This window comes from Hylobates moloch, unplaced genomic scaffold (genome assembly GCF_009828535.3).
Source record: "Hylobates moloch isolate HMO894 unplaced genomic scaffold, HMol_V3 SCAFFOLD_9, whole genome shotgun sequence".
In the NCBI taxonomy this organism is placed as follows: domain Eukaryota; kingdom Metazoa; phylum Chordata; class Mammalia; order Primates; family Hylobatidae; genus Hylobates; species Hylobates moloch.
This window is the reverse complement of record NW_026652284.1, coordinates 82,548,524-82,609,471: the sequence shown is the minus strand read 5'-3', so window position 1 is coordinate 82,609,471 and position 60,948 is coordinate 82,548,524. Positions and strand designations below refer to the sequence as shown.

Sequence of the window (60,948 nt, the reverse complement as noted above, 5' to 3'; positions counted from 1 at the left end):
CCACAGCAACAGCGCGTTCTCTTCGCCTCCCGCAGTCTCTCAGGACAGGCCGGGCTAGCGCAAAGTGCCGTGTTCCTGGAGCACCACGAGGGCCAGCTCGGGAATCTGGCGCCGGCCTGCAGGACACCTGCGGCACCAAGTGGCTAGAGCCCGGGGAGGGCGAGGCGAGGTGGGACGGGGCGGGGTGGGCAGCGGGCTGACTCCCTCAGGGCGCCAGCGAGAAGGCGAGGCCGCGCGGGCTCTGGGCGAGCTCTTCAGGAGTGGGCGCCCGGAGGGGGCGAGCGGAGGAGGCGGGGCCGATGCGGTGAAGTGGGGCCAGCTGGAGTAGGCTAGGCCGTCCAGAGCAGGGGACGTCCCTCAGTGGAAAGCCGGGCGACTGGGCGGTGCAACAGAGTAAGGCGGGGCCAGCGGAGGCAGGGAGATTTCCTTAGGCCGCAGGCGCGGAAGTGGGGCCGGAGTAGGCGGAACCCCGAGGCAGGGGAGGCGCGGCTGGCAGAGGTAGGCGGAGCCCCAAGGCAGGCGGGGCCTGCCGAGACATGGAGAATCCCTTAAGCCACAGGCTGGGAGGCAGGGCCGGCCGAGGCGGGGAGGATCCCTTAGGCCGCAGGTTGGGGAGGCGAGTCGGCCGAGGCGGGGAGAAACCCTTAGGCCGCAGGCGGGGAGGCGGGGCTGGCCGAGATTAGGCGGAGCCCCGAGGCGGGGGAGGCGGGGTCGGGCTGGCGCAGGGAGAGTCACTCAATGGACAGGCGAGAAAGCAGGGCCGGCGCGGCGGGGCGGGGCCGGCCGAGTCCCTAGAGCTGGGGGCGGGGCGGACCCAGCGGACCACAGGAACACCTGGGTGCTGTCGTAGTTCGAAGTGGCCTGAGAAGCTCAGTTCCTTCAGCACCTTTAGCTTCGGCGGAGTCTGCGCGATGGGCGACCCGGAAAGGCCGGAAGCGGCCGGGCTGGATCAGGATGAGGTAAATGTTGCCGTCGCGTCTTCCCCCTCCCAGCAGTCACGCCAGCCCGTTAGATTGCAAGTTGCAGGACCGCTGTTGGAAATGTTATTCGCCGCGGTCAGGACAGGCCTGTCCGCCCGCCCTCGCCGCAGCCTGGCTTCGTCGTTGCGAGCGCCGGGGAGGCCGTCCCCGGGGAGGGCGGAGGAAGGAGCTGACTTTGGGTTTGCGTCCCGCTCCGCTGCTCTGCCCCGGGGCCAGCCAAGGACGACGCTTGGAGGCCGCAGGCCGGGGTGAGACTTACACCTGCGTTTATCTGCCTCACGCTCTCCCACCCTCCTTCCCTGTTTTGGAGCCCTGGCCAAGGAAACTGAGGCAAAGAAAGAGGACTGTGGCGGCTCTGCTGGAGAGGTGCATACCATTTGGGATGGTGACACGGAGTTGGAGAACGCTTGTGGAAATTGACACAGGTGGATGGGGTGAAGATGACAGGTAGAAGGGGACACGAAATCCTCATGACCTCCTCCCAGTGAAAAAATCAGGGTAGGAGGCCACTTTTGCTCAGGCCTGGCTTCTTAACTAACTGAATCTTTGGGGTGTCACTTTCTTCCTTTATACAATGGAAGTGACACTTCACAGAGAATTAAGTAAAATGCTTTATGCAAAGTGCCACGAAAGTTGTAAGTGCTTAATAAGCCCAAGTTGTTCATGCTCTCCACAGATCCTGTGCTGATAAAAGAACCTCAAATAAATAAACCAGAATTTGTTAGACTGTAGGATTGTATGGTAGTTTAAACTGTTGCTGTATAATTTTCAAATACTGTCATTTTGCAAATACTTCTAAGCCGTTTGTAAACAAGAGAAATGCTTTTTGTACTGCTGGAACCTGTTGCTTTGGTATCTTTGATTTACTGTGAAGATTTGGAGGAAACAAACGTTTCCACCCCAAGAGATTCATGCTTGGCCCTACTTTCTTTAGAAAGTTGTAGATGCCAGGTTTGGGATTTTATTTGACTTGATTTTTGTAAGCATTTAGTAACTAACTGTAAATATCCCTCAAGCTTTTTCTTCCTGTTTTGAAACAAATACGTTTAGTACCAACTTCCCTACTCAAAGGGGAAAATTCAGACTTTGCCGTTTGTGCTAATGGCACCGGCAGTGATTCAGGCTTAACACCTGGATATTAAATTTTATTTATTACTCCTATCTCAGTGATACAGACCCGCAAGGACAGACAGTATTTTAGATTCAGAATGAATTTTAGCGGTCCAAAAGTTTTTAACTTGAGATGCTGGGATGCCTGAAGCACTTTGTTTTTCCAGATGCCGGAGTGCATAATAGGAGACCTGCATCAGAGTCACTTGGAGTATTTTGTAAAAAATGTAAATTGCTGGACCGGCACCCCAAACATAGTGAATCAGAATCTCTTGAGATCTGCATTTTTAACAAGTACTTCAGGTGATCCTGGTACACATATTAAAACAAAAACAAAAAGCCCCCCACTGTCTTAAAGGATCTATAGATAAGACTAGAAGGGGCTTTATAAATCTCCTGAAGTGATATGTAGATTTTGTATATGCAGATGTGAATCTTCTGAGAAAGGGGTCCATAGTTTTTGTCAGTTTCTCAGAGTTAACTATTGCTAATCTAATTCATAGTCTGTTGTCAAGGTAAAGTTTAGGCCAGAAAACATTAAATGGCTTGCCCAGGACTCAGTAGTGGAGCTAAATTTAAAACCAAGTTCTTGCACCTGGGCCGATATCCCATTGGTTCTGTCAGATTTTGTGGGAATGGAAATGAAAATGATACTTACAAGTAGTATACGACTATGACAACATGCAGCTATTTTACAGAAGTAGAAGAGACATAAAGGCAAAGAAACAGAAGTGGTAGAATTGGGGCTGGATAGGATGTAAGAGTCTGGTATGATGCCAGCCTAGATTGGGGCATCGTAAGTGCTTGCTGGGGAATCTTGACCTAAATTGTTGTCCTGACATGCCCAGGCAAGTCTTCCAACTGGGTGACCAGAAATTGAGTCAGTCAGAAACTGGAAGTACCATTCTGGAAAAGACAGTAGAATGTCACTAAGGAATGCCTACTGCTAAACTTTATTTCAAATTCTCGTCACTTTACACCTGTGCAGCTATAATAATTTTGTTGTTTCTCTATCTCCTATCTTACCTGCCATTCAGTCCTAATTACCATTGCCAAGTTAATCCTTCATTAGACCAGTGCTTCCGTGTCACTGACCCTGTGCCCCCCAAAAAACTCCCCAAAGGGTCTCAATTCCTACCAAAAAGCCTGGCCAACACCTCAGGCTGGCGAAGTCTTGTTGAGGCTGCTTTTTTCATGCTAACTGCCACATCTTAATTTAAGTCCTCATTTCCATCTTTGAAATTAGTTCCTTAGTTGCTTGCAAAATCTAGTTTTTTATCAATTAATCCTATACGTGGGTTTCTGATTAGTCTTCCTAATGCCACCTCTATTCATGTTAATTCCCATTCAGAAACTCTCCATGACTATTTGTACCCCTAGATCTGTAGGGTACAGATTTTCAAACTGTACCCTGCAATGAACGCCAGCACCTGGGGTTGGGGGCAAATGGGGAGAATTGGAGTATGAGCCTTCCAGACCTCCGATGTTTGAAGATCTTTGGCCACAAAATTGATTCCTAACCTCTTAGTCTGATTTATCTTAAGAGTCTAGATCTTTTGCTTTAGCCAAATCACATCATTCCTACTTTTGCTTTTCCTTGTCCTGCATCCATTTCAGTCAGTTTTAATCTCAGCTGGCTCCCCTTCTTTCATCTGCCCTTTAAATATCAGCATTCTCTAAGCCTGTATCCTCAGTTGTCTTGCTGCTCTATATGTTCTCTTTGGATAATCACATCATTCCCTTGGCAACCACTAATGGGATCTCCATCAATCCTTTTCTGCAGTGTTATATTTTTAACTGCTTACTGGACATCTTGAAACTGAATTCATTATCTTTTCTTTTTTTTTTTTTTGAGACGGAGTCTCACTCTGTCACCAGGCTGGAGTGCAGTGGCACAGTCTCGGCTCACTGCAACCTCTGCCTCTTGGGTTCAGGTGATTCTCCTGCCTCAGCCTCCCGAGTAGCTGGGATTACAGGCGCACGCCACCATGCCCGGCTAATTTTTGTATTTTTAGTAGAGATGGGGTTTCACCATGTTGGCCAGGATGGTCTCAATCTCTTGACCTCGTGATCTGCCCGCCTCAGCCTCCGAAAGTGCTGGGATTACAGGCGTGAGTCACTGCGCCCAGCCTGAATTCATTATCTTTTCTAATGACCTAGTTGACTTTGTAAGGATATTGTGTTTGTAACTTTGTTGTTGTCGCCTGGCTTGGTGGGAGGAGTTAAATTAAACTTCTGTTAAACATCTAACGTGAGAAGCACAATTTTTGTCTGATTTATTCATTTATTCTCCAGGTACTGAGCACCTTCTGTGTGCCTTTTAGATCTTGTTATCACCCAGTTACTGGAGCTGGAAACATCAAGGGCATCTTTAACTGTTCCTTGTCCCCTTGTCCCAAATTCAAATTTTTAGGAAGAATAATTCATTCTAATTCTGAATATCACTTAAATCAATTTTTTTGTGTGTTTCTAGTTCAGGCAAGAGATGGGTAGTACAATAATCTTTTCATTGTTCTTTCTGTCTCTAATTTCTCTTCTAATCTAGGAATGTTTCTACAAAAGCGATCTTAAAACATATCTGATTATGTTATTTGCCTGATTAAAAACCTTCAGTGGCTCCCAATAGCATACATGTCAGAGTTATTAGATGCCAAAGTGTTTTATATAAAAGCAGACCACTTTGACCTGCTCAAAAATTTTTTAAAAATCAGATTACTACTAACCAATTTTGCTCTTTTATTAACCCTGTAAAAATGTAGATACCCATGAGCTTTGAAATTTCTATGTATGGCTAGTAGGCTGCTCTCTCATGCACCCATATATTTCTTTTTGTTTTGTTTTTTGAGATGGAGTCTTGCTTTGTTGCCCAGGCTGGAGTGCAGTGATCTTGGTTCATTGCAACCTCTGCCTCCTGGGTTCAAGCAGTCCTCCCACCTCAGCCTCCCAAGTAGCTGGAATTACAAGCATGCGCCAGCATGCCCGGCTAAATTTTAGTAAAGATGGGGTTTCACCATGTTGGCCAGGCTGGTCTCGGACTCCTGACCTCAAGTGATCCGCCCGCCTACCTCAGGCTTCCGAAATGCTGGGATTATAGGCATGAGCCACCACACCTGGCCAGCCACTGCATCCAACCGGCGATATATTTCTGTTCCTACTAGAGGCTGGGCGAGGTGGCTCATGCCTATACTCCCAGCACTTTGGGAGGCTGCAGCAGGAGGATCACTTGAGGCCAGGAGTTCGAGACCAGCCTAGGCAACATAGTGAGACCCCCATCTCTACAAAAATTAACTAGGCATGATGTCATGTGTCTGTAGTCCCAGCTACTCTGGAGGCTGAGGCAGGAAGATCCCTAGAGCCCAGGAATTTGAGGCTGCGGTGAGCTATGATCATACCACTACACTCCTGTCTGGGTGAAAGAGCAAAACCCTGTCTCTGAAAAAAAAATTTTAAAGCTAGAAAGTGTAGGTCATACATTATGGTGTGGAATATTCAAAACATTTGGGGCTTCAGTCAGTGAGCCAAGTTTAAAAAAAACAAAAAACTTTGACCTTATGGCAGAAGATTAGTAAAAATAAATAAAAATGTATGTGTTTAGGCTGGGTGCAGTGGCTCACGCCTGTAATCCCAGCACTTTGGGAGCCTGAGGCGGGCAAACCACCTGAGGTCAGGAGTTCGAGACCAGCCTGGCCAACATGGTGAAACCCCATCTCTACTAAAAATGCCATAGTTAGCTGGGAGTGGTGGCGGGCGCCTGTAATCCCAGCTACTCAGGAGGCCGGGGAATTGCTTGAACTGGGAGGCGGAGGTTGCAGTGAGCCGAGATCATGCCATTGCACTCTAGCCTGGGTAACAGAGTGAGACTGTCTCAAAAAAAAAAAATTATGTGTTTAAGTCACATAGTTTAAGGAATACACCATTTTCTTATGATTCCTACCTTTAGCCAATTTTCAACTACCTGTTTGGATCACTTTGCATAATAAGGCCTCTACTGTATTATTGTCACTATAAATATTGTTTTTTCAATTTGGTTTGGTTTTGGAAAAAAAAATAAAAAGCTTGGTTCACCTCTGAAAAATCCATACAAATGGTTGCAGGCTTTTTTATTTGTTTTTTTAACTGCCTATTTTTCACTCTCATGGTATTCTTCAGTTGAGCAGAGATACCAAGAGAAACTTTCATCTGAGGTCATCCAAAAAAAAAAGAAAGATAACCTGGAAACACAAGTTTATGCATTGATGATTTGCTGATTTCGTTGCTGTACAGTATAAAACATTTGTTTTGGTTATTTTTATTACTATTTTAAAAGGATAAAAACATTTAAAAGTGAAATTTTCTCCTGGTGTTTGTGACATTACGGGGATCACAGAGTTCTCTGGGAAGTGTTCTCTGCTGCCTTTTAGGTTTCATCTCCTCCCATTGTCCCCCACTACCATCAAGTCCAGACTTAGAAAATTACTTCTAGTTCTTCAAAAATGTTGCATACCATCATATCTTTTTTTTTTTTTTTTTTTTTGAGATGGAGTCTTGCTCTGTCACCAGGCTTGAGTGCAGTGACGTGATCTCAGCTCACTGCAACCTCTGCCTTCCGGGTTCAAGTGATTCTCCTCCCTCAGCCTCCTGAGTAGCTGGGACTATAGGCACGCGCCACCACACCCAGCTAATTTTTGTATTTTTAGTAGTGATGAGGTTTCACCATGTTGGCCAGGATGGTCTCGATCTCTTCACCTCATGATCCACCCACCTCGGCCTCCCAAAGTGCTGGGATTACAGGCGTGAGCCACCATGCCCGGCCCATCATATCTTTTTTCACATTGTTTTTTTCTTCTAAAATATGGGTTCTTAGATTAGGTTCACAGAGGGTACTCTGGAGAGCCTAGAGTTTCAAGATGCGTATACTTTCTGAAATTGTATTTAAATGTATGTTTGTGCACGTATCTAAGCATTATGAAATAATATGTCATCTCTAGCCCAGCTCAAAGGTTGATGTTGGTTAACCTCCTTCTCTTCACATTGCAAAAATCCTTCATACACACTCCTAATCCAGCTTCTCCTCTTAACAGTCTACAGGTTATCAGGATAGAACAGGAGAATGTATATACAAATGTGACTTTCATTCTAACTTAAAGGTACTAGTCTTCAGCAGATCAATTATTTATCATCATTTAAAAACTTCATTCATCGTCAGGGCGTTTGGTGCTGAAGAGTGACTACTTGTGTTGTCCTTCCTAACTTTCAGTGACAAAAGTATGGAAGTTCCCAACTTTCATACTTTGAGTATATCCCAAATTTCAGTAACAAAAATAGCAAAGGCCAGGAGTTTGAGACCAGCCTGGGCAACATAGCATGACCCCCATCTCTACAAAAAATTTAAAAATTATCCAGGTGTAGCAATATGTGCACAAAGTCCTAGCTACTTGGGAGGCTGAGACAGGAGGATCACTTGAGCACAGGAGTTTGAGACTGCAGTGATCTATGATCACACTACTGTGATCTATGCACTCTAGCCTGGGTGACAGAGCAAGACCCAGTCTTAAAAAAAATTGCTCAAATATTTGTGGAATGAGTACCAACTAAGTGCCAGGTACTGTGCTAAGCACAAGGGATTCTACAAGGGTGAAAATGGTTTTTACTTTCAAGAAGCACAGGATAATATAGACAATTAACAGGGAATTAAATTGCAGTGAGCTATGTACTTATATCTGGAACCTAACCCAGGCCTTTGGGGTGATGTGAAGAGGGGAAAATGTGATTGATTTTAGTGGTTATTGGGTTGTCTCACTGATGTATTGTGGTCCTATGTTAAATTAAAATTTTCTAAAGATACCTAGAAATCTGAGTACAGGAAGAAGAGAAATTAGCAGCCCATTTACTTAGCAAACGTGCTTGACACGATACTAAGCTCTGGGAACATCACAACAAATAAAAATTGGTTCCTCTTCTCCAGGGCTCAAGTGCTGTATCTGAGGAGGCCCACACCTTTAAACAAGTAGTTAAAATCAAGACCATCTGTACTGTGATGGCAGTAGGTAGAAAGCACGCAAACCCCCCTGTATTTGAATAGCCTTGTGCTTGTATTTTGGCCTTTCTTCTTGCTAAGCCTTAGCCTCCTCTGCTATAACACTTGCTTTGGCGAGGTGACAATGGGTGGACGCTGGAGTAAGGAACATAACGGGCCTGTCACAGTAGAGAGAGACAGTTTTGATTAGGAGTCTAGAATTTGTAGGTGTTCTAATCCTGGTTTATACATGTTTAGCTTATTTGTATGTCCTTTGTTTATACTCATTCTCACACATGTGCGACTCTTGATTCTCTTCTGATGTTCCCACTATTTTAAAAATATATGCATGGCACCATTTGCTCTTAGCGTGCAGTCATGTTTTGAAGCAGTGTGAATACAGGTATGTGTTTCTCACTTTATTCACAAAGCTTTGAGATGGCCCACAGTGAGATCATATGCAGTGATGTTAAAATGTAAATAGCAGTAACAAATTGGAGTATCAGAAGGTTAAGATGAACAAATGTTAAGTTGTAGGTAATGAGTTTTCAGATAAGTATTATAGTATTTCAGTGAAGAGTAGAAAGAAAAAACATTAAAGTAGCTTATACCAGTAGCTTATTCATTCCAGCAATCTATATCAGAGAGGCTCTAAAGGGACATTTGGTTCACAAACTTAGAAATTTGCCCATCATGATGACATTTATGGGTCTAGCTTTGTACTTATCCTCAAACTAGCAATAATTACATTAATTTTTGAGTGCTTGCTATATACCAGGCTTTGTTTAAAGCACTTTTAATCATCAGAATAAACCTATGAGGCAGGAATTATTTTATAGCTGAGGAGACTGAGGGTTAGAGAAGTTAAGCAGCTTCCTATGGTCACACACACACTTCCTAACAGTATTAGTCAGCTACCAGGTAACAGTAAGGATTCAACCCAGGCAGGCGGGCTCTCAAACCAATGCCGTCTCCCTGACTTCCCTAGATGTATGTGTAGGTATGAATAAAGAAGAAATGTCTGTATAAAAGGCATGTTTGTACTTATTTTTCAAAGAGATCATCTTCAGATACCAACGAAAATGAAATAAAGTCAAATGAAGAGCCACTCCTAAGAAAGAGTTCTCGCCGGTTTGTCATCTTTCCAATCCAGTACCCTGATATTTGGAAAATGTATAAACAGGCACAGGCTTCCTTCTGGACAGCAGAAGAGGTACGTGGCATTGCCTCCATGAGCGTTCATGTCCTATAGTGCAGTGTTCCTTCTTGTTTTACAGGATATTGAAAAACTTATACATTGAAGAAGATCAGTTGTAGAAGATAAGTTTTGGAATTACTGAGACTAAATACGATGATCTCAATGTTTTAGTTTAGATTACTATCTATAAACAAGTTTTCTGCTGCAACAATGGCATCTAATTCTGCCAGATTTTTATTTCCAATGTATTAGACTTTTTTTTTTTTTTTTTTTTTTGAAACAGAGTCTCACTCTGTCACCCAAGCTAGAGTGCAGTGGCGCGATCTCAGCTCACTGCAAACTCCACCTCCCGGGTTCAAGTGATTCTCCTGCCTCAGCTTCCCGAGTAGCTGGGATTACAGGCGCCAGCCACCACGCCCGGCTAATTTTTGTATTTTTAGTAGAGATGGGGTTTCACCATGTTGGCCAGGCTGGTCTCAAACTCCTGACCTTGTGATCCACCTGCCTCAGCCTCCCAAAGTGCTGGGATTACAGGCATGAGCCACCACGCCCGGCCAACATTTTCTATTTTTAAACAGACTTAGTTTGATATAGCCAAGTAAGACTTGTCTGACTAGTCTTATAAGATCAGCAGAATAAGTAAAATTGCAGCTGTAGTCAGAAAATGAGTGAAAGCTGTAGCAACTCTGCTTTCAATTGAGAGATTTATCTGATTGTACAAAAGGAGCCGCTGCATGAAGAGTTTGATCCTCTAGGCTGGGGACTCACTCCCGAGTCAGCCAGGTGGAACTCACAGTGCTGTTCCCAATTTGGCTCTGCCCTCAGCTACATCAAATGTGACAGAGTTGCCACTAATAGATCAGCTGTAGAATGCTTTTTGTTAATTCCACCTAGGAGATCAGTTGAACACAGCAAACTAGAAAATATTTGCTGGTTGGTAAGGACAATGGTCATGAAAATGACTGCCCTGTAGTCTAACTGAACAAATAGTTATTGTCTTGATCTTTAAATATGATGGTGATACCTGTACAGCACTCTTGTTCTGTATATGTTTGTATATGTATCTCTATAGATAGATGTATCTATTTGGATAGATAGATTTGAATCTATTTTTCAAGAAATTAATTCTATAAATGTTAAACACATGCTGTTAAGAATGCAGGCTATGGGGTCAGACTGCCTAGGTACAAATCCTGTGCCACTACTTACTAGCTATGGAACTGGGAAAGTTACATAACCTCTCTGTGTATCCTCATCAGTAAATTAGGCTAATTGTACTTGGCTATTCAGGTTGTTATGAGGATTTATGAGATGTTTAAAATGGTAGTTGACACTTAGTAAGCACCAAATAAATGTAAACTATTATTTTATGCACAGAAGGGGGAAAATTTAACCTAGAAATCAGAAGGCACCAGTGTTTGAAGCTTCTATTACACTAATTTTACCCACTTACCCATCTTTGTTATATTGTAGTGTTATATTGTCAACATCTTTGTTATATTATAGTTGACATATAGAGCAAAAAACCAAACCACACAAAAACAGACACCCAATATTTTCATACGTGGTCATAATGCTCGACACACCTGACTGTCCCTAACTGTCTGTGGTTTTTAGAAAGTTTTTTTGTTAGATACGGTCCAGAGAACAAGTGGAATACACAGGTGGCTTTTTCGTTCATTATGTTAAAAGGGGTACTTAGGATTCTTAGGATTCTTGAAATTCATTTGGAAATTAACTTGCATCTTTTAGCAGAAGTAATATATGACCTGTAACAAAGCAACACTAATTTTTAAAAACTGAAATCTACAGGTTGGTATGTGTTTTGTAGCTAATTATAGGACGATTCAAATACATATTTTGAAGATAAACACATTTGTAGTTCCACATATTTTTCATTTACAAATTATGTAAGTTACCATTTAGTCAGCTTAAATGGTTGAGCTTCATTCTTAAATATGGCTGATCAACAGAAACCCTGATCAAAAGACAAAAGTCTGGGGTTTGGGACTTTTTTCTTTAAAGCCACTCAGGCAATTATGATAATTGTCTACTTTGGAATCAGTATTTAAATGATGAAATTGAGAATTTGCTCAAATAAGAAAAAGCTAGGCAGGAAGGGAATATTTCCAATGTAGTGTAAATAAAATTTACAAGACCTTTGAAACTGAGTGTTCAAAGAGATAATTTTAATATTTAAAAGGAAGCATCTTACAATATTAACATTTAATATCAAATATATAATATATAAGAGGTTGGGCATGGTGGCTCATACCTGTAATCCAAGCACTTTGGGAGGCTAACGTGGGCAGATCACTTGAGGTCAGGAGTTTGAGACCAACATGGACAACATGGTAAAACCCTGTCTCTACTAAAAATACAAAAATTAGCCAGGCGTGGCAGCAGGTGCCTGTAATCCCAGCTACTCGGGAGGTTGAGGCAGGAGAATCGCTTGAGCCCAGGTAGCAGAGGCTGCAGTGAGCTAAGATCATGCCACTGTATTCCAGCCTGGGCAACAGAGTGAGACTGTCTCAAAAAAAAAAAAAAAAAAAAAAACACCTGAGGGGTTATAATATATATGAATGAAGAAGATGTCCTTCAGTTAAACCTGAGTTGAGCTTTTAATAGAACAGAACTTGATTTTTAGGTTGCATATTTTAAAAGATGAAGACAAATATTTCCTCCACCCTGCTCCGTTGTATTCCCAGTGCTTAGCACAGTGTCAGGTGTGCAGTAAGTGCTCAGCAAACACTTAAAGAATAAATTAGTGGGAAAAAGGATTTGGAAAATAGCATGTGATTAAAAGGTTGGGACATTAGTCCTTTTTGGAAAGGTCAAAGAGATTGAGGCTTGAGGCTTTGTGGGTTTTTGTTGTTGTTGTTGTTTTGTTTTTGAGACAGAGTTGCGCTCTGTTGCCAGGCTGGAGTGCAGTGGCACGATCTTGGCTCACTGCAACCTCCGCCTCCTGGGTTCAAGCGATTCTCCTGCCTCAGCCTCCCAAGTAGCTGGGACTACAGGCACGCACCACCATGCCCAGCTGATTTTGTATTTTTAGTAGAGACAGGATTTCACTGTGTTGACCAGGATGGTCTCAATTTCTTGACCTCGTGATCCACTCACCTCAGCCTCCCAAAGTGCTGGGATTACAGGCGTGAGTTACCGTGCCCAGCCGAGGGTTTGTTAGAGTAAATAAAACAAAGGCAAAAGACAAGGACAATTACATATTTCAACTGTTTATGAAGTTAATTATGAAAAATATTTAAAAGATTTTTCTGACAAAATTGAAGCAGGATAGTTTCTCTGATCCCTTTGCGGGTGGGAACTGGAATGCGCACTCTGGAGCTAGCTGGCTGCTTTGGCACTGGCAGGGGCAAACTCCACTCACTTGAACCCACTGCGCTCAGCCCCTTGAGGGAGGGAGCATGCAGGTGAGCAGGTGCAGGAGCTTGGGTGAGTTCTTTTGGGCACCGGCAGGAGCAAAACTCCATGCAGGCCTCATGGCAGCATCTGTGGGGAGTACCCACAACCCTTGAAGCCCCAGAAGGAATGTGTTATAGTTAACTCTCTTTTAGCTTTTGCTGTTCGTGGAAGGCTTAAGTTTTAACAGTTCAGTGGGCCCTCTGCCTTTTCACATGGGGCAGTTGGTCTCTACCAGTGAGAGCAGAGGGTCAGTGTGACAGCCTTTAGCATCCACACCTGTGGCAACCATGCTCTTGTTCAGCATCCAGGAAAAATCAGGTCACATGAACAAATTGAAGGGTGGTGAATACAGAGGATTTTATTGCCAATGAAAGTGGCTCTCAGTGGGAAGAGGAGCTGGAAAGGGGATGGAGTGGAAGAATAATCTTCTCCTGGAGTCTGTCTGGCTGTCCCCGGCTGACTCCTCTCCAAAGGAATACTGTCAAGCTGTTCCTCTGAAGTTAAGCTGCTTCTCTCTGACGTCCAACCATGGTCTCTGACATCCAGCTGCTTCTCCTCTTCTCCTCTCCTCTCCTCTTCTCTGCTGGTAGAGCCTGGGATTTTTACGGGCACAGGGTGGGGGAGTGGGGCCATGGGTGGTTTTGGAAAAGGCAACATTCGAGTGGGAAAACAGGAATACATGTTGTCACTTTGGGCTGCAGTTCCGGGATTGAGGGTGGAGTCCTCGCCAGGGACTACCTTCTTCTGCCCAGAATTTCCCTGCCTCCTGTCCCTATCAAAATGATGTCTACATATGCTGTGTGATGGTATTTGGAGGTGGAGCCTTGGGAGGTAATTAGGTCATGTGGATGGAGCCCTCATGAATAGGATTAGTGCCCTTATAAGAAGAGACATGAGAGATATGATCTCTCTCTCTCTGCTATGTCAGGATACAGCAAGAAGGTGGCCATCTGTAAATCAGGAAGAGGGCCTTCACCAATAACCCAACCATGCTGGCATCCTGATCTTGGGCTTTCAGCTTCCAGAAATGTTAGAAAAATAAAAGTATGCTGTTTAAGCAACCCAGTCAATGGTAATTTGTTATAGCCCCCAGAACTGACTAAGGGAAGGTACATTTAAAGATAATTTTTGGCCGAGTACAGTGGCTCAGGCCTGTACTCCCAGCACTTTGGGAGGCTGAAGTGGGCAGATCACTTGAGCTCAGGAGTTCAAGACCAGCCTGGGCAATATGGCAAAACCCTGTCACTGCCAAAAATACAAAAAATTAGCCAGACATGGTTTTGTGTGCCTGTGGTCCCACCTGTGCCTCTGGAGGCTGAGGTGGGAGGATTGCTTGAGCCTAGGAGGTAGAGATTGCAGTGAGCTGAGATTATGCCACCGCACTCCAGACTGGGTGACAGAGTGAAACCCTGTCTCAAAAATTAAAAAATAGACAATTTTTAAATTGCAGTTTTCACCAAATTCTAAAGTACATCTCCCTTAATTCCAAAGACTAATTCTAATAAACATTTTCAAAAATATTTCCATTCCCAATGGAAGCCATACCTACGTATAAACTGCTTTAAAAACCAGGTTGTTGGCCACCTGTGGTGGCTCACACCTGTAATCCCAACAGTTTGAGAGGCTGAGGTAGGAGGATTGCTTGAGGCCAGGAGATTGAGACCAGCCTGGGCAACATAGTGAGACCCCATCTCTTTAAAAAAACAAAACAAGGCCAGGCGTGGTGGCTCATGCTTGTAATCCCAGCACTTTGGGAGGCCGAGGCGAACAGATCATGAGGTCAAGAGATCGAGACCATCCTGGCCAACATGGTGAAACTCTGTCTCTACTAAAAAATACAAATAATTAGGTGGGCATGGTGGTGCCTGCCTATAGTCCCAGCTACTCGGGAGGCTGAGGCAGGAGGATCGCTTGAACCTGGGAGGCGAAGGTTGCAGTGAGCCAAGATCATGCCACTGCATTCCAGCCTGGTGACAGAGCAAGACTTCGTCTCAAAACAAAACAAAACTCAGGTTGTTACCTGCCTGGCATTACTTCTGGATATAAAAGTAGACTGATTACCTGGCAGTAAAGTAGCAGCTACAGTTGGTTAATAAGTGCCTAATTATCTAACACTATAGCAAATATTATATAAAATGTTAAAGCAGTGACTGTTGAGATTCATTAGTTTATTCACTTCAGTGCCTTCTTGACTAGTTTTTACTCTTCCCCCTCCCCTTTTAGCCCTTCTTTCATTTGCTCCAGTGCCACTAGATTATGTTAATTTGAATATTTTTAAAGTACATCCTGGCCAGCTTCTTAATTAGCCAGAAAATTCAATTCCGTTGTAATTTTTTAAAGATAAATTTTATTGTTTATGTTTAAGGTGTACGACATGATGTTATAAGATACATATATAATAAAATGGTTACCATTATGTAACAAATTAACATTTCCTTTGCCTCACATAGTTTAGCTGTTCCCCCTCCCCCACCAAGAGTAGCTATAATCTACCCATTTAACAAAAATCCTGAATATAATACACTTATTAACATAATTTTTTTTTATTTCTTTGCAATGCTAACATCTTTCTTTTTCCGTAGTTTACTGGTAGTGGGATATTCCTACCTAACAATAGAAGTTAGTTTCCCAAACACGTTGAGAAGAACTTAACTCCAAATTAAAATTTTTGAAAATCTTTTTATTCCAGGTCGACTTATCAAAGGATCTCCCTCACTGGAACAAGCTTAAAGCAGATGAGAAGTACTTCATCTCTCACATCTTAGCCTTTTTTGCAGCCAGTGATGGAATTGTAAATGAAAATTTGGTAAGATTTTTGCTTGATTTAACTTTTGTTCTCCTTTAGCAGTTAAATGATGATAATGTCAGTAAGATTATTAAATTGAGCCAAAGACAAGATGTCTAAAAAATGAACTAGATGAAGCTTAAAATGTTTTTCTGATGAATTGCTTATCCTTTGACCAGCAAACTATTATTAAATCAAGCATAAATGATACCAGTCAAAACTATTTACAGTGCATTAACATGAGTTTGATTTTTACCCTCAGATAGTAAGCTTAATAGAGAACTTGCACCTTAATAACCTTTGGAGCTCTGTAATAGAACACTGGGTTCTGGCTCCCCATTTTAAAACTTGATTATGGTTGATCAGGAGGCATAATTTCTTTTTAAAAAGAATTAGAAAGATAGGCTGGGTACGGTGGCTCATACCTGTAATCCCAGCACATTGGGAGGCCGAGGTGGGCGGATCACGAGGTCAAGAGATTGAGACCATCCTGGCCAACATGGTGAAAACCCATTCCTACTACAAATACAAAAATTAGCTGGGCGTGTTGGCACACGCCTATAGCCCCAGCTATTTGAGAGGCTGAAGCAGAATTTCTTGAACCTGGGAGGCAGAGGTTGCAGTGAGCCAAGATGACGCCACTGTACTCCAGCCTGGTGGCAGAGTGAGACTCCATCTCAAAAAAAAAAAAAAAAAAAAAAAGAATATACTATGCAAATAATTTACCATGGAGAATTGACGGATAAACAGTACTGCCTAGGATACTGCTTAAAATAATCCAGAAGGTCTTTCTGACCTGTTTGTTACATGACAGGCAGTTTTTAAGTGATAATGCTGATGTCCAGATTCTGATTTGCGGTGTTTAATGAGAGCCTATAGAACTGGATATATCTGTTTCCCTTATCTTCTCAGGTGGAGCGCTTTAGTCAGGAGGTGCAGGTTCCAGAGGCTCGCTGTTTCTATGGCTTTCAAATTCTTATCGAGAATGTTCACTCAGAGATGTACAGTTTGCTGATAGACACTTACATCAGAGATCCCAAGAAAAGGTATTGTTGGGATTTTATTTACACAAGATACTGCTTATGGCTTGGTTATGTTCAGATCAGAATTTATTCCAAAACTCAATGTTAAGGAAATATTATTCAAGTATGGAAGTTTCTGAGCATAATATTTTCTATTGCTTAATAATGTATTGGGTTTAAAAAAAAAAAACTTGTTATAGAACCAGTTAACCCTTAGATATTTTATCTTTAAGAACTGTTCAGTAGCATCTTCTGTTTAGAAATTGAATACTCAAATTTAGCTGGTTTTGTGTGAGACCAGATTCAAACCAATAATTTGAGTTTTATTTCTCAAATGGACATGTAAAAATATATAAAAACTACAGATCTGGTAGCATACCATAGAGTTACAATTATTATCTCTGATTAAGTTTAGTCCAGTTAAGAAAAACAAGTGAGGCCAGGTGTGGTGGCTCATGGCTGTAATCCCAGCACCTTGGGTGCCCGAGGCAGGCGGATCACGAGGTCAGGAGATTGAGACCATCTTGGCTAACATGGTGAAACCCCGTCTCTACTAAAAATACTAGCCGGGTGTGGTGGTGGGCACCTTGTAGTCCCAGCTACTCGGGAGGCTCAGGCAGGAGCATGGCGTGAACCTGGGAGGTGAAGCTTGCAGTGAGCCGAGATTGTGCCACTGCACTCCAGCCTGGGTGACAGAGTGAGACTCTGTCTCAAAAAAAAAAAAAAAAAAGAAAAACAAGTGAATAACTTTGGTGTTCATTCTTTTGTTTTTTACAGGGAATTTTTATTTAATGCAATTGAAACCATGCCCTATGTTAAGAAAAAAGCAGATTGGGCCTTGCGATGGATAGCAGATAGAAAATCTACTTTTGGTATGTGGCTCTAATTTATGTGTGATCAGATTTGCCTCAGGTGATATGACAGTATTTTATGTGGTGTGACTATCCAGTATGAATCAAAGTTACAGCATGGAAAAGGAGCACAAATGTCTCAAATGCACCTTTACCAAAATAATTATTCCTAATAATTAATTAGAAAGTGGTGGTAAAATAAAGCTGTTACCTATTCTACTTAATAAGTTGGAAGTTGAAAAGTTGTTAGTGCATAATTACAGTTAAACAGGAGTCAGTCACATAGCAATAACAGGAGTATTACAGCAATTCGCAGTTTGTACCTGGCTTTTAAGTTTATCTTAGGAATTTTTTTTTTTTTTTTTTTTTTTTTTTTTGAGACGGAGTCTTGCTCTTTCGCCCAGGCTGGAGTGTGGTGGCGTGATCCTGGCTCACTGCAACTGCTGCCTCCCAAGTTCAAGCAATTCTCCCTGCCTCAGCCTCCCGAGTAGCTGGGATTACAGGCACCTGCCACCACGCTTAGCTTATTTTTGTATTTTTTAATAGAGATGGGGGTTTCGCCATGTTGGCCAGGCTAGTCTTGAACTGTTGATCTCAGGTGATCCGCCCACCTTGGCCTCCCAAAGTGCTGGGATTGCAGGCATGAGCCACTGCGCCTGGCCTATTTTAGAAATTTAAAGCAAGTGAAATCTTAACATTTTTCAGAAAACAAATACCTAGTTTCTCAAAAACTAAAGATTAGTGTAATCAACTAGGACAAAAACAATTCGTAATAACAGGCTTATTTTTCATAGGTAAGCTAAATGCAAACACCCTTCTGGCTGAGTTGAGATCCCATAGCATTTTTTTAAGGAAGTGTGTCATATTATGTCTTATACATAGTAGTTGCTCAATAAATGTTTACTAAATTTAATTAAAATATTTATATATTTCATTTGGATAGCTCTAAGTATCCATCTCATTCTTATCTATTTTCAGTTGGTGTTCTTTACTTTCTGGTTTTATTCATTATGTGAGGAAGCAAGTCTCAAAATTTTTGGTCTCAGGCCCCTTTTTACTCTTAAAAATTATTGAGCACTCCGAAATGCCTTTATTTGGGTAGGTTATAGGTATTGATATTTTTGCATTAGAAATTAACATTGAGATAATTTAAAAACATTTATTAGTGCATTCTAAGATAGCAATAATCAACCCATTATATATTAGTGCATTCTAAGATAGCAATAATCAACCCATTATATTTTAATACAGATAACACTTTTATATAAGTTTCTATATTTTCCAAAAAAAAGAATAGCATGCTTTTAAATTTCTATAAGTCTTTTAAATGTCTGACTGAATAGAAAACAGTTGGAGTACCATATCTGCCTTTGTATTCGATTTATTGCAGTGTATATGTATGTAGTATATGCCTCATTTAAATATGTATTATAGTTAGAAAAGGGAGGAATATTTTATTTAGCTTTTCAGATTATTATGGATATGTCATGTAGCCTCTAGAAAATACCATTGTAAAGTATGAGAGACCGGTAGTTAAAAAAATAAATAATGCCTTAATGTTATTATGAAAACAGTTTTGACCTCACAGGTCTCCTGGGTCTGTGGATCTCTCAGGGACTCTTGGACCACACTGAAGAACCAGTGATGTAGTGCGTATATGGGCCAGCATGTAGTATACCAGGGTGAAGCAGATATGTTTGCTTCCTTGCCTTCAGTTCATTTCAAGAATGAGAAAAGCAGCTGGGCATGGTGGCTCACGCCTATAATCCCAGTGCTTTGGGAGACTGAGACAGGATGATCACTTGAGGCCAGCAGTTGAAGACCAGTCTGGGCAACAAAGCAAGACCCCCATCTCTACAACAAATTTAAAAACTAGCCATGTGTGGTGGCATGCACCTGTATACCCTGCTACTTGGGAGGCTGAGAGAGGAGGACCACTTAACCCCAGGTGTTTGAGGCTACAGTGAGCCATGATCCACTGTGCTCCAGCCTGGGTGACAGAGCAAGACCCAGACTCTAAAAAAAAAATTTAAATAGGAATGAGAAAAGCACTGGTTCTCAATATATGTAAAAGACATCTGGAGAATTTGTGGAAAAACTCTTAAGAATCCTGCCAAAACTGATGTAGGAGGCCCAGGTGGGACTGAGGAATCTGCATTTTGTATTTAGCTGATTCCCTCACAAGGAGCTTCAGAAACACTTTGGGAAATGCTGGCTTTAGAGAAAAAAGAAGGGAAAAGGCAGAGTGTTCCATATACACTGAAAATATTAGTATGGATAGGCAGTGATGAAAAATGACGAGCAGGCCCACGGAAAGCATGTATTTCATGAACTACCCAAGAAGGACAATGTAGAAATAGAGAAAACAGAGAAGGCTGGCAGTCACCATGTAACTACATGAGGACTCCAGCTAGATTGTCCCTATTGCTTAATCTCAAGGGAAACTCCATTTCAGGTTCTAATTTAGGGTCTCAGAGGAAAGAACATGTTCTAAAATTGTGGAGGGGAGTTGAATGGGTGTAGAGTGGAACAGGGAAAGAGGAAAGTGTGAAGAGTGCATTGGTGGCTCTCCTTTTTGGGAGTGGAGCTAAAAGACAGTAACATGGAAATATCGCCTTGCTTTGCTGCACACTGCTGCTTTCCTTTAACCAGCTGAGGAAGTGCTGTTTCATGAACTGATTGGGCTACCTGCACCGTTAGTAGCTATAAGTTGAAAAGGGCAGCTCTTTCATCTGGCTTAGGGTTTTGCCTAACATTTTTGGTGACCTTCTTAGTGCCTTTTGCACTAAGATCCAGCGTAGCAACTATTCTTTCCTTATATCCAGACTCTTATAAGCCTTTATTTTTATCTAAAGAGAAACTAAGAATATTTCTTTAAAAATTATTAGTTTGGAAGTTTATGTTATAAGGAGATTCAATTCCTATAGAGCAAAAATTTTCCTAATTATATGTATCTGCATAGATTTTTAAAAATTGAGACATCCTGTTTAATTTTTAAAATATCTTTAAAGAACTTTAAAACAAATATATACATTAAAACTTAATATATGTAATGAAATTTCATTTCAAGCCTCAAAAAGTATTAGCTACACAATCTTAGTACATTGCCATCATAGAGGTCAGCTGTATCTTAAAAATATATCCGACTTTCCCCTCTCTAAAATGAATCATGACGCCTTTACATTCACTATAGTTTTTAGGATAAATGTTCCGGAACCCTCTTTTTATTTCACATATGTTCTCAAAAAATTGTAAAATGTACCACTTATAATCCTTTAATCTTCTCCAAAAAAGAACAGCCTTCTATAACTATGTTATGATTTTCATTCTTTAGTATTCATATTAATGTATAGCATGGTTACGATACCAATTTTCCACTAGGCACAGTGGCTTGTGCCTATAATTCCAGCTACTTGTGAGGCTGGGATGAGAGGATGGCTTGAGCCAGAAGTTCAAACCAGCCAGGGCAACGTAGAGAGACCTTAGCTCTAAAGAAATAAAAAAATTAGCCAGGCATGGTGACGCATGCCGGTAGTCCCAGCTACGTCAGAGGCTGAGGTGGGAGCGTTGTTTGAGCCCAGGAGTTTGAGACTGTTTGAATTATTAATGCACCGTTGCACTACAGCCTGGGTGACAAGAGCAAGACCCCACACTGTCTCTAATAAAAATTAAAATATCAATTTTTCTTTTATTCACGTTTGTATTTAATTATCGTATACTTCCCTGACAGATAATTATCCTTACGATGTTACCTTAGTGTCAATTAAAAATGTATCAATAAGTTATCTTAATAGTAAGATAAAAGATATAGTAAGTTATATGTTAAACTAATGACAAGTCTCTATCTTAAGAATAATGATGATGATGATGATTTTTGAGATGGGCTCACTCTGTCACCCAGCTGGAGTGCAGTGGTGTGATCATAGCGCACTGCAGCCTTGACCTCCTGGGCTCAAGCATTCCTCCCACATCAACCTCCCGGGTAGCTGTGACTACAGGTGTGCACCACCACACCCAGCTAATTTTTAAATTTTTTGTAGAGATGGGGTTTTGCTGTGTTGCCCAGGCTGGTCTCTAACTCCTGCATTCAAGTGATCCTCCTTCCTCGGTCTGCCAAAGTGCTGGTATTACAGATGTGAGCCACTGTAGCACTTGGCCTAGAATGGATTTTAATGTCTTCTCTCATCTAGTGCTTATATAGGTTCCATTGAGTCAGTCCAGGACTTGTTTATTAAGTGACTTCTTTGTGTGTGGTCCTGTGACATGTACTGAGGTATAAACCGTGATGTCACCTATGAAAAAGGTTTGTAATGCACTCAAGCACTCAGCTGCCTGTATCTCACGGTATTATAGACCAAACCTTTCTCCTTAGACATATATAGATACTTTTCTCAAGCATATGCAGTGTGGTGTCATAAGCACCTTGTGAATGACCTTTTGGGTTAGAGCTCTGATCATCCTGCGTGATGTTACAGATAAGATGCCACTGTAGACAATTAATTAATAGGAGATGGATTTCTACGAAGTTGTTGCCTAACAATGAGTGACCTTTAAAATTGGTCCTTTTGTGTTTAGCAGAAAACAGTATTTTTGCTTATGTTATGGGGACATTTTATCTAATAGATATATTATTATCCTCAGTTGGGTTTATCTATTTTTTTTTAAATTGCAGATACACTCCAATGGTTTTTGAAATGTTTGCAGATGGTCTATAAGATACCATAGGTTTCTAAAAATATAAACTTAAGCAACCTCTCCTCCTTTCAGAGGAAGACACTTGTCATAAAGTCTACCTTCTACTCTCCAGTCCAGTACACACACACGTATACATACTGCACACATGTTTATGTACCTGCACTCACAGTCATGTGTGGCACACACGTAAATCACCTCTTGTTATGAGTATGGAAGGTCCTTCTTTGTCCAGACACCAAGACCTATAGAAGTCCATCATCTGACAGAGGATTTGAAGGAGGCATACCTTTCTGCTCCAGTAGGTAGAGGTGGTGCATTTTCTCCTATGGAGATCTTTGGCCATGGCACTAACTTGTGTATTTTGTTTATTTGCAAACAGTTGTGGTATTTATTGTTAAATATATATATATATATGCGCAAATGTTTGCAGTATATTTCAAAAATTGAAACGATTTTATGTCTCCTAGGGGAAAGAGTGGTGGCCTTTGCTGCTGTAGAAGGAGTTTTCTTCTCAGGATCTTTTGCTGCTATATTCTGGCTAAAGAAGAGAGGTCTTATGCCAGGACTCACTTTTTCCAATGAACTCATCAGCAGAGATGAAGTAAGGAACGGAATGTTTTTCTAGTTATATTTGTATTCATATTTGATGTTCATCTATTTTTCTTTTCTTTTTTTTCTTTTTTTTTTTTTTTTTTTTTTTTTTTTAGACAGGATCTCAGTCTGTCACCCAGGCTGGAGTACAGTGGCATGATCATGGCTCACTGCAGCCTCGACTTACCTGGGCTCAAGCAGTCCTCCCATCTCAGCCTCCGTTGTTGCTGGGACTACAGGCATATACCACTACACCTGGCCTAATTTTGGTATTTTTTATTTTTTTAGAGACAGGGCTTCACCATGTTGCCCAGGCTGGTCTTGAACTCCTGGGCTCAAGCGATCTGCCTGCCTCAGCCTCCCAAAGTGCTGGGATTACAGGCATGAATCACTGTGCCCAGCCCATTTATTTTTCTTTCTCCTGAAAAATGCTGTGGTGACACAAGTATCCCGGTAGTTAAAATAGGAAGTCACATCGTCTTGCTTTTAAGACACTGCATTTTCCTCCTGTGTCTCTTACGGTTTCTCCTCAGTCTCCTGGTCATTCTTAATATCAGTGTCCTCCTAGGTTCCCGCGCTGGCCTTGCTCCTTCACTGTATATGCCCTCCTGGCTGATCTTATTTACTGTAATGGAATCAGCTACCATCTAAATGCTCATAACTCCCAAAACTTACCCTTTGTCCTAGATATTCTTTCCTAAGTGCCAAACCCACGTATGCTAGTGCGTGTTAGATATTTTCTCCTTGAAGTTCCCCCAAGTATTTCAAACCTGTTATTTCAGAAATCAAACTCGTCATCTTTCTCCAAAAATTTGTTGTTCCTTCTGTTTTTCCTATTTCATTGAGTGTCTCTATCCTTCTTTTCCAATCATCTAATTTCAAATCTAGGAGTCGTTTTAGATTGCTTCTTTTTCGGCCACATCCAATCGGTAACTAAGCCTGGTCTCCCTCTGCCTGCTATACCCTTTCCATCTTTCTTACCACGCCCCCCGACTTTTTTTTTTAACCTTTTTGGATTACCTTCTCAGAAGAGACATCTCAAAACTTTGCTGATCAATTAGGTGAAATTGGCCACTCTTTCCTTTGTGTATCCATTTGAAACCTGAACCTGTCCATGTCTTGGAGTCCATAGCATGTATTGTATTTCTTCTTTCTCTCTTCTGCTAGACTTTAAGCTCCTTAGTGCAGGGACTTTGTTTTATTTATCTTTCTGTTCTCAATGTTTTGGCTATTATAGCCATTCAGTTAACATTTATTGCCTATGCTAATCCTTAACTTCTCTGAACCTTGATTTCTTCAACTATAAAACTTAACCATTTTGTTAGAATGCAATGAAATAGTGTATGTGAAAGTATTTTTTTAAATGCCATAAAATGCTTCATATAATTACTTTTTGCTTTTTCATGTCTTTAAATTTTTAATAACTTTTATTAGAAATGTCATATAGGATTGTTATAGAGAACTGAGAGAATAAAAAATCTCAACACAGAGAGAACCACATTTATTTGTCTTGTTGAAATATTTCTTTATAGACTTTTTTCTACATTTAATTCTATTTAGATATATAAACATATTTTAATCATTCATATATTTAGGAGTTGAGATGTTCTTTTTCCACTTGGCAAAATACTGCAATCATTTTTCTGTGGCATTAAGCACCTTTTGAAAATAGTAATTTTGTTAGATATATAATCTAATGAATGAATCATTTATTTGACTTTTATAATTAGAAATTTAAATTATTTCCAGATTTTTTTGTTTTACTATAGCATAAAATGAATACCTTTACATATATGTAAGCTTTGTCCTCACTTTATATTATTTTCCTAAGCTTGATCACAAAAAGTAGAATTACTAAGTTATAAAGCCATTCGTACATACTTATTTGCAGATTTTTTTTCCAGTAATTTTATAACAATTTTCAGCCCCACCTAGCAATGAATGAACATTTTCTACCATACTCTCACCAGAATTTAATTTGCTAAATGTTTGGCAAATTTGATAGGGGTAATTGGTATCTCATTATTGGTTTTATTTGCATTGTTTAATTATTGCTTAGATTGAACACTTTTTTCATAATGATGTTAGTCATTTGTATTTTTTCTGTAGTTGCCTACTTTTATCTTTTGCTTTTATTACTGGTGCAGTATTAACATTTTTCTTATTTAACTCTGAGTGCTCTCACTATTTTAAGGTTATTTCTTCAGTAGTGTATTATCCTTGGTCATGTTTGCTTGTTCATTGGTTTATTCCCAATGTACAGTGACTGATTGAGTCCTTTCAACAAGTACATGTTTATAGCATTTGTTATATTTATAGCACAAATATAAAATATGAATTTGCTTATATTTATTTCACATATTTTCTCAATTTATCCTTTGCTTTTTAATTTTTGTTCTTTTAACATACAAAACCTTAAATTTTATGTAATCCACTTCCAGAGATAAATTAATTACACATATTTTTTTCTTGTTTTTTTAACCTTTAACTCTGTAATGCAATTGGAATTTGTAAAGTAGGATTTAGCATAAATATAGTAAAGAATACGTTAGAATTTAATTTTATTTTAAACACTCTTGGGAAGTTTTTCCAATTTGCCTTGTTAAGTAATCCATCCTTTCTTCATTGACTTGCGCTGTCTTCTTTATTATCTATTAAGGTTTTATTAGACTAAAATCAGTTTCATGGCTATTTTTTCTTCCTTATTGACCTATCAGATTTTATTCTAAATTATTAAAACCATTTTAATTATTATAGTTTCACATATTTCAATAATTTGTAGGATAAATATCAAAACTTTTATTTTGAGAGTGTTCTTACAAGGTTCTGTCCGTTTATTCTATTCTTTTTTTTTTTTTTTTTGAGACAGGGTCTCTCTCTGTCACCCAGGCTGAGTGCAAGTGGTATGATCCTGGCTGACTGTAGCTTTGACTTCCTGGGCTCAAGCAGTCCTCCCACCTCAGCCTCCTTAAGTAGCTGGAACTACATGCATATACCACCACATACAGTTAATTAAAAAATTTTTGTAGACACAGGGTCTCACTGTGTTGCCCAGGCTGGTCGGGAACTCCTGGGCTCAAGTGATTTCCCACCTTGGCCTCCCAAAGTGCTGGGATTACAGACATGAGCGAGCCCCCATGCCCAGCCTTCCAGATTAACTTTTGAATTAAAAACAATCCCATTTAGGTACTTGACCTCTATGCCCGCTTGGGACTCTTCCAAGTGTACTTTCCTTTCTTTTCTGCTCTAAAGCCTTTTAAAATAAATTACAAACACACACACACATACACACACACACACACACACACACACACACACACACACCAATTCCATTGGGATTTTGATTGGTATTGCTTTCTGTAATAAGTTACCTGTCAGTTTTCATCAACACTTTAACATCTTTCAGCCTTGATGGTAATTTCTTCTTTCTTCCTTTTTTTTTTTTTGGAAACAGGTCTCACTGTCACCCAGGCTGGAGTGAAGTGGCATGATCTCAGCTCATTGCAGCCTTGACCTCCCAGGTTCAAGCAATCTTCCTGCTTCAGCCTCCTGAGTAGCTGGGACTACAGGCATGCACCACCATGCCTGACTAATTTTTGTATTTTTTGTAGAGATGGAGTTTTGCCAGGTTGCCCAGGCTGGTCTCGAATTCCTGAACTCAAGGAATCTGCCCACCTCGGCCTCCCAAAGTGCTGTATTACAGACATGAGCCACCATGCCGGCCTGGGAATTCCATCTTTCTGTATCTGACCTCTCTCTTTTTTCATGTTGAATTTTTGAAATTTTCTATTTTTTTTAAAATATTTACCTCTATACTATCTATGCTGTGTTTTGGAGTCCTGATTATTGTAGGTTGACTCTCCTTCGCCTATTCTCCAATTACTTAAGATTCTATACTATTTATTGCATTTGTATAACCATACTCAGGGGTATTTCACAAGTTTATTTTCATTTTTGGTTATCTGTAAGATCATATCTGCTTTGTATGGCTCAGGTGATATTCATCATTGTTCAGTTTCCATTTTCTTATTTATTGGTATTATTTACTTTATTTATTTATTTATTTATTTATTTATTTATTTATTTTTTTTTTTTTGTGGAGATTGGGTTTTGCCATGTTGCCCAGGCTGGTCTTGAACTCCTGGACTCAAGCAATCTGCCCACCTTGACCTCCCAAAGTGCTGAGATTACAGGCATGAGCCACCGAGCCCCACCTCAGTTTCCATTTTCATTAGAACTGAATTCATTTTTATCTTGAGCCTTTCTTCTTTAATTTTAAATGTTGTATTTTTGAAATCTGAGTTTCATCCGTTATTTAAATACTACTCATTATTTTTCAATCATTCCTTAACTATTTTTGAAATTTAAAAATTAATGAATTTTCATTTCAGGCTTTCTTTCTTTATTTTCCTTTCCAAAATGCTTTTATTTGCAGATTTTGTTTGTTCATAAATTAATTTTTCTATAATGTTGATGAACTAAGATTTGCTGGCATTGAAAATTTTTATTATAGGTTATTGTATTGGCATTTAATGAGATTTGAAGGAAGTTCCTAGTCCTGTTAACCCCTCTTCCATTTTCCAGAAGTTCTGTGTTATATTCCTAGAACCACTTTATACAATGCTTGACCCATCACCCTGTGCAAATAGCTGATTAAAAGTTATTTGACAATGACATTTTTCTTCCCTTTTAGGGACTTCACTGTGACTTTGCTTGCCTGATGTTCCAATACTTAGTAAATAAGCCTTCAGAAGAAAGGGTCAGGGAGATCATTGTTGATGCTGTCAAAATTGAGCAGGTAAACCAGGAAGTTTGTGTAATTAGCACATCTCTCTTTCTCTGATGTTTGTACCACTATTATATTGACTCATGAAATTTTGTAGGTCAATAAAAATACCAGCAATTTTATTCTGGTCAGCCTGACAATACCAATACATGATATATTACAATTATTATGTCAGTTTACAATTTGCTTTAGTAAGTCAGTCTTTATATATATTAAGGTTTTATGTATACTAAAACCTGTTTCAGGGCTATTTTTCTGTCTTATTGATCTCTGTCAAATTTTATGCCACGATCAGCTAATTATAGTAACTTTGTATTTTTACATTTTTAGTGACTGGAGAACAGTGATGATTTTTTATTTGTTTTGTATTTTTAATAACACAGCAAGGTACCTAGCTTGAAGCATACACAAATTTTTATAGAATGAATAAGTAAGTTAATGAAAAGTAACAAGTTAGAATAAGTAAGTTAATGAAAAGTAACAAGTTAGAATAAGTAAGTTAATGAAAAGTAACAAGTTAGGGTATGTACGGATTTCTTACTAGAAAGAGCTAGATTCTGTACTTAGGATGTGTTTTTATCATTCTAAAATTACTTTTGTTTTGGTAACACTGCGTAGTTTAACAGGCATAGTTTGTATATTGAAAGAGGAAAAAGGCATAACAGGCACTTTGGTATCTTTAATCATTTTGAGAACTAAATCCAAGTGGTTAATATATTTTTATTTTTCCTCTATTAACACTTTACCACTGTATAGTCTTTCAGTATGGTTGGAGCTCATTTTATCTCCCAACCCCCAAATCTGTTTCTTTCTTTTTTCTCATTTTCATTGTTAATTGAGTTTTTCTTTCTTTCCCAGCTCCCTTCCATAGTCATGTTCTTCATGATGATCATCTTTGAATCTTTTTCCAGATATTTTAGAACAAAGTATCTTTTTTTTCTATTGAGAAAGCATATGAATCCGAGTCTTATATTTGCTACTTCAAGAAATCCAGTAATGTGGTAGTTCGTTTCCATTTATTTTGGCTCTTCGAAAACATGAAAAAATGTGAATAGTAATACCCCAAATGTTTTTAAACATATGGACATCATTTGCCACATTGAAAGAATTTATCCTAATATACTTTCCTTGGACAAAATCAGTCTTAGAAATAAAACGAAAGTCCTGTTTCTATTTGGAAAATACATATTTATAGTTTTGTTTGTACTTTATTCTGTTTTTGTTTTCATCCCAGGAGTTTTTAACAGAAGCCTTGCCAGTTGGCCTCATTGGAATGAATTGCATTTTGATGAAACAGTACATTGAGTTTGTAGCTGACAGATTACTTGTGGAACTTGGATTCTCAAAGGTAATGTGTTTAAAAATGTGTTACTACTAGTTAAAATGTTATAGGAAAGCAAGGACCCTAAAATATATTTTACTGAAAGCATTTGTAACATACTATTCTATTTTTTAAATGTCCATGACAGAGACTTGTTTCGTATGAACAAGGTTTTGCAAAATCCTTTGAAATTTAAAATTAATAACTGAAGTAGGAGGCTGGTAAAATATTAGAACTAACAAGCTCAATAAATTATTTTGCAATAATTGCAGCTGTATATTTAATAGGATTATTTTCAAGGAGTTAGGTTTAATACGCATATTTATATTCACCCTCATATAAATCGCCATGTGTCTATATTGTGGTTTGGGAGTTAGTACTTTTAAATAGGGAATAGTTATTAGGAAGACATTAACTGTCATAATATAACTCTTTGAACAGAGTTATTCAAGTTATTTTTGTCATTTATCAGAGATAATGTACCTGAATTTCATCACGTACGGTTTTCCCATTACTTAAGACATGGAGCCTGCAGCCACACTATCTGGGTTTGAATCCTTGTTCCACCACTTTCTACCTGTGTGACCTTTGGCAAGTTGCTTAACTATCTCAATTTCCTCATCTATAAAATAGAGATAGTAATAATATTTACTACAAAGGATTGTTGATGAGTTGATACACTTAAAGCACTTAAAATAATATTAGACACATAATAAACACACTAGATGGTCACTTTGTACTTAAATGAAACACAGAAATTCGCTATGTACTATACCGTGGTAATTAGAAATTACAGATTTTAATTTCTTGTCATGAAAATGTAAGTTTAAATTGTCTTTAATGAGAATCCTTATGAAATCTATGATGCTGTGGTAATCATTACCTATCTTGCTAATGTTGTATTAGCAGATATAGCAGAATTATATTCTGATAACCACCCGGGTACTTAATGGAAGAGTCAAGTGAAGTGTAGGTTTTTTTGGTAAGATAAACTACATTTTAACGTTTTAGTTGCAAGATCCTCTCTGTGTTTACTAATTAATGAGAAATCAAGATTATAACTATATTAATATAATCTCTTAAACTTATAAACTATGTATATTAAAAGAAATTATGTTTGTTCATAACTTTTACCAATATTTTTGTTATTAGAAAATGAATTTGCTTATTTAAGCCTTACAGTGAATTTGCTGTTCTTTAACCCATTACCATATCCTCACATCCACACGTTCATGTTCTGCTGCTCATTAGAAAACTGCTGACCCTTGGGTCTAATTTTCCTTTTGGGAAATTGCTAACTAGGTATGTAAAACATGCCACCTCCTGCAGAAGAAGATCTAAACACAATATAAAACTTTGTTTTTCCACAAGCTTCAAAATATCTGAGTAAATTCTAAAAAGCAGAAATTATAGAGGCCTTAGATTTTTAATGCAATCACAGTAGAAATTGATTTAAAAATTGCCAAAAAGCTTAATCTACTTAGAGATTAAAAAATATATCCTTTAGGCCAGGTGCAGTGGCTCACACCTGTAATCCCAGAACTTTGGGAGGCTGAGGTGGAAGAATCACTTGAGTCTAGGAGTTTGAGACCAGCCTAGGCAACATGGCGAAATCCTATTTCTACAAAAAATTAGCCAGGCCTGGTGGCATGCCTGTAGTCCCCGTTACTCAGGAGGCTGAGCTGGGAGGATCACTTGAGCCCAGGAGGCAGAGGTTGCAGTGAGCTGAGATTGTGCCACGGCACTCCAGCCTGAGCAACAGAGTGAGACCCTTTCTCTCTCTCTCTCACTCTCTCTTTCTCTCTCTCTCTCACTCTCCCTTTCTCTCTCTCTCTCTGCATATACATATATCTCCTTTAAAATGAGATTTAAAATGAAAATAAAAATTAATTGAAAATATAAAGTAAATGACAATATGATTACTATGTATCAAAACTTGTAGGAGCTGGGCGTTGTGGCTGACTCCTATAATCCCAGCACTTCGGAGGCCAAGGCAGGAGGATTGCTTGACCCCAGGAGTTCCACACTAGTTTCAGCAATATAGCAAGACCCTATCTCTACAAATAAAAATAATAATAAGGCTGGGTGCAGTGGCTCATGCCTGTAATCTCAACATTTTTGGAAGCTGAGGCAGGTGGATCACCTGAGGTCAGGAGTTTAAGACCAGCCTGGCCAACATGGTGAAACCCCATCTCTACTAAAAATACAACAATTAGCTGGGCATGGTGGTGGGTGCCTGTAATCCTAGCTACTTGGGAGGCTGAGGCAAGAGAATCGCTTGAACCCAGAAGGCAGAGGTTGCAGTGAGCCGAGATTGTGCCATTGCACTCCAGCCTGGAAAAAAAGACTGAAACTCTATCTCAAAAAAAAAAAAAAAAAAAAACAAACCACCAAAAACAAGCCACTTAATTTAGTTTGGTCTTGGTTACTTTGTCCATGCCATGAATGACTTAGATCTAATTTTTTTGAAAAGTCTTCAGTTCTAAAATCTAGTGAGTCTATGGCTATTGGTTCAGTGCCCTTTCACTGTATCTTGCTGTGTATTACAGCTCCAATATTCCGTCACTTTTTACACACAATTTCTGATGGAGAATTTCATAGAATTTCACTCAGCCACACACAGCATATGAGTTTTTGGAAAAAAGATACATAAATATTTAAAGCTTTATTTAAAGATATAAATCACATAGCATGCAATTCACCCATTTAAAATGTACAGTTCAATAGTTTTCAGTGTAGTCACAGAGTTGTACAACCATCATAACAACCTATTTTAGAACATTTTTATCACCCCAAAAAGAAACTCTGTCCCTATTAGCAGTCAGTCACTCCTCTTTCCTCCCCTTACCCACCTTACCTTAGGCAACCACTAATCTAATTTTTGTGTCTGTAGATTTGCCTATTCTGCGTCTGTAGATTTGCCTATTCTGCATATTCTATTTCATGCAAATGGAATCATATAATATGTGGCCTTTTGTGGTTCTCTTCTTTGCTTAGTATAATGTTTTCATGGTGCATTCATGTTGTAGCATGTATCAATGCTTTATTCCTTTATATGACCAAATAATATTCCACTGTATGGATATACCAAATTTTGTTTATCCATTTGATGGGCATTTAAGTTGTTTCCTCTTTTGAGCTATTGTGAATAATGCTACTATGAACGTTCATGTATAGATTTTTGTGTGGACATGTTTTCATATCTCTTACGTATATACCTAGGAGTGAAATTGCTGGATCATATGGTAACTCCATGTTTAATCATTAGAAGAACTACTAGACTGTTTTCTTTTTTTTTTTTTTTTTTTTTTTTTTGAGACGGAGTCTCGCTCTGTCGCCCAGGCTGGAGTGCAGTGGCGCAATCTTGGCTCACTGCAAGCTCCTCCTCCCGGGTTCACGCCATTCTCCTGCCTCAGCCTCTCCGAGTAGCTGGGACTACAGGCGCCCGCCACCACGCCCAGCTAATTTTTTTGTATTTTTAGTAGAGATGGGGTTCCACCGTGGTCTCGATCTCCTGACCTCGTGATCCGCCCACCTCGGCCTCCCAAAGTGCTGGGATTACAAGCGTGAGCCACCGCGCCCGGCCTTACTAGACTGTTTTCTAAAGCAGCTGCACAATTTTATATTCCCACCCTGTATGAGGGTTCCAATTTCTCCACATCCTCATCAACACTTATTCCCTGTTTTTTAAAAAAATTATAGCCATCCGAGTAGGTGTGAAGTGGTATCTCACTGTGATCTTGATTTGCGTGTCTCTAATGGATAATGATGCTGAGCATCTTTTCATTTTGTATATCTTTAAAGAAGTATCAGTTTGTCTGTTTAGACACTCTGCCCATATTTAAAATTGGGTTACTTGAATATATGTTTATCTGTGGTGTTCATATTTTTTGCTGGGATACTTCTAAATTGAGAAATCCTCTTTTGTTACTCCTTGTGAATCACTGAAATATCCCACAGTTTCCATCAAGCTGTATCTCCAAGTCTGCTTCTTGAATTCTTTTTTTTTTTTTTTTTTGAGATGGAGTCTTACTCTGTTGCCCAGGCTACAGTGCAATGGCGTGATCTTGGCTCACTGCAACCTCTTGCCTCTCAGGTTCAAGCAATTCTCCTGCCTCAGCCTCCTGAGTAGCTTGGATTACAGGCACCTGCTACCACGCCCAGCTACTTTTTGTATTTTTAGTAGAGACGGGGTTTCACCATGTCAGTCAGGCTGGTCTCAAACTCCTGACTGCAGGTGATCCCACCTACCTTGGCCTCCCAAAGTGCTGAGATTACAGGCATGAGCCACCATGCTCAGCCTTGCTTCTTGAATTCTGAAGCAGTAAAAAAGCTTCTTGTTAGCATAGTCCCCCTTTTTGTTTGGAGACATCTAGTCACTATGGATAACATTTATTCTGTCTTCCCTGATCATGTTCCCTTAATGACAATTTGTTGATTATCTGTTCTCGTATAAACTAAGAAACATATTTAGAACCACAGTAGATTGTTGCTAATTTAACATTTTTTATAGTATCATGTATGTCTGACTAATAGTAATACCTATGAAAAATGCTCATGGTGTATTGGATATCTCAAGCTATGAGAACATTTTCAATTGGTTAGTATTAAATATTTCAATTCCTGAAATAGTCGTGTGTGTTTTTTTCTATTTATTAGAATACCAGAGATGCTAGTACAGTTTCTTGAGGAGATTAGTGATTGATCTTGGGTCATCTTAAAATTTGTCAGCCTTGAGTGCCTCCAGGGTCTTAGGGGAATGATGTGATCTTGTAGCTGACTAGACAGGTTTTGAGAAACCTGACCTCTGTTTTGGTCATCTTTGCTCTTATTGTGGGATGTAATTTGATCTCTTCAGCTAATGTCTAATAATATTTCTTTCCTTTTTAGGTTTTTCAGGCAGAAAATCCTTTTGATTTTATGGAAAACATTTCTTTAGAAGGAAAAACAAATTTCTTTGAGAAACGAGTTTCGGAGTATCAGCGTTTTGCAGTTATGGCAGAAACAACAGATAACGTCTTCACCTTGGATGCAGATTTTTAAAAAACCTCTCGTTTTAAAACTCTATAAACTTGTCATTGGTAAATAGTAGTCTATTTTCCTCTGCTTAAAAAGAAATTTTTAAATATATCCTTTAAAGGACTAGGGGTTTGCTCAAAAGGAAATCCAAAACCTATTCCAAACAATTTGCATTTGTATCATTTTCCTGTTTAACAAGAGTGTGACCTAAACGCTTTTGTCTTGTCACTGAAATAAAAGATGGCATTATGTAGTTAAGAGCATGGGGTGAGGGGTCAGACATGAGTTTAAGGTTCTGCCCTTACTCCAGTGTGTTACCCTTGGCAAGTCAGTTAATCTTGGTAAACCTCAGTGTACTTATCTTTAAAATGGGAGTGATAGTAGGTCCTAAATTCATAGAGTGGATATCAGGATTAGGATGCAAAAATAAATGCTTAACCAACACTACTACTGTTAGCACCACTACTAATTATCATTCACTGATAATATTAATTGCAATGATGTTGTAATAAAATACTCTCATTTCCTTAAAGTAATTGTGATTCTAGGTCCTAGGATCTAGAATTACATCTTTGTATTTTTAATGCTTAGGGGAAGAATATAAGTATCTCCTTAAAAAGAACATAATTCTCATTCACGCAAGAATAAGTTCTTTGAATTCCTTAGTATGTGGTAAAGAAAATTTAGTTGTTAGTTGCTTTGGGAAGCCTACTTATGGAGTGGAAACCAGGCGGTTATCATGGTAGTTGACCTTGTAAGAAAAATGATTCTTCTTCAGAAATTAAAAACATAACTATTGCCAGATTTAGCCCTGGAATGTTTAGAATCAGGCTAGAATAGCATTTTCCAAAGAATATTCTAAGAGCTATTAGCTCCTCTAGATATTTTGTGGGGGGAAAAATGGGATTCTGTGGTCAGATGAGTTTGGAAAATGCTGAACACTTCATTCTTCTTTAGCAAGTACAGTCAGTACATCAAAGACTGAGCAGTTCAGTGGTACATAAATTTATCTCGTCCTGCGTATTCCCAACATACTTAACACAGATGTTTTTTACCTATTAACATCTCACCCAGCTAGTGTTCCTCAGAACAAAGATTGGAAAAAGCTGGCCAAGAACCATTTATACATAGAGGAAGGGCTTATGGACTGAGAAAGGGAGAACATGATAGGGATTATTGAATCATTTCAAATTTATGCCAGCCTGAATAGTGTACCAGCAATTGACTTAGGCTGTGTTTCTTTATGATTTTAAAACTCTTGAGCTGCTATAAGAGATAGTTCTTTTAATGTGACTATGCTACATGATAGCCAATGGTGAGGGAAAAGGAGGTTTCTCTAGAAGAGTCTGATGAAAGGCCGGGAACCAAGGTTCTTGAGAAGTCTGCCCCTATTTATTTTTAGTAAGTATCAAGAGGTAGCCTGAGCCTAGTTAGAGTTAGACCTGTCTTTGGATGAAGAAGTCTTAATACTGAAATACTGAATTTTTAATACATTTTTATTTGGTATTCTGTATACCCCTTCAAGCAGTTGTTTCCCATTCCCAACAAACTGTACTTTATACAATTCTGGATGCTAAAACTTAGAGATTTTCTCTTTGCATAAATTTTGGCTCCATTCTTTCCGTAACAATCTAATCAAAACTGGGAGTTCTCAAGTGAATGCAAAAGGAGCAGGCCATAATTTTATTTGTTAGAGAGACTGTCAGAAACTTGAGATCTTTTGGCCTATGATAATACCATTAATTTTTGCATTGCTTCACAGTTTGCCAAGTGTTTTTACATTATCTCATTTGATCTCAAAACAGCTTGACAGAGCAACTGTTATTGAAATATTACAGATGGAAAGAATGAGGCTCAGGGAAGTTAAATGACTTGGCCAAGATCTGCTCATTGTCACTGTCTGTACAGTATATATTTTTTTTAGAGGTTGTAATGTCTCAGATTTAGTCCTTTACCATCTATGTTGATTTGCTTTTGTCTATTTCCTCATTAATTGAATATACTTTAAATATATATATTAAAGTATCAAAATATAGAGAAACATTTGAACTATATTCAGATAATATGTTTAAAGATATTTATGTATTGCCATACAAAAACTTAACATTTAAAACTGATAGTATCTGTAATGACATCAGAATGAAAGAAAAAAAGTTGTACAGTGTATATTCCTTTGTTTTGAATCCAGATCTTTTTCATAGGTAATGACAGATGCCTTAATGTGAAGCTTATTTATAATAGCAATAAACCTAACTGGATTTGGATGAAGAAATCTTAATACTGACCTACTGGATTTTTAAGGCACTGGTTTGTTATTTGGTATTCTATCTCTTTTTCCAGGCCTCCAGGTTGCACATTTATTTATTATGTTCAGTACTTTGGTTCTTAGTTCTTAAAGAATCAAGAAGTTGTGTAATCTTTTAAAAATGTTATCTTGCAGGTAAAGAAAAAAATTAAGTGTGTGTTTACAACTGTTTTCTCTCTTTTACAGCACATGTATTTAAATCATTGCTATAATAAAGTTAAGTTCATTATTTAGGAATATAAAAACTTGTAGTTCTATGATAGATTGCATTTATTAAAAATGTTTCATTGTAGCACATAGAAATATGGCCAGGAAGGACTTGAGAAGACAGTTTGATCCATTGCTTTTAGACAGGACTGGGTTTTGCTGTCCAATACATACAATAATAGTTTTTCTTACAACGTAAGCTGGCCCCAGCCTTGTCTTGATATTAATATATGAAATTTTTATCATTGTCTCATTTAGAAACATCCATATTTTTCTGCTTTTTCTGTTGCCATTTTTTATTTGTGCATGAATTGATTATTGAGAAAATGTAGCAGTTTGCATATTTAAAAATTAATCATTTTGCATTTTATATTTAAATATGCTAACATCACTGTCATAGAATTCCCAAATTTCATTTGTAGATATTGAGCTAAGGGCTAATGTCAGGAGCTGATTTTTAATGATAAAGCTGCAGATGGGCTAAACAAAAGCCAAATTAGTCCTACAATCAGGTATTATGTTTTTAAACCAAGTTGAGTGAATTGATAGTGGACTTGGGAAATCTTTCCGCAGCAGAATCTGGATGAGTGGCACAGAATTGAAATCTCTTTGTTTCCCACCATTTCCCTTTAAGTGCTCTGCTCCTTTGTAAAAAGTTAAAGATTTGAAAGAGAATCTGATATTCCCGAGGCATTAGGAAGAAAGGATTTAATCCCTTCAATTTGGGGCTTAATCCTGTTAAAGAAAATGTAAGTGAAAATGGAAGGCTTTAGAGAATGATTGCTTTTTGTACAGTTAAATAAGTTCACAATATTCTTACGTACTTTGTTTTACAACTGTGTTTTCATTTTTTCAAATGTCTGGTCATTTAGCAAAGTTATTTACTATTTACTGTGTACATAGAAAGCTTTATTATGTGTGGTGTATCTAAATTTTTTTTGCTGAAATACATTATGGTCAATCAAGCCAACCCTGCATGTACAGAATTTGTTTTTTTTTTTTTTTTAAATAAATTAGTTGTTTTCTTATTTTTTTGGTTTAGTATGTTGAAATAAACTATTGTAGCTTCATCATTTTGTACATTTCCTTTTTGAGGAAGGTTTCTTTATAAGTGCAAGGGCTACCCTAATAAAGGAATGTATATACTTACTATTTGTGTCTGCAGATAAATACATACTTGTTTGTTCAACTATCGCCCCAACCGTAATTTTTACATTAAATGAGACCCCCAGTTCTCTCACCTGTCTTTCTCCCAATCCATAAGCCTCTCTTCATGTCTTTGTTTCCAGCTGAGATTCCACAAACATCATATTACTAGCAGTAGCACTCATACCAGTACCCTCAACTCTGTCCCTTGTCTGCTTTTTACCATACATAGAAAAATTTAGAAAAATCCCCAAGTCTGTTTTGAATGAAACAACTTAGTTTTTCCAGTATTTGCACCCCAGCAGCCAAATGCTGCTAGAGAAGAAGTCATACAACAAGGCAATTGGATTCTCTACGAATTCATGATTACCCTATCTCAGCACTATCTGGTAATCCTACTACAATTTCCTGGTAAACTTGACCTCCATTGTGCCCAATTGCTTTTTCACACCTCCTCTCTCTACCTCTACCCCCGTTTCCCAAAGAGGTGACCATATATTTTACTTTGTGGACTTTGGACACATAGAGATATTCTCACAGTAGAAAAATTTGACAATATAAGAGCCCCAAATCTAGAACCTAAGAAGTTAACAGTAAATATAAATTCCTATGCGTGATTTCTGCTGTGGAGTCATTACAATCAGGGAGTGATTGAAAATATCTGGGACTAACAGCCATTTAATTCTGGGGACTGCTGCTCTCATTCCCACCATGCGTTCTCCCAGGGCTGCTAATACACTAGTATGCACTGAATGTGTCTGGGCACGGGCTTAAGCATGTGATCCAGACTGGGCCAGGTCCTTACCTAGGGTTTTCCTAATTGAAACTGAAGAAAGAGAAGCACTTTTATTCTAAAGACAAAGCTAGAGAGAGTCCTAGTTCTAAACTCCTCTGAGGTCCAACTGTATTCTTTGCATAGTTTCATTTTCAAGGTAATAAATGCCACTTCTGGCCTTAGGTAGGTCAAATTAGGTTTCTTGATTTTCAACCAAAGGGATTCTAGTTAAAACAGAAATTAATCCCTGGAAGAAAAAAAAAAAAGCACGTGGAAATAATCAGGGTATTTATGTGAGTATTGGGCTCAGCAAGAAACAGATGGCAATTCAAGTTAGGGTAATTCAAAAGAAGTTTGGCAAAAGGACAATTTAGAAAGTTATGGACAGGAAACCATACGAAATAGTGTAGTACATGGGGCTACCAATTAATTACAGGGCTGTTACCACCCCTGCTTAACTCCTCAAGGAGTTAAGCTTGAGGGAGCAGTTAAACCAGAGGGAGAGAATTATGAATAAGATGTGATCTTCATTTAGAGCGAGACAGCAAGCCTAAGGCAACTTCGCTGAGAAGGAGCCAGAAAATAAATACTCTCACCTTGTTCCTCTTGCCTCTTATCTCCTTCAATGGCTCCCCATTAGCCAAAACCAACTAGGAGCAAGAGGGCAAGGGAGCTTGATGCTGTCCTTACAGATCAGCCTCCAGGCATAGGGTGGAAAATGGATCTGGAGGACATATAGAAGATGTGTCACAAAGAGTGGTGTAAATTATTGGTACTTTCCTCAAAGAATTACAAGAAAGAGATGAGCTCAGGAAAGAATTAGTGAGTTTGTAAGAAAAACCAAAAGGAAATCAGACTCAAAAAATTAAGTACCTTGCAGGCTGAAAAAGCAGGCTGATTGTAAACCCCCAAAATAAGAGTTGGGATTGAGAAAAATTCTTTTTTTTTTTTTTTTTTTTTTGAGACAGAGTCTCACTCCGTTGCCAGGCTGGAGTGCAGTGGTGCGATCTCGGCTCACTGAAACCTCCACCTCCCGGATTCAAGCGATTCTCCTGCCTCAGCCTCCCGAGTAGCTGGGACTACAGGCGTACGCCACCACGCCCAGCGAATTTTTGTATTTTTAGTAGAGATGGGGTTTCACCATGTTGGTCAGGATGGTCTCTATCTCTTGACCTCATCATCTGCCCAACTCGGCCTCCTAAAGTGCTGGGATTACAGGCGTGAGCCACCGTGCCCAACTGAGAAAAAATCTTGAGATAAGAATTCATTAAGACAATCTTGGCAAAGGTAAGAAGAGGGGTATGAGAAGGTAATGTAAGCCTCCTGAGAAGGTGGGATGATGGAAAGCACAGGTGGAGGGCTTGACCTCGGACACTTCCTCTATTGTAGCAGGAGGGGAGCTAGGGAAGGTGGATGGATGGTGATGGGGTATGTCTGTAGTTTAGTGAAGAGACATTGTAAACTTGTCGTTTGTTGACTTAATTTCTCTGTGAAAGAGTTGATAAGGTCACCTCTTTGGGAAGTGGGGGTAGGGGCAGCGAGGGGAGGTGTGAAGAAGCAATCGTGGAGGATGGAGATCATAGATTCAGTTTGCCTTAGTGTATGGTTTTTCTCCAGCAGTATTTGCTGCTACGGTACAAATCTGTAAAAACTGGATTGTTGCATTCACAACGGGATTTTCCTGGATTTTGCTATGTATGGTAAAATGTATGTATGTATGGTAAAATGCAGATGAGGAACATAGTTAAGGCTATTGATAGGAATGCCACTACTAGTAATATGATGGACTCTGGAATCTTAGCTGGATAGAGAGACGTGAAGACAAGAGGCTCATGGATTGGGAGAAAGTAGATGAGTGAGAGGACTTGGGGGTCTTGATTAAATCTGAGAACTGTTGTCGGGGGAGTAGGTGAACAAGTGCTCTGGAAGGGGAGGAGATTGTGGTCAGAGTGAGGTGCTAGAATTGGTGATTCAGAACATAGTAAGTGTGGGAGAAGGAGGCTGGGGTTTGATGCTGGGGAAGCGGGTGGGCTCATTGGTGATAAGAACATCAGGGAGCTGAGAGTCCGGGGTTTTGCATCTTGGGTAGATCCTGAGAGCCAAGTGTTTAAGTCTTCAGTGAAAGAGAGGTACTGTCAGGACAAGATGAGGAGTAGGAGAGGGAGGTATAGCTGAGTCGTGAGTCTTAAAAGAGCAGGGTCGTAACAAAATAATGGGGTGTCCATGGTCTGGAGGTGTCAGTGGGGATCAAAGAGGACCCCAGCGCAACTTTCCCCGCGTACCTGAGAGGTCCATGGGGTGCGAGAAAATAAAAGATTTCTTTCTGAAGGTGACATGGGAAGAGTTCCCAGGGCAATGCCCTATTTCAGGTAACATAAGGCCCGCAGAGGAAGGCACCAACTGACTGATTTTGTATCAGGGGTTACCAAAGGCTCAGGGCCAGCATTTGGGAGGGATAGACAAATGAGGCTGGGTCAGGAATGGGGCCACATACAGCACTATCAGAACTATGGTGAGGCGACGGTAGATAGCTGGGGGTGGTACTGACTTGTTAAAACTGGCTGAGTTGAGGGGCAGTGAAGATCCACCATGTGAAGGAAAGAGTTGTCTTGGTTTTATGGGACCTTGCTAGGTGATGTGTCTATGGCAGGATAGCACTCATTGTGCATCTGGGCTTTCTGCATCCTGTGCCAACTCTCACAACCACATCTCCTGTTCTCCGATCATTTCTCCAGCTTAGCATGTTTACACATCGTAGAAAGAAGGGGTGAGAAGCATTCTCCAGTCGCCTACTCAATTGTCGCTCATCAATAATGATAATGTTCAAGTTCTGACAGTAAAAGTGTAAGCTTCACTGTATCTTGGAAGATTTATTTCTCAGGAAATTAATAAATATTTATGCATACTTCAGAGTTTACGAGGTGATTTTGCAGTCGTACCATTGCAATCATTTCATTGGCTCACCAATTTTATGAGAAATGCTGTCATAATAATATCATTATTATTATGATAACAATGATATTTGGGACTTGAAGCTCAGAGAAGTTAAGTTCCTTGTCCAAAGTCACAGAACTAGTAAGGGGTAGAGGCATGACCCCAACCCAGGCATCATGGTTTAAATCGCATCATCTTTTCACTGAGTGCACCCAAATTTCTATTGTTAGCTGGTGGAAGTCAAGACGATTTTTGGTGGGATATGATCCCTTTGACCTACACACCCTCCATAACACAAATTGGCAGGTGTCAATTTAGAGCTTCATTTGTCCATCTCAAGGTCATGCATCATGGCTTGCTGAGAATTGTGTCTGAGCATCACTTCATGACTGGAATGGCAATAATGTTTGAAGACATCGGGACTGCAAGGGCAGTTAGTACTTGTTTGCTAATTACATTTGGAAAATCTTCTTTGAAAAGCTTTTTTTGTTTATTTGTTTTTTTTTTTTTTTGAGATGGAGTCTTGCTCTTTCATCCAGTCTGGAGTGCAGTGGTGTGATCTCGGCTCACTGATCCCGGCTCTCTGCTTCCTAGGTTCAAGTGATTCTCCTGCCTCAGCCTCCCAAGTAGCTGGGATTACAGGCACACGCCACCATGCCTGGCTAATTTTTGTATTTGTAGTAGAGACACGTAGAGACAGGGTTTCACTGTGTTGGCCAGGCTGGTCTCGAACTCCTGACCTCAAGTGATCTGCCCACCTCGGCCTCCCAAAGTGCTGCAGTTACAGGTGTGAGCCACCACGCCTGATCTTGAATAGTTTTTTTTTAAGTAAAGTAATTTAAAAGCGTTAAGAAAAGAAATAGTACAGGTGAAACTCACAATGGCACGTCCGGCCAGTGGCTGCATATGACCAATTTTGGAAACCTGAGAACACATCACGTGGTCTACTGTGTAAAATGTTAGATGCTGCTCAAAAAGTTTAGAGGATTCTTCCAAGAAGTCTTGCCCAGAACTTAGGGTAATAAAGTGGTGGCAAATAAAGATATGCTTGCTTCAATTTATTTAAATTCCAGACTGATACGTGTCAGATTTGTGGACCCACCCAAATCTCATGTTGAATTGTAATTCTCAGTGTTAGAGGAGGGGCCTGTTAGGAGGTGATTGGATCAAGGGGGCCAACTTCTCCCTTGCTGTTCTCATGACAGTGAGTGAGTTCTCACGATAGCGAGTGAGTTCTCACGAGATCTGATTGTTTAAAAGTGCGTAGCACTTCCCACTTTGCTCTCTTCCTCCTACTCCTGCCATGTAAGACATACCTGCTTCCCCTTCACCTTCCACTGTGATTGAAAGTTTCCTGAGGCCTCCTGAGCCATGCTACCTGTACAGCCCAAGGAACTGTGAGTCAATTAAACTTCTTTTCTTTATAAATTATCCAGTCTAGTTTCTTTATAGCAGTGCGAGAACGGACTAATACACAGACCATAGGTAGCACCTGTTTCTAATTCCTGCTGCCTGGTGGTTTGGGTCTGTTGGAGCCAAAAGTCTCAGAGAACTTGGACTGCCCTTCATACAGTTCTCCAAGAGACAGAGGCTAACCAGCTAAAGGCAACATCCAGATACATCTCTGAGCAAAGAGACTGGTAAAAAATTATTCCAAGCATATCTTTTGTGTGTGGTAAAATTCATCATCTACTCATTTCCAGGGACTCAGCATTGTCAGTGGGCACCAGAGTTCAACATAGAAAGTTTTTCTCTACCTCCAGATTTTTCCCTGCTCCTACATCCTTTCCTGGCTAGTCTCTGTGTGCTTATGGCTCTCTGTACTTATGACCGCTGTGGCACATGGTGTACTGAAATTGTAATTGAGCCGCTTTAAGGTAGGGACCATGCTCTTTTCATTTTTATTGTCCTGCATGACTTGTAGCAGGTGCTCAGTATTTCTTCAATGAATGAATGGATGAGGTGACAATCTTAATTAGTTGAATCAAGAAGCCTGGTGTCATGTAATCAAAGTAAGCTGGTGGTTAGAAACCGTCATTTATAGAGCACGTGTAACCCAGATTCTTATGTATGTTATCTCATTTAGTGCTCTTAACAATCTGATAAGGAAAGTATTTTTTTCCTCCTTCCCTCCGCAAATACTTATTGTCTTCTAAGTGCCAGGCACCGTGTTAGGTAATGGAGATAAAACCATGAACAAGACAGACACAATGTCTGCCCTCTGAGTGGGGTCGACACATAAACTAGAAAAGGAAATAAAACATTTCTCTCATTTTCAAGATGAGGTTCAGAGAGGTTCTGCTCCTTGTTTAAAGTGATACAGATAGATCCAGATTTCTGTCCCAGTTCTAATTGATACCAAAGCTTATGCTTTCCCCAGAATCCTCCAGTCACCTCTAATTGGCACAGAGTTCCAACCCATCTCAAAGGGCTGGTGGCCTGGGATGGGGGTGGGGGTGGTGAGAGCTGGTAGCTGCAGGAGTGATCTGGCTCCAGGGGAGAAGCCAGCAGATGTGAGGGTCAGATACTGCAGCAGCTGGTAGGCAACACTATTGCAGTCAGTGAGGAATTTAGTGGGCAGGGCTGATGGGAGAATTTAGCAAAGCTAATTGCATCTAATTCTCCAAGAGGGAAGAGTAGCTTTAGCGTCTTGCCAGCTGCTACCAATGTAGAGCTCAGAGTTAGTAGCCCCCGTGTGCCCTGCATGGAGTGGGGAGAAAGCCATTCTAAAGGGCCAGGGCTGAGCACATATATCTTCTGTGACCCAGGTAACTCACTGGCAACCTATAGACAATGCCTCGAGATGTGGGACCCTGCACTGTGAGACGTGGAAGAGCACAGGCTTTACAGCCAAACTGCTGGAGTTCAAATCCTGGCTTTCCACTTGCTGGCTGGGTGACTTTGGCAAATCAGTTGTCTTTGTGCCCAGAGTTCATTATCTGTGAACTGGGAAGAACAGTAGTGTGGACTTCTTGTGTTGTATAAATATACGGCAAAAGGCGGGGCAGATGAGGGGACAGGAGAGACACTGTGCCAAGTCCCTTTCTTCACCAGACAGGCCAGAGCCATGACCTGGCTACTCCCCTGGTCCCCATTCCCCATCTCTGGCCTTTGCCTTTCTGTGGGTAGCACCTGCTTTTGAAAATGACAGGAAAGTCTTGCTTGAGGGCTTGTTTCCTGCTTTCCTCACGGTGGAGCTCTTGAACCACTGGTTTCTCAGATCAGAACTTGCTCCTTCACAGAGGGAACTGAAGATGCAGATTTTCAAGACGGAAGATTCTGTTCCCAGTGGAGCTTGGTGTTCGGTAAGAGAGATACCTTTGGACACAGGAGATATATGTGCTCAGCCCTGGCCCTTTAGAATGGCAAACTCACAGCAGGAGCCCTTGGAGGAATTTTCCCCTGACTGGCAGTACAAAGATGAAAGTCTAGGGGATGATATCAAGGCGAAACTCTCATTTTGGTACCAACTGAAAGAGGAAGAGCCTCTTCCCATAAACAGATCCCAAGCAGTTATGAAACAACCAACAAAACCACACATCTTTTGGAAGTATCAGGTGGCTCGGACTAGTCACGAATACCTGTGACTTTGATATTTGCTAATCTACCAGTTGAGTGGAGAAGGGAGGGTCAGAAATGTCAGACAGCACTAATCCTCCAGGCTATTCTGAGAAGAGCTGGAGACAGAGCAGGATGCAGTAGTGCCTGTCTGTTGTCCCAGAATGGGTCACGTGAGGTCCTTTGGCCCTGGGTATGTGGAGTCATCCTTCTCAGTGTGAGGAGGGCAGTATCTCTGGTCAGGACAAGATGCAAGTGTCTGCACAATCAGGTCTGGAGAGCAGGTTTCCTGGGAGAGAGGGGGTCATGAGATGATGCTGCATCCTATGAAACCTAAATCTATCTTGACCCAGGCAACTCACTGGCAACCCACAGACAGTGCCTCGAGATTTGGGACTGCACTGTGAGATGTGGAAGAGCACAGGCTTTACAGCCAAACTGCTGGGATTCAAATCCTGGCTTTCCACTTGCCGGCTGAGTGACTTTGGCAAATCAGTTGTCTTTGTGCCTGGAGTTCATTATCTGTGAACTGGGAAGAACAGTAGTGTGGACTTCTTGTGTTGTATAAATATGTGGAACACTTCAAATAGCACCCAGCACACAGTAAGCACTCAATAATTGAAGCTATTATCTTAAAGCTTCTATTTAGTACTAAAATTTCAACTCTATGCTGGAACATTGCCATTAGCTTAGAAGGGACCTTAATAAGTCTTCTAAGGCCAAGCTAATGGCTTCCTCCTATACCACCTTTAACAATTTCTTCATTGTATAGGTTTTCAGTTCCATCTTGCAGACTGGCTGTGCACATTTTTAGAATAAATTACTAAGTGTTCTTAGTATCTAGCATTGTAGTTGGCTGGGAAATATATTCTTGTGTTTCCTTAATAAATAAGATAGCTTTACTCTGCTGACAGCATTAGGAGCAATTGACATTCTGTTTGTCTTAATTATCTGTGTAGGTTTAACATCATTTGTCGCTGTTATCATGAACATTTTCTTTTAAGGCTAATTAACAAATCACAAGCCCTAATAAGGAATAATTCGTATTTCATTCTACAAATGGCAAAGTCAAATAACTTTAGCAGTGCAGTATGTCACTGCTCAGAAAAGTCCCCGGTCCCAGTAGATCTCATCCTGCTGTCCCCTCAACTGGATTGATAGCTTGAGGGTGCAGACTTGCTGCTCCTCTGTCTTTAAAGCGTCTCCTTGCAATGAGTAGAATTCAAACTGGTTATTATTTGCAATACAGAGCTCAGTTTGAGACTAGGCCCTACCCATGGATTTGGGCATGGTTCAGTATGTGGAGAAAACTGTGTGGTGGCTCAACCAAAGTTTCTATGCATAGGTTCTCCTTAGAGAGAATCAACTCTGGGGAAGGAGACAGAACTGAGGTGGGTGTACCCTAAGTGATGGGATGGGGCAAAAATTGTGAATGGAGCATGGATGCCATTATACAAACCTTCCCAGGTAGAACCGAAGGTAGAGCTTCAAAGAGTAGTTTCACAAAATATTGTCTGCTGGGGTACAAAGCATAAAGAGGGTAACGCAAAGGAAAGAGGGTCATTCTTTTCTCCAGACCAACTCTGTAATTGACCTCAGTGCCTGGCAGAGCAGGATGATATAGTAGTAGTGCATGTGTGTGTGTGTGTGTGTGTGTATATATACATATATACACATATATGTACACATACCTATAACTTTGTACATGTCCATGATTTTTCCCTGGGGTAAGTTGGGTCAGAGGAACACAGAATTTTGAAGCTGCCCTGTGTGTGGGTATATATATATCTATATACACACACACACACATATATACACGCACACATATATATATACACACACACGTATATATACACATATATCTACGCACACATACACAGGTCTTTTTTTCAATATCGGAAGCTTTCTTTTTACTAAAACTGTAGATATATTCTAAAACCTTTTCTTTGGCCCAATGGGAAGAATTTTTAATTTTTGTTGGCCACGCATTTATTTATCCCCATATCAGATACTCTTAGCTATCTACCAAACCCATTCCAAGCCCTTACCCACTTCCAATGATAGAAGTTGGGAAAGCCACATACTTGGCTTCCCAGACTCCCTTGCAGCTCAAAATGAACAAATGGCCCAGTTTAGCTAATGAAACAAAGAAATGTCTGTTGGAGTCTTGTGGAGAAATACTTTTTCCCGCTTGCTAAGGGTGAGGCTTGTGAAAAGAATGTCTCTGCCAGGCATACCTCATTGTGCCCTGCCTTCAAACAGTTCTGTATTGATATGATCCTTGGAATAGCAGAGGCCATCTTGTGACCACGAGACAACAAACACAAGGAGGAATAAAAAAGCCAAGATTCTGATAATGGAAGAAGTAAAAGGAAAAAGAAGCTTGGGATTTGAATATACTGTTACATGGCTGGACCAGCCTTGAACCTATCACCCATTTCCTGTTCCGTGAAACAGTAAATAACAAAATTACCTAAGCTACTCTTACTCATGGCTTCAATTACTTATAAGAAATATGTCTTAATTTAAACAGCCTCTCCTATTTTTTTTTCTTGAGACATGGTCTCGCTCTGTCGCCCAGGCTGGAGTGCAGTGGCTCGATCTCAGCTCATTGCAACCACCGCCTCCCAGGTTCAAGCGATTCTCCTGCCTCAGCCTCACAAGTAGCTGGGATTATAGGCACTCACCACCAAGCCTGGCTAATTTTGGTTATTTTTTCAGTAGAGACGAGATTTCAGCATGTTGGCCGGGCTGGTCTAGAACTCCTGACCTCAAGTGATCCACCTGCTTCAGCCTCCCAAAGTGCTGGGATTACAGGGGTGAGCCACTGTGCCTGGCCCCTATTTGTTTATTTATTTATTTAGAGACAGGATCTTACTCTATCACCCAGGCTGGAGTGCAGTGCCACAATCATAGCTCATTGCATCCTTGACCTTCTGGGCTCAAGCAATCCTCCCACCTCAGCTTCCCAAGTGGCTGAGACTACAGGTGTGCACCACCACACCCGGATAATTTTTTAATTTTTATTTTGTAGAGACAGGGTCTCACTATGTTGACCAAGCTGGTTTTGAACTCCTGGCCTCAAGTGATTCTCCTGCCTTGGCCTCCTAAAGTTCTGAGATTACAAGTGTGAGCCACCATGCCCGGCCCAGCCTCCCCCTTTTAAAACAATTCAAAGTGAATTCATTATTTCTTATCATTCTGTGTCCCTCACCCATAGGGTGGTTTCAATACTCCTATTCTGATTATATTCCTTACAAAACATTTAAAATTGTAAATGGACACTCATATCCACTTCTCAGCAATGCTGGAATCCTTCATGTACATTCATTTCCCAGCCCTCATTTGGCATGGCTTTTCTGCATTTCAGTTGGGATAAGGTGGTCCTGAGTAGTCAGATGCCTTCCTGGTGGCCTCATCCCCTAACGGTGGTGAGTTCACAGAAGAAGGTGTCCAAGGCACTCCTGGGTTCTGCCATTGGGTGCCCTGTCTGCTTTTCATTTCAGGACCATGCCCCAGCACCCTTCTTTCCTAGGGAGGAGTGCTACTGCCTCTTAACTGAGACCAAGTTAGAAATGCTTAATGTTCAAGCCAAAACCTTTGTCCTGGAGACAGTATATCAGGTACTCATGCCTGGAATACAAAAAACTCTGTGGCTCCTCCAGATTGGAAGACAGCTGGAATTGTTTTACCTTCTGCAGGTATGTTTGGACTGAACAACATGTTTGATTGTATTACTTTTGAATGGCTGGTTTCCTGCTGTGATCTAGCTAATATTCTGTTCCTGTGACAGGAATAAATTACAGAGCTTATTCTATCCTGTAGCTCACACCTTTCACAAAACAGCCCATCAGAAGACAGTGAGACCATGTGCTCATCAAGCCAGGTGGCTGGAGTGGGAAGAGGCAGGCAGGATAAGAAATGCCCTTTCCTGGCTTTAGGGTTTCATAACTCAGGAAGGCATGAAAGGAGGGGCACAGGCACAAATGGAGGTATTGCCAGGTATGCTAGGCTGAGACTAGGATTCGAAGTGTGTGGTGTGTGGAAAAGAGTACCAGGTTGGGAGTTACAAAGAGTGGCAAAGCGGAAATATGAAATACTTTAGTCAGAAGAAGAATCTCAGTTCTATCACTTATTAGCCATGTGACCTTGAATGAGTTACTTAAGCCCCTCTGAACCTCAATTTTCTTATCTGTGAAATGGGAACATATATTGATCTGTGGTTTGAAGGAGTTGCAGTGTAGACAAGAGTCTGGATCTGAGTTGAGTGTAGAAAGGGAAGAGTGCTGGGAGAGAGAAGAGATGCATCAAATCCCAGTTTGTAGTTGGACTAGTCTTGGTGAGTTTTAATCTTGTGGTCAGCCCAGGTATCCTGAAAGCTGTTACTCCTAGGGTGCCACCACATGCTTATTTTCTAAGAGAAGGAGACTAAGGTCCCAAAAAGTCATGAACCTTGCCCAAGTCCCACATAAAGCAGTAACTAGAACTAGAACTAGGTTATCAGCTTTAACTTTAAATCCTTAATAACTTGGCTTTTAAAACTTGTTCTCAGCTGGTCATGGTGGTTCAAGCCTATAATCCCAACACTTTGGGAGGCCAAGGCAGGAAGACCACTTGAGCCCAGGAGTTCAAAATCAGCCTAGGCAACATAGGGAGACCCTGTCTCTACAAAAAAAATAAAAAAAAGTTAACAGATGTGGTGGTACACACCTGTGGTCCCACCTACTCAGGAGGCTGAGGTAGGAGGGTTGCTTGGGCCCAGGAGGTCGAGGCTGCAGTGAACCATGGTTGCACCACTGCACTCTGGCCTGAGTAACAGAGTAAGACCCTTTCTCAATCAATCAATCAATCAATCAATCTCTCAGCCTCAGGCTAGCCATGGGTAAAATGAGGTTAAAATGAATAAATTATAGGCCATATCCAGTCTCTGTGCATTTCCCTTCTCCTTACTCTCTGAACCTCATCAAATATGAGTTTTACTCACAGTTGGTGATATAGTTTGACTATATGTCCCTGCCAAATTTCATGTTGAATTGTAATCCCCACTGTTGGAGGTGGGGCCTAGTGGGAGGTGTTTGGGTCATGGGGCAGATCCCTCATGGCTTGGTGCTGTCCTGATAGTGAGTGAGTTCTCATGAGAGCTGGCCCCAACTCTCTCTTGTTCCTGCTCCTGCCATGTGATGTGCAAGCTCCTGCTTTGCCTTCTGCTATAAGTAAAAGCTCCCAGAGGCCTCCCCAGAAGCTGAGCAAGTGCCAGCACCATGCTTCCTGTACAGCCTGTAGAACTGTGAACCAAATAAACCTCTTTTTACCGAGTCTCAGGTATTTCTTTATAGCAACACAAGAATGGCCTAACACAAAAAGTTGGTACTGGGAGTTAGGCATTGCTATGAAGATACCTGAAATGTGGAAGCAGCTATAGAACTGGGTAAGAGGCAGAAATTGGGTTTGGAGGGCTCAGAAGAAGATAGGAATATGAGGGAAAGTTTGGAATTTCTTAGAGACTGGTTAATTCATTGTAACCAAAATGCTGATAGTGATATGGACAGTGAAGTTCAGGCTGCTGAGGTCTCAGATGGAAATGAAGATCTTATTGGGAAATGGAGCAAAGGTCACCCTTGTTATGCCTTAGCAAAGATTTGGATGTATTGTGTCCATGCCCTAGGGATCTAGGGAAGTTTGAACTTGAGAGTGATGACCTAGAGTATCTGGTAGAAGAAATTTCTAAGCAGCAAAGTATTCAAGATGTGATCTGGCTGCTTCTAATAGCCTACCTGCAGATGTGGGAGCAAATAAATAACTTAAAGTTGGAATTTATATTTAAAAGGGAAGCAGAGGGTAGAGGTTTGGAAAATTTGCAGCCTGGACATGTGGTAGAAAAGAAAAGGCCTGTTTTCAGGGGAAGAATCCAAGCAGGCTGTGGAGCAATCACTTGCTAGAGAGATTTGCATAACTAGAAAGAGCCAGGTGCTGATAGCCAAGACAATGGGAAAAAAGGCCTTGAAGGCATTTTGGAGATCTCAGAGGCAGCCCCTCCCATCACAGGTCCAAAGGCCTAGGAGAGAATGGTTTTGGGGACCAGGCCCAGGGTCCTGCTGCTCTGTGCAGCCTCAGGACACTGTTCCCTACACCTAGGCAGCTCCAGCTCCAGCCATGATTCAAAGGGATCCAGGTACAACTTGGGCCTCTGCTCCAGCTCCAGAGGGTGTAAGCAGTAAGCCTTGGCAGCTTCCACATGATGTTAAGCCTGTGGATGCACAGAATGCAAGAGTGAAGAAGGCTTGGAAGTTTACCCCTAGATTTCAGAGGATGTATGAGAAAGCTTGGGTGCCCAGGCAGAAGCCTGCTGTAGGGGCAGAGCCCTCACAGATAACCTCTACTAGGGCAGTGCAGAGAGGAAATGTGGGGTTGGAGGCCCTTCACAGAGTCCCCACTGGGGCACTGCCTAGTGGAGCTGTGGGTAGGAGGCCACTGTCCTCCAGATCCCGGAATGGTATATCCACCAGCAGCTTGCACTCTGCACCTGGAAAAGCCACAGGCAACCAACTCCAATCCATGAAAGCAGCCATGGTGAGTAGACACCACAGAGATATAGGTGGGCATGGAACTGCCTAAGGCCTTAGGAGCCCACTTGTTGTAGCAATGTGCTCTGGATCTGGGACATGGAGTCAAAGGAGATTATTCAGGAGCTTTAAGATTTAATGATTGCCTGGCTGGGTTTTGAACTTCCAAGGGACCTCTCATCTCTTTCTTTTGGCCAATTTTTCCCTTTTGGAATGGGAATGTTTACCCAATGCCTGTACCCCCATTGTACTTTGGAAGCAAATAACTTGCTTTTGATTTTACAGGATCATAAATGGAAGGGACTTGCCCTGTCTCAGATGAGACTTCGGACTTTTGAGTTCATGCTGGAATGAGTTAAGACCTTGTGGTGCTCTTGGGAAGGCATGATTATATTTTGCACTATGAGGAGCATATGAGATTTGTGGGGTCAGGGGCAGAATGCTATAGTTTGAATATATGTCCCCACCAAATCTCATCTTGAATTGTAATCCCTGATGTTGGAGGTGGGGCCTGGTGGGAGGTGTTTGGCTCATGGGAGCAGATCTCTCATGGCTTGCTGCCGTTCTCCTGATAGTGAGTGAGTCCTCATGACATCTGGTTGTTATAAAGTGTGGCACCTCCCCCAGCTCCCTTGCTCCTGCTCCTACTATGTAATGTGCAAACTGCCACTTTACCTTTTGCCATGAGTGAAAGCTCCCTGTGGCCTCCCCAGAAGCTGAGCAGATGCCAGCACCATGCTTCCTGTATAGCCTGCCGAACTGTGAGCCAATTAAACCTCTTTTCTTTATAAAAGGCCCAGCCTCAGGTATTTCTTTATAGCAACACAAGAATGGCCTAACACTCAATGGTGGGAGACTGAAAGCTTTCCCACACAACTCAGGAACAAGACAAGGAAGCCTACTTTCTTCACGGCTAATCAACATTGTACTGGAAGTTCCAGCCAGAGCAGTTAAGCTACAAAAAGAACTAAAAGGCATCCAAATTGGATAGGAAGAAGTAAAACGATCTATATTCACAGATGACAATCTGACATGTAGATATGAAATTTAAAACTCATTCAGAGTAAGGTGTGAATGACTGATAAATTTTATTTTCTCCCCAGGGGTATTTGCTTTCAAATCAAGGTAGTAAATTCTGCATGTGAAGCTTATTGCATCAATCTGCTGATATAAACATCTTTTTATTCTTAACTTTTCCATGAGCACTGAAATCAGTCTGTATAGAGTAACCTGCCCTACCTACCTTGTCACAGACTGCCTCCTACCAGGCTCCTTTATTCTCTTGTCTCCAGCTTCCTCCCATCTTCTTTTACCTGTTTAAGGGAAGGATGCTCTTTATCAGTGGTTTTTAAAGTCTGGTGCTCAGACCAGCAGCATCAGCATCACCGTAGAATTTGGAAGAATGCCATTTCTGAGGCCCTGGCCCAGCTGAGTCAGAAGCCCTGGGTTGAGGCCCACAGATCTGTATTTTGACATACCTTCCACGTGGTTCTGATGCACACTAGAGTTGGAGAACCAGTGAACTGTGGAATGAAATAAGACCTGAAATTTATTCCTGTCCAAGGAAGTTGGAATATTAACTGAATAACAGCTGGAAATAAGTCAGCAGCAATACAATTAAACACATTACATAGAATACTACCACTGGCTTAGCTTGGTGTTTTGGCAAGGGCTGCCTTCTAGGCTGTTGCCCTGCCCCCTGCCTCTCTAGACCTCTCTCTGGGCTTCTGTTTCTCTCAGCTCACCCTTCAGACCTTCTTCCTCTTCCCCTGCTTCATGCCCTCTTGCTTTTCCCCAGGCTAAGGCAGATACCAACTCCCCTCAAGTTGGTAACACTATTGTGTAGACAGCACTGTGGTCAGGCCGGGCCATCCCTAAGGCTGTGTTACTCTGCCTATTACCTCCCTTACCACCCTCACTTTTCATTCCAGGGCTTTGAAGTTTTGAGGGCTCAGCTTCTGAACATTTTGTTCTCTCTTGCAAGCTCATGAAGACAGTTGCGTCAGTTTCCTTCATTGGGGATGGTTCCTTTGTGTCTTCTTTCTCATTGGACAACTTAACACATTTTCTTCATTCTACCCACAGAACAAAGCCATGGAACCTTGTTTGTCTGCCTCATTCATTTGTTCAAGGGTCCTTTCGTGACTGACCTTATTCTGATCACAAGGCAAACATGTAGGAGTTGCAGGTGTCCTCAGATGGGAAATTCCTGTTTGCAAAGTCTAGCTTTTCACCTGGCAGCCAGGTGGACACTTTTGTCACCTTTGAGAACTTCAGCAGCAAGACCCTCTTTAAAGACTTCTCCTGCTACCAGAAACAACTTATTTGAGGAGGGGGGCCAGGATAATAACCCTTGGTGTACAGATGTTCACCTTCAATCTTACAGGAATTAAAATGTTTCCAATTTTTGGCCATGTGAGTCAGCTGGGTGGTTTATTACTGTTAGACAGTGTTTGTCAAAGCTTGGGCCTTGGTTTACTGCATGGAAGCACCCGAGGGTGCTTGCTAGCAGATAACCAGGCCTCACCTCACATCTGCTCAATCAGACTTTCCAGAAATGAGCCCAGAATTTGCATTTGCACACTCAGAGGGAATTTGGAGATGATTCTATTCACCCCAAGGTTGGGGTAGGTGTTGGATTTGTTTCCAGTCTGAATTTGCCCCAGAATAAGCCCTAACCCATGCAATGTGAGTCATGTTATAACTAGGTTCAACTGTTTTTTTGTAAGAGCTCCCATTGTATACACTCTGCTTCTTGGCTGAATGTCAGGAATCAAGGCTGAGTCTGTCTGTGGACACACATGAAGCCCTGCTACAGTCGGTCTCCTACATTTCCCATTCATGCCCTCACCTGCTCAGGTGACATCACCCCAGCCTTAGGTATTTTGAGAGGCTGGGAGAGGCTGCCTGAGGGACCAGTCCATCTGGCACAGCTGCTGCAGGGATCTGCTGCCATCTCCTCTGGCTTTCCTGGCCACTGTCTTCCATTCACAGAACAGCCTGAGAGACCCAACTGGCACCTTGTGTTGTGCCCCATGAGAACACCAGTGTGTGTGTTGAGGTGTCATCTCCTGGTCATAGACTCAATGCAAAGATGGGGAGGGTAGTCCCATCTCTAACTTTGTACCTCATTCATCTCCAAGGTTCCAAAGCAGGACCTCAAGTGCTTAGTGTCATACACATTCCCTCATGAAAACAGTCACTCCAGTGTCTGCCTCTAATTTTTCTTCAGAGTTTCAAAAATAATCCAGGGGGCTGGATATGCATGTACATACACACAAACACACCCCTTAGGGCTACCACCCTGGGCAAATAGACACCTGGAGGAGTCCCCAGCCCACAAGTTTTTCAAACAGCCAGACTCTAGATTCCAGTCTGGACTGGACTAGGATTTCCTGGGACACCAAGTTTATTGGAGTCCTTCAGGGCAGGAACAGAAATACTTTGATTTTAGGTTTTCCAGCCTATTGTTCAGTGGTGTAGCCAGGACTCCATTAGCCACAGAGATCACCCTCCTTCCCATACATCCTCCTCACAATAATAAGCAGCTGGTACCTTTGCTCTGCAAGCTCAATTCCACCTATAAAGGTTGACTATGGAGTTCTGAGCACTGGGGGCTTCTCTGAAACCGTTTCTTTGGGCCACCAAAGAAGAGACATCGTTTTGGAATCACTCTGTGGCTAGCAGTGAGAGGTTGAGAGGAACTTCCCAAAAATGTGAAATACAGTATTTAAAAATATAAGAATTCACATTCATCTTAAAAGCCAAATGCATTGGGATATGTGTCTCTCTCTCGGTGTTTTGTTCAACTTGATGTATTTAACACTTGGTTCTTTAGCCCTAAGAGAATTACCAAATTGATGGTAATCAAAGAATCATACTATCACAGGCTAGACCAGAAGCCTGCCTGTCTCTCGTGGAGCTTGTGCCTGAGAGAAGTCCAAGAAGACCTTCAGCTTGGCTGCCTAGGGCTGGACAGAGGTTATTACCCCATGAGCTCTGCTATTGTCTTTCCTGTTGAGTTGAAAAGGAGAATTGCAGTTTTCCCTGAAAGTTTACTCTTAATGCTTTGTTAATACTAGAAGAGGAAGAATGGAGTGGCTCTAAAATGGATATAATTGGGGTTTAATTTCAAGATGCCCCAGTACAATGACCAACAGGTACCAAAACGAGTGTAAGACTGATTCATAAATTGTGTGGAACTGTTCCGTATTGTTGAGCTCTTCAGCCAGATTAAGGAAATAGAGAAGGGTTGGAACGGAACAAGGACACAGCATAAAGGAATTTCTTTGGAGAGAAATGCCATCTGGTTGTAAGCCCCACTCCCCTCTGGCGAGAGGTGAGGGCTACCCCCATTTCAAGTCTGGTGAGAGGGCTGCCATGGGACCCCCTGGAGAGCTGACATGTGATCCCTGCAGTTGAGAACACAGGTGACCTGTGCTCACAACTGAGAGAACTCACAGGTGGTGGCAACAGGTCATGCTGGGGTAGACTTGCAGCAATTCCCACATACCAGAGAAAGAGCTAGCCTGGACCTGACCGAGTCCTAACCAAGAGGGTCTTCACCAGATAGAAGGGAATTCCAACAGTGCAAGTAGGTGTGGGTAAATTCCCAGGAAAGGAGAGCTGGGGTGGACTGGAGGCTGCCAGACGGGAAAGCTGATGTTGCTCCCCCACCCCCATGACTGAATCGCAGCTGGATTGGCCTGCAGGAGAATTCCCCCCAAATCTTCAGAAGAGCCTACAAAAGAATGCCAGCCTTAAACTTTGGCCAGAGAAGACAGTATAACTCTGAGAGGGGCACCAATTTGGAGAAGGTATTTCCCATCCCTTACCTGGCAAGCCAGAGCAGGGGGACAGAAGGGGAAGAAGCCAAGAAGCGTCCCACCAAACAGCATCTTTGTGCACACAGGAAAAGGCCTGAGTATGAATGGTGGGCCCTTTCCCACTTGCCTGGAGTTGCCTAGTGCCCAACTTGCACCACTCTAAGCCATGGTCATGAGATAAAACCAACTACATCACTTTTTGCCACTGCAAGAAAATTTGAACTGGAGGAGGAGAGTATATTTGGTGTATTTAACAAATCAAATTCGAAGTTTTGACTAATGTTTTGGACTGAACATTCAAATTACTCAGTTGATCTGTTTTGTAATTTATGGGCCCCAGGAGAGTCTACAACCCAAGAAAGAACAGAAGAGGCCATGGCACCTACCAAGTTTTCATCCAAGGGCAGGGAGTTGATTTTAAAAAGTCAGTGAGTGATAAAAATCAAGTTGCACTTTGATTACAACTCAATTTGTGCCTGTTTAACATACAAGGAAGAAAGGAGAAACTCTGAGGTATCAAGTGGGTTGGACTGAATGCACCTAACCTTACAGGTCTGAACTATTCACCATATTGGAACAAACAGCAAATAGGTTTAATTCGTATATTGAGACTTCTTTAAGTCAAAGAGTTACAAACATTCAAGAAGCATTCCAGGCAAGGAAGGAAGATAAACTTGAACCCCTGGAAAGGGCCCAGCTAATGTTGCTGGGAGAGTGAAGACAAAGTTCTCCAGGGAATGATGTTATGACACTAACATGATGAAGACAGAGCATAGCTCACAGCCACGGTCTTCAGTGTGGGAACCAGTGGATTGATAAAGGTCCTGTTTGGTGCAGGACTTTGGGGAAAGGCTGACAGGAGGACTTAATCACAGAGTTTCTTTGCTGCAAGCAACCAGGCACTGAGATCTCTTGTAAGTACTGGATATGGGACTAACTTAGTTAAGGATGCCAGCCTTAAACTCTTCCAGGAATGGCTAATCTCAAATCTGATTCTAGCCCACTTTTTCCAAATTCCATCCTTATATAAAAGTCCTTATATAAGGCATTAAGACCAGATGCTTGGCTGAGTATGTCCAGGGTTCACCACCCAGGACTCGTTTACAATATCTGAAGACATTCCTTAATTCTCCAATCATTGGAAACAAAAGGGATGAGCTGAGAACAAAAATATAACTATGGATGAATGATATAAAGTCTATTTAAAAAAAGAAGCAGTCACATGCATGTCCATCATCTAATATAATGACAGATGTGTTCTTGCTTAAATTCCAATTCCTTCTCAAGATTTTGGCAAACTCTTCTAGGAATGGCTAATCTCAAATCTGATTCTAGCCCACTTTTTCCAAATTCCATCCTTCTGGCTCTGGCCTGTGTTTGTTGTAAAATTTCATATTGGTCTTTACCTCTCTGGCTCCTGAATATCTCTTTCTATATTGTATTTAATTTAATTTTAAATTTGAATGTCTCTTAAGGCATGAGTGTTTGCACCCATGCTACAGTGCATTCATATACAGCTACTCTGGCCTTGCCTTCTCTTGGCTTCAGAGCATTCCCATGTTAAGCTTGTTTTTACTCAAATTTTCTTCCACGTTTTGCCCTCTGCATGATCTCTAAAGACTTTTTCTTAGGCCCCTGCTCCTGAAAGCCAAATCTTCACCTCCAGACCTCTAAAGCAGTGTTTCCCAACCTTTTACCCATCAGGGCACACTGAGAAGATACTTTCGTTATGCACTGTGACAAACTGGCAAGATTTGAAGCCCCAGGGGAAGCTGCAGAAGCTGAATGTGACCAGCTCAGGGCTCCAGCCACCCAGAGTCAATGTCTTGTGGTGTACTTGTAGGGATGCTTCCTGTACCCTTGCTATCCTGAGTGTGGTCCTCAGACCAGCTCTATAAGCATCACCTGGGAGCTGGTTGGCAATGCAGAGTCCCAGGCCACACAGACCTACAGCCTAGGACTCTGTATTCTTATTTCTACTCTTCTGGTCCTATTCCTACAGTTTATTTTCATTGCCTTTCCCCATCAGTCTGTTGGTGTGTTCTTCTCTGGAAATAGAGTAATACAAGTTCCCTCTCTGAGAAAGAAAAATAGGAAACAGAAATGTGAGTCTTCCTTTAAGAAGGAAATAAGTTTTTATGGAGAAGTTCTCAAGGAGACACTGAAACCATTAATTCCAATGCTGTTTGTAAATTGTCTTCTATTCGCTGATAAGAAAAGCTACAGAATTCAGTATATTTTTGCCATTCAAGAGCTAAATATTTACTCATTAATCAGATGGAGACAAGGTCACAAATAAACTTGGCCTTGCTATCCTTAGTGGTAAAGGTCTTTGCCATTTTTGCCTAAGTGACAGGTAAACTTACCATGTATTTGTGCCCTTCAAGACCATGGAATATGTTTTAGACAATTGTGGAAAGTCATAAAACATGACTAGTGTAGAAGGTAATAATGGTTTATAAACTGTATTTCTTAGTCAATTTAGATATAACTGAACTTAAAATAGACCTTAGCTTTAAAGTCTGTTGCTACCAAAAGCTAAACTTGCTGTTCTAACACTCTAAAAATTCCATTCTAATTTCTGGTATGTGAAATACCAGTTCTCTTTCCCCCCTCGTACAGTAGTTAAAATAAAACCAAAGCACAAGACAAAGAGGTTTATTCTTTAGTCCTACACTCTCAGTACAATGATTCTACCGTCTTTGTCAGGAAAAATATCTTTGGGATAGAGCATTGCTAAGAAGACTGTCCCTCCTGCCACCAAACAGACCCTTCATTTATTATAATGTACTGTTTCAGTTTATAAAGTTTATTCGCTGGATTTGCAGAACTAGCATTTTAGAGCCAAGTTCTGCTCTCCCAGACTAATAGAAATTATGTTCATAACTAAAGAAGTAGCTTATATTATTTTTAAAAAATTCTATGATTAATCCCATCTTCCTAGGGCTGGGTTACTTGTCCTATTTTGTTAGGGGAGTTCCGCAGATATGCAGCAGGCTTCTGTTGAATGAGGAAATATGACCTTAGGGCCAGCATTGCCATTTAGAAGGAAACAAAATGTGGAGCCAAGGTCTGGATTGGACACCTTCAGGGTATATGAGTCCCTGTATCTCATGAAAGGTCAATGCCAGATATCCTGCGTCAGGAACCTCTGTCAGTTTCTTGGAAAAAGCTGAGATATCTACTTCCCCTCTAGGTTTTAGGCTTCCATTGTGACTGAGGGTTGTGTGGCTATGAATATAGCAGTGCTTCCTTCCTATCACCTTTGGAGGTTGTATAGCACAGTAGGAAGAACAAGAGGTGTGGGTTAAACATCTGGCTTGGGATCTGTATTAGTCCATTCTCACATTGCTATGAAGAAATACCCTAGACTTGGTAATTTACAAAGAAAAGAGGTTTAATTGACTCATAGTTCCACGTGGCTAGGGAGGCCTCAGGAAACTTACAATCATGACAGAAGGCACCTCCTCACAGGTGGCAGGAGAGAGAATGAGTGTTGAGCAAAGGGGGAAAAGCCCCTTATAAGACCATCAGATCTTGTGAGAACTCACTATCATGAGAACAGCATGAGGGTAACTGCCCCCATGATTCAATTACCTCCCACTGGGTTCCTCCCATGACACGTGGGGATTATGGGAACTATAATTCAAGATGAGATTTGGGTGTGGACACAGCCAAACCATATCAGGATCCCAGCTCTACCACTTACTATGTGACCATAAGGGAATTGTTTAACCTCTGTGCCTCAGTTTTCACATTTGTTAAATGGGATAAAGCATCTGACTGGTGGGGCTGCTGTGAGAATTAAATACAATAAATTGATAAGAATAAGAATGCAAAGTGCTGAGAGCAATACCTGGCATTACTAAGAGCTCAAATGGTGTTAGCTCTTCTTTTCCCTTTCATCTGGCCTCTTCCACTTGTTTCTTGGCTCATGGTTAGTTTAAGAAAGCACATGAACCTGGAGCCCAGCACAGTTCTCATTCTCTGTGTCTTTTAGTCTTGGTGTTCTCCAGCTCCATCTTGGAACCACCTCCTCTCTCTTCTGTCATGACACTCTTCCAGTGTGATTTCAGGGTTTCCTGAAACACTGCTAACCATGTATCAGTAACTCCTAGATCCCTTTCCTTTCTCCTGAAATCCAGACCCAGATTTCCATTTACTCACTGGACATCTCACAGACACAGATGTCATTCACATCAAACTGGTTATCTTTCCTTCACTTATAACATTATATTGCAATTCTTTTTATGAGTATATCTTCCTGATTAGACCCCATGGTTCTTTTGAGGGCAAGGATTGTTTCCTATTTTTGAACACTTATTGTTCAGAACAGATTTTATTTAAAAAAGTCTTAATTTTACTTTCATTTTTAAAATATATTTTTGCTAAGTGTAGAAATCTGGATTGAACTTCCCCGCCCCTCCCTATTGCCACCCACAGCACTTTAAAGATCTCTTTCCATTGTCTTTGGGCTTGTATATTTTCCGACAAGAAGTCTTTGTAATTCTCACTTTGTTTCTGTGGATGCAATATGCTCTTTTCCTCTAGCTGCCTTCAGGACTTTATCTTCTTCTTTGGTTTACATATTGAAGTTTAAATATGATGTGTCTATGTGCTTTTTATGGGGGGTTTCTATCTTACTTGGGGCTCTCTAAGATTTTTGGATCTATAGTTTGATGTATTTCATTATTTTTGAAAAATTCTCAACCATACTCTCTTCAAATACTACTTCTGCCTCATTGTCTTTCTCCTCTCTTGGATTTTTAATTGCATGTATGTTAGATCATGAATATTGTCCCACTGCTTTTGGATGCTCTGTTCTGTTTGTTTTATTCTTTTTATTCTTTATATTTCAGTT

General features: G+C 40.8%; 1 protein-coding gene across 1 annotated transcript; it reads left to right on the top strand.

Moving 5' to 3' along the window:
- Positions 1-963: 963 nt before the first annotated feature.
- RRM2B (ribonucleotide reductase regulatory TP53 inducible subunit M2B) lies at positions 964-37,434 on the top strand. The gene is given in 10 exon segments (XM_032760155.2): positions 964-1,173; positions 1,175-1,228; positions 9,143-9,298; positions 15,393-15,509; positions 16,401-16,534; positions 17,288-17,382; positions 22,524-22,657; positions 27,341-27,445; positions 28,668-28,781; positions 33,645-37,434. Coding segments are annotated over 10 exon segments (1,272 nt in total). The 3' UTR covers positions 33,798-37,434.
- Positions 37,435-60,948: the final 23,514 nt, after the last annotated feature.